This window comes from Triticum aestivum, chromosome 7D (assembly GCF_018294505.1).
Source record: "Triticum aestivum cultivar Chinese Spring chromosome 7D, IWGSC CS RefSeq v2.1, whole genome shotgun sequence".
Lineage (NCBI taxonomy): Eukaryota > Viridiplantae > Streptophyta > Magnoliopsida > Poales > Poaceae > Triticum > Triticum aestivum.
Genome location: NC_057814.1, coordinates 190,970,063 through 191,042,151, shown reverse-complemented (window position 1 = coordinate 191,042,151; position 72,089 = coordinate 190,970,063).

Below are 72,089 nucleotides of genomic sequence, written 5' to 3'. Positions count from 1 at the left end.
AATAAAGAACGTATAAATAAAAGTTACTCCCTGATATAAAATATCTTATATTAGTTTACAAAGGGAGTAGTTGCTGCTTTGTAAAATAATAATAAAGTAAGGGAATATCCCTAGGCAATTGGATATGAACTAATGTGATAATCATCTATTGCAGTTTTTTATGCGGGAGAGGCCTAACATGCAGCAAAATCCATTGACTACCAATACTTATGATTGGAACTCTAGCAAGCATCCGCAAATATCAAAGATTCATTAAGGTAAAACCAAACCATAGTATGAAGATCTAGGGTCCTCTTTAATACCATATGCAACAACTCGCGAACTATGGTTTTGGTTTCAATCACTCCAGCAACCCACCATAAGCAAATCAATCACATATTGGAATAACCTATAACATGAATCCCACACATGTGCGCAACACCATAGGACAACACCATAATAACATACAACTCAAAGCAACCGTAGCATATCACAATTAACCCATAGGATAAAAAGAAACTACTCGGACATAATAGAGATGCAACACATCATTGGATAATAATAAATAGCATCAAATACCATGTTCGTGTAGAGATTATTGCGGGTTGAGGGAGAGTATTCCACTGCATAGAGAGGGAGAAAGATGTTGATGACGATGGCGAAGTTGATTGATATGATTGTCGTGACGATGATTCCTATGGTGGTGCTCTAGCGCCATAAGGAAAGAGAAGAGATGCTCCCTCCTCCCTCTTCTTCTTCTTCTTCTTCTTCTTCTCTGTTGGTCTTCCCCTATATGGGAGAAGGTATCTCCCTCTAGTCCTCGTACTCCATGGCTCTCGGAGGGCAAGAGCCACTCCGAGATTGGATCTCTCTCTCTCTCTCTCTCTCTCTCTCTCTCTCGCTCTCGCTCTCACACTCTCTCTCTCCCTCTCCGTGTGTTTCTCTATTTTCTTCTTTGTTTTGGTACTATTTTTGAGGCCGAGCAGCATCTCTTAATTATCTTGAGATCCATAACTCTGATCAGGCTAATTTTTTAAGGGGATTTTGATACGTCTCCAATGTATCTATAATTTTTGATTGTTCCATGCTATTATATTATCAATCTTGGATGTTTTATATGCATCTATATGCTATTTTATATTTTTTTGGGACTAACCTATTAACCCAGTGCCTAGTGCCAGTTGTAGTTTTTTTTTGCTTGTTTTTGGTTTTTTAGAAAACCAGTACCAAATGGAGTAAAAACACTACAAAACTTTTGACGATTTTTTTGGATAAGAGAGACCCTAGAAGCTTCAGGAGGAGACCAGCCGCAATCGAGGAGACGGCAAGGCAATAGGGCATGCCCTGGGTGGTGCCCTGTTACCTTGTGGGCTGCATGAGGCTCCGTCTGACCTAATTCCACTTCTATAAATTCTGAAGTATTGTGAAACCAACAAAGAGCCACCCAAAACCCTTTCTCCGCCGCCGCAAGTTTCTGTTCTTCCGTGATGCCATCCGGAGGCCATTTTCGGTACTCTGTCGGAGGGGGGGGGGATCGATCACGGAGGGCTTCTACATCATCCTTGCTGCCTTCCTATGATGCGTGAGTAGTTCACGACGGACCTACAGGTCCATAGCTAGTAGCTATATGTCTTGTTTTCTCTCTTTGATCTTCAATACAATGTTCTCCTCGATGTTCTTGGAGTTCTATTTGATGTAATCTACTTTGCGGTGTGTTTGTTGGGATCTGATGAATTGTGGGTTTATGATATGAATATTCATGAGAAGTAATTGAGTCTTTTCTAAACTTTATTATGCATGATTGTTATAGCTTTGTATTTCTCTCCAATCTATCTATTTGGTTTGGCCAACTAGATTGATTTAGCTTCAGTGGGAGAGGTGCTTTGTGATGGGTTCGATCTTGCGGTGCTCTATATCCCAGTGACAGAAAGGGACAAGACACATATTTGTATTGTTTCCTTTAAGGATAAAACAACGGGTTTATTCATATTGATTGAGTTTACTTTGTCTACATCATGTCATGCTTAAGGCGTTACTCTCTTTTCATACTTAATACCATAGATGCATGTTGGATAGTGGTCAATTGGTGGAGTAATAGTAGTAGGTGCAACCAAGAGTCGGTCTACTTGTCTCCGACATGATGCCTATATACATGATCATTGCCTTCGATATCGTCATAACTATGCGCTTTTCCATCAATTGCCCAACAATAATTTGTTCACTCACCGTATGTTATGTGTTCAAGAGAGAAGCCTCTAGTGAAAACTATGGCCCCCGGGTCTAATTTTATCATATTACGAAAACCAAAATTCCTTTGCTGCATTTTTTCATATTTTTTTGCAATTTATATGTCTACAACTATGTAGCGATCCGACCTCAGACGGTCAAATCTCTGTGTATAAGTGTCATCCCTGGATCGGTAATGCTGACACACACAGTACTCGAGGAATTATAACAGAGTTCAATCACACACTTATTACATCGAATGTCTCAAAGGAGAAATATTACAATAATATGGCTTAAGGCCATCTAAATAAGATAACTGTGGAAGCATCGAAGATAAATGAGTCCATCAACTCCAACGGCATAGCTGAGTGCACGACAACGACCTAGCGCACCTTACTCTTCGTCTGAAAAGTCTGCAACATGATACGTTGCAGCCCGAAACGGGTCAGCACATGGAATATGCTGGCAAAATAACACTATAGAGCAATGAACAAGATAACAGCTATCGCTACATGCATATATGGCTGGTGGAGGCTCTATGGTTATCATTTTTGCGTAAAGCCAGTTTTTCCCTACTGCAAAGGAATATATTTTATTTAACTACATAGTTGGTTGATAAATATTGAGAAGGTTCGTCCAACTCAATCCCAATTAAACAATATTAACAACCCACCAAATTTAATTAAAGAGTGATGGGATCAAATCAATAATTCAAGTACCAGATATTCAGGATGTCCATAACCGGGGACACGGCTAACCATGATTAGTTTATACACTCTGCAGAGGTTTGCGCACTTTTCCCCACAAGACTCGATCTCCTCCGTTGAATTTCTTGCACTACATGGTTTTTGAGAAACGAATGACCGAGACACAGTCTTTCAGAAGCATTAACTCTTCACTCTGGGTAGACAGTACCTCCTACACCCCCTACATCTGCTAGCCTACCACTGAAAGAGGTCACGCAACATACTCAACCATGCCAGAGCCCATAATGGCTTGTGGCTGCACACAAAAGTTTCTAGCATGAATAATCTTATGATCCCTTTGAGCCTGGGTGGCGAACCATAGGATGATCACACGGGTACTGTCGTGGGATTGTCAGGTCAGATGTCCTAGGGTGAGGACTTAGTCGTGGAGCCATCGCAATGAAGTTAGCTTAAAGGGGTTAAAACAGGACAATGGACACGAGGAGTTTATATTGGTTCGGCCCCTTGCGATGAAGGTAAAGGCCTAGTCCAGTTTGAGGTGGTATTGCTAGGGTTTCGATGACCAGGGAGCGAATACTCTATGCCTGGCTCTCGATCTCTTGTTTCTTGCCCTAAGCCGCCGCCGGGTCGTGCCCTTATATACACGGGTTGACGCCCTGCGGTCTACAGAGTCCCGGCCGGCTCATATACGTGTCCGGCTCGGAGACCAATTACACATGCCTTAAAATACAAGTCATATATACATGGCGGTTTATAACTGTTGGCCTTAAGCCGCCTTTGGGCTTGGGCCCTCTACTCAGCCTATCTATGAACCGCCATCACGATCTTGGGCTTCATGGAGATGAATCGTCATCAGGATGACCCGGCCCCTCCTGGCGGGTCATGCCTGGTAGTTATATCCCCAACATTAGGCCCCGGGTTGATTTGAACTTGTTCATGTCAATCTTCAATACTTAGACAACATCCTTCCTCATCTTGACTGTGAAAAAACTGTAACCCGCCATGACATCATCTCTTGAATTTTCAGTGACCCGCCGTGACGTCACCTGTCATTAATGCTTCACAGAACCCAAATCTTAATAAATATCTTGCTTTCCTGTCTTTCTGGAAATCGAGGCGCGCGCGTCGTCACTTATCCATTTTTTGGATCCTCGATTTTCGCGCCTGTCGTTTGTCCTTCCAAGCCTGTATAAATAAACCCTCGGGCTCTCCTCTCATTCCCCCCTCTTTCCTTCTCACTTCTTCTTCCTCCTTGCGACGCGCTGATCTGCTCGAGCTCCGCCGCCGTCGTCCTCCGCCTCCGTCTTCAACTCCGGCCACTGCATCACCCTGAATGGACTAGAGAATCGTGGCACCTCCCTGCCATCTCATCAGCATCGGTAAGCCCTTCTTCCTCTGTCGTAGATCTGGCATTTAGGGTTTCCCTATTCTTCAATGTTCGTCGGTGCTCGTCAATGTTCATCGCCGCCATCTTTATTCTCTGTCTACCTCCATGGATTAGATCCACAAACCACACGAATCTCGTGCGGTAGCAATTTAGCACCCAGTTTTAATACTAGAACCTATCCTCATTGCTGCAGATCCCGTTTAGAACACCTATGCACTTGCATTATCGCCTCTGTAAGTTTCAGATTTATTCCATTTTTCTACCCAGTTTCAGATCCAAGTTTCTAGCTGTAATATGTGAAACCTGTTTGTCCGACACTTAGTGGAATTTTACCTTCTGTCAGATTTTGAATACCTGTACTCTTCATGGCGGCTTACACATCTGGCTTATAATTATTCATATACCATTAGGCCTCAGTTAAGCCGCCATCCTGAATGTATACTGTCAGCACTTTAAACTGTAATCTGATCAATTAACTTGAACCGACAATTTTTCTTTCCTTTAAGTTTTCTTCCACAATGCCGCCTAAAACAGTGTACACATGCAATTGGGTCCCTTCCATTGTCACCGAGAACACTCTCAAGGATTTTTTTCAAAACCGGATATTTACCTGCCAAGAGTGTGATGCATTATCGTGCCCCTAATCCGGGCGAAGAAAAACCTCAACCAAAAGACGGCGAAGTAATTGTTTTTACTGACCACATGAACCGGGGCTTTTAACAACCCGGCTCTAAGTTCTTTCGAGACGTGTTGCACTTCTTCCAGCTCCACCCTCAAGACATCGGACCCAATTCCGTGTCAAATATTTGCAATTTTCAAGTCTTCTATGAGGTGTATCTTCAAGAGGAGCCCAATGTTGAGCTCTTTCGAGAGTATTTTTACTTAAACCGCCAGACTGAATTCACCAATGGTCCTAGCTTGGAACTAGGCGGAATCTCGATTCAACGTCATAGAGACGCCATACTGCCGAGTCACCCTAAAGACTGGAATCAGACGTGGTTTTATTGCAAAGACACTTCTCCGGCTGATGAGAACCCTCTACCGGGTTATCGTGTTGAGCGCCTGGACCCCAAACATAATCTTCCTGAAAAGCTCTCTGCCGCTGAACGAAAAAGATTGCACGTACCATCGTGAAAGTCAAAGCTCTGCTAGGAAACGGGCTGACTGGTGTTGATTTAGTCAGGTGCTGGGTTTCTTGGCGGATCATCCTGTTGAGCCGTCGCACCGGTTTAATGGGTACCTATAGTGGTGATGCAACAGATTCACTGCGCCACAACTCCGAACCATTGACTGAAGAAGCAATCAATCAAATGGTGAAGTCTCTTCTAAATGAAGATCCAGAGGATTGTGTCAAAGTGGGTCTGGCCCCTTTCAGCAAGCTTAACCTGCCACCAGATGTAAACCTCTGAATTTTACTATATCTTCCCCTCATTATTTAAATATCTGATTAAATCAACCTTTGATAACATCTGTAGGTTAAATCGGAATTCTGGAAGGCGGAATATGACCACGAGGCTGCTAAAAAGGCCCGGGCTGCCAAGAAAGCCGCTAGGAAAACCGCCAAGAAGACCACCAAGAAGAAAAACAAACCCAGCGCCTTTGACCTGCTCAAGCTGGATGATACCTTTGAGTCGGAGGTAGCCCTTGACTCTCTTGGCTTATTTTTCAATCATCTTATTGACACTGATTATTATCAGTCTGAAACGGGAGCCAGCCAAGCAGCTGAAGAAGAGGTAACTATTATTTCCTCCGGCTCAGAATCTTTGCCAAGACAGAAACTTCGACAAGTAACCCGGAAAGTAAGGTTTTCACACCCCTTGGCTTACTTAGATCCTCACTTTCTTTTGAAACGACAGCAACATGAAAGCCGTCGCCAGACCCGGACTAGTGGAGGTGATGAATTATCCTCCGGCTTACCGAACACCCCTGCTCCTCAGAAACGTCGAAACAAGGTGCTTAAACTTGAAAAATTCTTCTCATCTGTCAACGGGTCTTCCTTATTTGTCATTTAACTCTTTTGATGATTATTGACCAGGAACTTGCTCGTTCTTCTTCTGATGGCTCATCACAAACTGAAATACCGGCTTTTAAGACCGCCCTTGGGTAATAACAATTAACTTTACTCTATACCTTCATATGTTCTTATATTAATACTGACTTGTCATAACCTTTGTAGTGGTCAAGCAAAGCCAAATAAGAAGGCTAAAGTGATCAAGCCAACAGAAGCACCTGAAATCCCTGAATCGGAACAGGAAATCCCTGTCCTTGAGGCTTCCGATAAACAACCGGAAGAAACTGTCATTGTCACCCCTCCTGAGATTCCAGATCTTAGCGTTGGTGGTACTGCCATTAATCTTTCAACTTCTGCCCCTTCAAGTTCACCTAAGCCGTCAGAGCCTCAAAATGACGATGTGTTGATTACTGGCACCGGCTTTGTAGAGCCAGGAAATCCAATAGCTCTGGCCAAGCATACAGCCAAACAAGAAGTCATTGAGAGGCGGAAACAGAAGTTTGATATTTCTCACTACTTGCAACTGAGCAGCAATGAGATCCTCTCTGGCTATCTCAGCCAGGTCCACACTAGCCGTGACCTTGAAATTGATATGGTGAAGCAGATGCACCAAAAATATGAGGCATGACTTTCAGCATTAAGTAATTTGTATATATATCCTGCCAGCCCCCAAGTCGAGGAGCTGTGATAAGATTGAATAGGTTGTAGACTTCAGAAAAATCCATAGCTTCTGTCTTAGAATCCCTCCTTGGCCGGTTTAAATGTAAACCAGATATTTGTACAAGTTGAGCTTTCCCGGAGTAGGTTGACAGGCCGCATACTGTGCCTCTAATTCAGCCTCTCGGCGTGCTATACCTTCCTATATGCGGTATCTACCTACCGTTCCAAGTAAATTTGTATGTGCCAAACTCTAACCCTTCAAATGAAATTCTGTTTTGTATGCTCGAATAGCTCATGTATCAACTAGGGCTGTCCGTATCTTCCATGTTAGGCGGGTTATTCTCAAGAGGAGTGGACTCCGCTCCTCACTCATGAGAAAATGGCTGGTCACCGGGATGCCCAGTCCCATGATTTATGCAAATCAAATCAAAATAATTGCAAACAAAACTCCCCCAGGACTGTTGTTAGTTGGAGGCACTTGTTGTTTCGATCAAGCCATGGATTGATGCTTGTTGGTGGAGGGGGAGTATAAACTTTACCATTCTGTTTGGGAACCGCCTATAATGTGTGTAGCATGGAAGATATCGCCATCTCTCGGTTGTTATGTTGACAATGAAAGTATGCTGCTCAAAATATTATTTATCTTTGCTTTAAAATCGAGCTCTGCCACCTCTACAAATCCCTGCTTCCCTCTGCGAAGGGCCTCTATTTACTTTCATGTTGAGTCATCACCCTCTTATTAAAAAGCACCCGCTGGAGAGCAGCGCTGTCATTTGCATTCATTATTGTTAATTTATATTGGGTATGACTATGACTGGATCTCTTTTACCATGAATTACAATGTTTAGTCAGTCCTCGATCTTTAAAGGTGCTCTGCATTTATGTTTTGCGGTCTCAGAAAGGGCTAGCGAGATACCATCTTGTTATATCATATTATGATTGTTTTGAGAAAGTGTTGTCATCCGAGATTTATTATTATTGCTCGCTAGTTGATTATGCCATTGATATGAGTAAACATGAGACCTAAGTGTTATTGTGAATGTGGTTAGTTCGTAATCTTTGCTGAAAACTTGAATGCTGGCTTTACATATTTACAACAACAAGAGCAAACAGAGTTTGTAGAAGTTTTTCTTTATCACTTTCAGTTTATCAACTGAATTGCTTGAGGACAAGAAAAGGTTTAAGCTTGGGGGAGTTGATACGTCTCCGTCGTATCTACTTATCCAAACACTTTTGCCCTTGTTTTGGACTCTAACTTGCATGATTTGAATGGAACTAACCCGGACTAACGCTGTTTTCAGCAAAATTGCCATGGTGTTATTTATGTGCAGAAATAAAATTTCTCGGAATGACCTGAAACCCCACGGAGCTTATTTTTGGAAAATATTAAAAATATTGGCGAAAGAATCAAGGCCAAGGGGCCCACCGACTGTCCACGAGGGTGGCCGGCGCGCCTGCCCCCCTGGGCGCGCCCCCTGCCTCGTGGGCCCCCTGGAGCTCCACCGACCTCAACTCCAACTCCATATATTCGTGTTCAGGGAGAAAAAAATGTGAGAGAAAGATTCATCGCGTTTTACGATATGGAGCCGCCGCCAAGCCCTAAACTCTCTCGGGAGGGCTGATCTGGAGTCCGTTCGGGGCTCCGGAGAGGGGAATCCGTTGCCGTCTTCATCATCAACCATCCTCCATCACCAATTTCATGATGCTCACCGCCATGCGTGAGTAATTCCATCGTAGGTTTGCTGGACGGTGATGGGTTGGATGAGATTTATCATGTAATCGAGTTAGTTTTGTTAGGGTTTGATCCCTAGTATCCACTATGTTCTGAGATTGATGTTGCTATGACTTTGCTATGCTTAATGCTTGTCACTAGGGCCCGAGTGCCATGATTTCAGATCTGAACCTATTATGTTTTCATGAATATATGTGAGTTCTTGATCCTATCGTGCAAGTCTATAGTCACCTACTATGTGTTATGATCCGGCAACCCCGAAGTGACAATAATTGGGACCACTCCCGGTGATGACCGTAGTTTGAGTTCATGTATTCACTATGTGTTAATGCTTTGGTCCAGTACTCTATTAAAAGGAGGCCTTAATATCCCTTAGTTTCCGCTAGGACCCCGCTGCCACGGGAGGGTAGGACAAAAGATGTAATGCAAGTTCTTTTCCATAAGCACGTTTGACTATATTCGGAATACATGCCTACATTACATTGATGAATTGGAGCTAGTTCTGTGTCACTCTATGTTATGATTGTTACATGATAAACCGCATCCGGCATAATTCTCCATCACCGATCCAATGCCTACGAGCTTTTCACATATCGTTCTTCCCTTATTTACTTTTCCGTTGCTACTGTTACAATTACTACAAAAACCAAAAATATTACTTTTGCTACCATTACTGTTACTTCCATATTACTTTGCTACAAAATACTTTGCTACAGATATTAAGTTATCCAGGTGTGGTTGAATTGACAACTCAACTGCTAATACTTGAGAATATTATTTGGCTCCCCTTGTGTCGAATCAATAAATTTGGGTTGAATACTCTACCCTCGAAAACTATTGCGATCCCCTATACTTGTGGGTTATCAATTAGCTACACCCAATGCTCAAGTACGATCATAGTGCCCTTTAGTTGGTGCTTTATAAGAGAAGATGGAGACTCAAATAAAAGATAAAAATTCCATAAAGTAAATAGAAAGGCCCTTCACAGAGGGAAGTAGGGATTTGTAGAGGTGCTAGAGTTCAAAGAGAAAAAGATAGAGATAAAATATATTGGGTGGCATGCTTTTCCTGTCAACGAAAACGATTGAGTAGTTCCCAATAATTTCCATGCTAGATATATCATAGGCGGTTCCAAAACAGAAAATAAAGTTTGTTCCTTTTTCCACCATACTTTCACATTCCAGGCCTAGCCGTATCCACGGTTGCCTTCCATAGCAACACTTTCCAAGGAATTTATTATTTGACAACGTAAAGTAAATTCATTTTTCATTTCGGGATTGGGCACCCCTAATACCTTTGTCGTACTCTCATGCAATACCAAGTGAATAAACACTTATCTTGAGAATAACACATCTAGCATGGAAAAATATCAGCCACCCCCTACCGTTTCATGAGCGGTACGAGCACACAAAAGGAAATTATTTTTAAAATTAGAGATGGCACATACAAATTTTCTTAGAACGACACGGGAATACCGCATATAGGTAGGTATGGTGGACTCATATGGCAAAACTGGGTTTAAGGATTTTGGGTGCACGAGTAGTAATCCCACTTAGTGCAAGGTAAGGCTAGCAAAAAGATTGAGAAGGATCCAACCAAGAAATGAAAAATCACATAAGCGAGCATTAAGCATAACTAACACCGAATAATGCACCACAAGTAGGATGTAATTTCATTGCACAACTATTGACTTTCGTGCTTGCATAGGGAATCACAAACCTTAACACCAATATTCTTACAAAAGCATAATTACTCATCAACATGACTCACATATCACTATCATCATATCGCAAAACTATTACAAAGGATCAAGTTTATTTTGTCCAATGATCTTCATGAAAGTTTTTATTATATCCCTCTTGAATATCTATCACTTTGGGACTAGTTTCATGAAAGTGAAGAACATGAGAATAAAAAATTTCATATCTCAAAATAATATAAGTGAAGCATGACAGAATTTTTCAAAAGTTTACTAACTCTCAAATAAATGTAAGTGAAGCATGAGATCATTTCTTCAAAAATAGTAAAGCACACCATGCTCAAAAACATATAAGTGAAGCACTAAATAAATTCCATAGCTCAAAACATTTAAGTGAAGCATAAAGAGCAATTTTAACAAATCATAGCATAATTTTGTCTCTCTCGAATAGGTGGCCCAGCAATGATAGATGACACAAACTAAAAAGCAAAACAAGCAATGACTCATATAATACAAGACGCTCCAAGCAAAACTCATGATATGTGGCGAATAAAAATATAGCTCCAAGTAAAATACCGATGGTCGTTAAAAGAAAGACGGGATGCCACTCGGGGGCATCCCCAAGCTTAGTTGCTTGTTTCTCTTTGGATAATAACTTGGGGTGCCATGGGGCATCCCCAAGCTTAGGCTCTTCTTACTCCTTATTCCTTCATCCATCGTGATCTCACCCAGAACTTGAAAACTTCAATCACACAAAACTCAACAAAACCTTCTTGGGATCCGTTAGTATAACAAAGCAAATCAGTACTCTAAGTACTGTTGCAAACCCATTCATATTCTATTTTTGCATTATATCTACTGTATTCCAACTTTACCATGGCTTATGCCTCCTGATACAAACCATAGATTCATCAAAATAAGCACACAACACAAAGAAAACAGAATCTGTCAAAAACAGAAAGGTCTGTAGTAATCTGAAAACTTTGTATACTTATATAACTCCAAAAATTCTAAAAAATTAGGACAACGTTGGAAATTTGTATATCAATCTTGTGTAAAAATTCAGAAATTTATCACACTTCTGTGATTTTTAATAATTCTGTGACTGGTGCACAAAATTTCTGTTTTCCAACAAGATCAAATCAAGTATCACCCAACATGATCCCAAAGGCTTTACTTGGCCCAAACACTAATTAAAACATAAAACACGATCATAATAGTAGCATAATTGTGAAAACACTCAAGAACCGAAAGAAAAAGGCAAAAATAAATTTTATTCATTGGGTTGCCTCCCAACAAGCGCTATCGTTTTATGCCCCTAGCTAGGCATAAAGCATAGATCTAAGTGTTGTCATCTTTATTTCTAGATCCATAGGATGCCCTCATGATTGATTCATGTGGTGGCTTAGTCCTTGTTCAAGGGAAGTGTTCCATACCCTTCCTTAGTGGAAATCGAAATTTAATATTTCCTTCTGTCATATCAATCACGGCACCAATAGTACGTAAAAACGGTCTACCAAGTATAATTGGACAAGACAGATTGCAATCAATATCAAGGGCAATAAAATCTATGGGCACATAATTCCTATTTGCAAGAATAATACATCATTAATTCTTCCCAAAGGCTTTTTAATAGTAGAATCCGCCAAGTGCAAATTTAAAGAACACTCTTCAATATTGGTAAGACCAAGAACATCACATAAAGTTTTCGAAATTGTGGAAACACTAGCACCCAAGTCACATAAAGCAAAACACTCATAATTTTTAATCTTGACTTTGATAGTAGGTTCCCAATCATCATGTAATTTTCTAGGAATTGAAATCTCTAATTCCAACTTTTCTTCTAAAGCTTTCATCATAGCATCAACAATATGTTTAGTAAAATCTTTATTTTGTTCATAAGCATGGGGTGAATTTATCATGGATTGCAACAAAGAAATACAGTCAATCAAAGAGCAATTATCACAATTAAAGTCTTTGTAATCCAAAAGAGTGGGCACATCACTAGTTAAAGTTTTGACCTCTTCAAACCCACTTTTATCAAAATTTTCAACAAGATTTTCACCCTCCAAATTATCGGGATGCCTTCTAACTAAAGTTGACACTTCTTCAGCCCCTTTATCATCAATTTAAGTTTTACTAAACAAAGAATCAATAGAAGAAACACCAATCACTTTAAGATCTTCATCATTTTTATGTTCTAACGAGATTGGTTTAGCGGCCATTTGATTCACTAGGGTAGCTTGTGCATCAGAAATTTTTCCTAGCAAACTTTCAGCAAAAGCATATTTAGATTGAAGATTACAACCTTCTCTACTAATATCAAGTTGTTTTGTTATAGCATGCAGCACAACAGAGTGTTCCTTAAGTTCCTCGGTAAAATATTTATTGTGCTCAAATTGTGTAGTCATATATTCCTTAGTACTTTTCTCAATTTCAAGCAAAATATTGGGATAAGGAACATCATAATATTTTCTTTGAGGCATCATGACTATGCAAACGAGAACACAAACAAAAACAGATCCGACGAGAAGAACGACGAACGAAAAAGAGGGCGAATAAAATGACAAATTTTTGTGAAGTGGGGGAGATGAAAACAAGAGGCAAATGGCAAATAATGTAAATTGTATGGAGATGAGATTTGTGACTAGGAACCTGATAGGTGTTGATGATGTCTACCCGGCAACGGTGCCAGAAATCCTTTCTTGATGGCCCGTGTCTGCGTCAGTATTTCCCCCGAAGAAGATGGGATGATGCAGCACAGCTACGATAGGTATTTCCCTCAGTGATGAGACCAAGGTTATCAAACTAGTAGGAGAACCATGCAACACTATGTAAACAGTACCTGCACAGAAAGAACAAATACTTGCAACCCGACGCGTAAGAGGGGTTGTCAATCCCTCTCGGGTAAAAGATAGATTGGTTTGTAGTAGATTGGATAAATAGATCTTGCAGAAACGTGAAATAAAATAAATAACAAAAAAATTCAGCAAGGTATTTTTGGGTTTTTGGAGTAATAGATCTGAAAATAAAAGAGGCACATAATAGATCAGAAAGCAAATATGATAAAGAATAGACCCGGGAGCCATAGATTTCACTAGTGGCTTCTCTCGAGAAAAATAGCATACAGCGGGTAAACAAATTACTGTTGGGCAATGATCATTATATAGGCATCATGTCCAAGATTAGTAGACCGACTCCTGCCTGCATCTACTACTATTACTCCACACATCAACCGCTATCCAGCATGCATGTAGTGTATTAAGTTCTTGTAGAAACGGAGTAATACAATAAGAACGATGACATGATGTAGACAAGATCTATTCATGCAGGAACAGACCCCATCTTGTTATCCTTAATAGCAACGATACATACGTGTCATGTCCCCTTGTGTCACTGGGGTTGAGCACCATAAGATCGAACCCACCACAAAGCACCTCTTCCCATGGCAAGAAAAATCGATCTAGTTGGCCTCACTAAACCAAAGATTCGAATAAGAAATATGAGGCTATAAGCAATCATGCATATAAGAGAACAAAACTCAAATAACTTTCATGGATAAAATAGATCTGATCATAAACTCAAAGTTCACCGGATCCCAACAAATAGACCGCAAATAGAGTTACATCGAATATATCTCCAAGAGACCATTGTATTGAGAATCAAAAGAGAGAGAGAGAGAGAGAGAGAGAGAGAGAGAGAGATGAAGCCATCTAGCTACTGCCTACGGACCAGTAGGTCTACAATGAACTACTCACTCATCATCGGAGAGGCACCAATGAGGATGATGAACCCCTCCGTCATGGTGTCTATATTGGATCTCGTGGTTCTAGAACTTGCGGCGGTTGGAATTGTGTTTCATCGAATCTCCTAGGGTTTTTGGATTTTCGGGGTATTTATAGAGCAAAGAGGCGGTGTGGGAGGCCACCGAGGTGGGCACAACCCACCAGGGCGCGCCCGCGCCCAGGTGGGTTGTGCCCCCCTCGGGGCACCCCTCTGGTACTTCTTTAGCCCAAGTTGTTCCTTCTGGTCCAGAAAAAAATCTCCAAAAAGTTTCACTATGTTTGGACTCCGTTTGGTATTGATTTTCCGTGAAGTAAAAAACAAGCAAAAAACAACAACTGGCATTGGGCACTATGTCAATAGGTTAGTCCCAAAAAATGATATAAAGTTGCTATAAAATGATTGTAGAACCTCCAAGAATGATAATATAATAGCATGGAACAAGAAAAAATTATAGATACGTTGGAGACGTATCAGTCGTGAATATGGTTGAGTCGGCGGTCCCTCAGTACTTAAACTGGTCAGAGCAGCCGGTCATCTGGTGTAGAGAAGATCACCCGCCTCGAGTCGAGAATCCGGGTTGTCTTGCTCTGCTAGTGGCGCCTCAAGTTGATGGTTATATGCTTAGTAAGATACTCAGGGTTGTAGGAAGCAACATTAATATTTTGTATTATGATACTTTCAGACACATGAATTTGCCAGAGAAACAGCTCCTACCATCTTCGACCTTTTTCACGGGATCGTTCCTGGAAAGTCCGCTTATCCTATTGGGCGGATTAAGCTGGAAGTTTCTTTTGGTGATGAGTATAACTATAGATCGGAGTTTTTGATGTTCAAGGTAGTTAAAATCAGAAGCCCATATCATGCTTTCTTCGGACGGCCGGCTTATGCTCGTTTTATGGCTCGGCCTTGCTACGTATATCTCAAGCTCAAGATGCCTGGGCCAAAGGGCTGATACTTCTCCAACGTATCTATAATTTATGAAGTATTCATGCCATGTTTACAACAATTTTATATTGCTTTGGTATGATTTGCATGGAACTAACCCGGACTAACGCTGTTTTCAGCAGAACTACCGTGGTGTTGTTTTTTGTGTAGAAATGAAAGTTCTCCAAATGAGCTGAAACTTTTTGATGAATTTTTTGGAACAAACAAGACCCCCGAAACTTCGTGGAAGGACTAGAAGGTGAAGTAGTAGGGCACAAGACACCGGGGCGCGCCTGGGCCCTTGTCCGTGCCTCGGTGAGTTGTCCTCACCTCGAGGCCCATCTTCGCATGAAACCGACGGCAAAAAACGTATAAATAGAGAAACCATCAGAAATAACCCTAGATCAGAAGTTCCGCCGCCGCAAGCATCTGTAGCCACGAAAAACCAATCTAGACCCCGTTCCGGCACCCTGCCAGAGGGGGAAATCATCACCGATGGCCATCTTCATCATCCTGTCGGCGACCATGATGAGGAGGGAGTAGTCCACCCTCGGGGTTGAGGGTTTGTACCAGTAGCTATGTGTTTAATCTCTCTCTCTCTCGTGTTCTTGAGATGTCATGATCTTGATGTATCGCGGGCTTTGTTAATATAGTCGGATCATATGGTGTTTTCCCCTCTCTATTTTGTTGTGAATTGAGTTTTCCCTTTGAGATTTCAATTTATTGGATTGAATACTTTTATGGATTTGAGAGCACTTGATATATGTATTGCATATGAATACTCGTGGTGACAATGGGGTATCGTATTGATTCACTTGATATATGTTTTGGCACTCAACTCGCGGATTCCCGAGGTGACATTGGGGTAATCTACGAATAGGGGTTGATGCACGTTATTATCTTTGTTTCTCCGGTAGAAATCTTGGGGCACTCTTTGAGGTTCTTTGTGTTGGATTGAGTATTACGAATCTGAATTTTCTTTGGTGTTATTTTAGTACGAACTCTTGGATAGATCGATCGGAAAGAATAGCTTTAAGGTGGTTTCGTACCCTACAAACAATTTATTCTTATGTTCTCCGCTAGATAGGAACTTTGGAGCGATTCTTCATCGCACATTGAGGGATGGTTATATGATCCAATTATATTAGCACTGTTGAGAGATTGCACTAGCGAAAGTACGGACCCTTGGCCTCATTTTCAAGCATTGCAATACCGTTTTTGTGCCCGTTTACTATTTGCTATCTTGCTCTTTTTATTTAATCAGATTATAAAAATATATTTCTACCATAAATATTACACTTTTATCACCATCTCTTCGCCGAACTAGTGCACCTATACAAATTACCATTGTATTTGGTGTGCTGGGGACACAAGAGACTTTTTATTATTTGGTTGCAGGGTTGTTTGAGAGAGACCATCTTCATCCTACACCTCCCACGGATTGATAAACCTTATGTCATCCACCTGAGGGAAAATTGCTACTGTCCTACAAAACTCTGCGCTTGGAGGCCCAACACGTGTCTACAAGAATAAAGCTGCGTAGTAGACATCAAGGGCACCATCACGGTCAATCGCGACAGGAAAATTGCTCGAGAGTGTGAAGAAGGGGACGCGGCTTACGCTGAGTCGGCTTGTGCAACAGAGGAGTTGAAGTTTTACACATCCAATGTCGACCCGACTGACATCACGCCCTTGAAGAAACCCACCACAGAGTCTGACCCCCGCTCAAGTTTAAGACGGCCGAGGACACGAAAGAGGTTGATTTCACCCCTCACGACTCATCCTAATAGTTCACTATTGGATTGGCATGGATCCCAAATAGTAAAGCGCACTCATCGAGTTCATCCATGAGAATCAGAACATCTTCACATAGAAACCTTCTGACATGCCTGGTGTACCGAGAGAATTTGCTGAGCACCACCTTAATGTTGATCCTAAGATGAAAGCGGTCCAACATTACTCTGTCGTTTTAACGAGGAGAGACGCAAAGCTATCAGGGAAGAAGTTGCGCGGCTCCTAGCTGTCGGGTTCATTGTGGAAGTATTTCACCCTGAGTGGTTGGCCAATCCAGTGCTTCTTCTAAAGGAAAAAAGCACTTGGCGTATGTGTGTTGATTACACAGATCTTAACAAGGCTTGTCCCAAAGACACATTTGCCCTCCCTCGCATTGATCAGATCATCGATTCTACTGCTGGATGTGAGAGCTTATGTTTCCTGGATGCCTACTCCGGCTATCATCAGATAAAGATGGCTGTTGAGGGCAAGGAGAAGACGGCCTTCATCATGCCATTTGGGACTTTTGCTATGTCTCCATGCCTTTTGGGCTTAAAAGTGCAGGGGCTACTTATCAGCACTGCGTGTAGAATTGTTTTCACAATCAAATTGGGCAGAATGTTCATGCTTATGTTCATGATATTGTGGTCAAGTCCCAGAAGAACGAAACATTGTTGGATGACCTCAAGGAAACTTTTGACAGTCTTTGGGTTTATAAGATGATGCTTAACCCAGCCAAGTGTGTTTTCTGGTATCTGAGCGAGGCATTGAAGCTAATCCAGAGAAAATCAAGGCGGTGACCTCCCTTGCTAAGCCGGCTAACATAAATGACGTCTAGCGTATGGCGGGTCGCATTGCTGCTTTAAGCCGGTTCATAAGCCGCCTTGGTGAGAAGGCAATTCCCATCAGATGCTAAAAAAGACTGACAACTTTGTCTGGAGCGACGCTGCAGATAAAGCTTTTGAAGCCCTCAAGAAACAGTTGGCTGAGCCTCCCATCCTGGCTGCTCCCATATACAAAGAGCCTATGCTCCTGTACATTGCTGCCAATAACAAAGCGGTCAGTGTTGCAGTCGTCGTGGAGCGCAAGGAGGCGGGGAAGGAATATTCCATCCAGAGACCGGTCTATTATGTCAGCGAAGTTTTGACCGAGTCCAAGCAGAGATATCCGCATTGGCAGAAACTAGTATTTGGTGTCTTCATGGCTAGTCGCAAGTTGAAGCATTATTTTCAGGAACACCCCATCACTATGGTCAGCTCTGCCCCTTTGGGAGATATCATCCAGAATAGGGAAGCCACAGGACGGGTTGCTAAGTGGGCAATTGAGCTTGGGCCACACCATGTGAATACGTACCTCGAACAACCATCAAGTCTCAAGCATTAGTGGATTTCATCAATGATTGGACTGAACTTTAGATTCCAGAAGAGAAGCCGGACAACACATATTGGACAATTCACTTTGATGGATCTAGGAAATTGGAAGGCTCGGGGGCTGGGGTTATCTTATCTTCCCCTCGAGGTGATAAATTTTGTTATGTTCTAAGGATTATGTTTCCTTGTACTAACAATGCAGCTAAATATGAGGCCCTCCTTCATGGCCTCCATATAGCTACAGAGATGAAGCTTAGCCGAGTCAGGTGCCTCGGTGACTCTGATCTAGTTGCTAAGCAAGTTTCTGGCAAGTGGGATTCCAAGGACCCTCCCTCATGGCAGCTTATTGACAGGTAGTGACTAATATCGCAGGGCACTTTAAAGGATATCAAGTGGATCATATAGCTCGGCAGCTCAATAAGGCGGCTAATGCTCTTTCATGACTCGGCTCTCAGCATAAGCTGGTCCCTCCCAATGCGTTACTTGATGTGTGATACGTGTCCAACGTATCTATAATTTTTTATTATTCCTTGTTGTTATATTATCATTCTTGGATGTTTTACAATCATTTTATATCATTTCGGTGGTACTGACCTATTGACATAGTGCCTAGTGCCAGTTGTTGTTTTCTGCATGTTTTTTACATCGTAGGAAATCAATACCAAACAGAGTCCAAACACAGCGAAACTTTTTGTGGATTTTTTGGACCAGAAGACATCCAGTGGGCGAAAGAAGTACCGAAGAGGGACCCTGAGGTGAGCACAAGACACCATTGTGCGCCTGGAGGCCCAGGCGCGCCCTAGTGGGTTGTGCCCACCTCGGTGGCGTCCCTCACCGCCTCTTTTCTCTAATAATACCCCAATATTCCAGAAACCCTAGGGGAGCCGACGAAAATCAATTCCAGCTGCCGCAAGTTCCAGAACCACCAGATCCAATCTAGACACCATCACGGAGGGGTTCATCAAGTCCATTGGTGCCTCTCCGATGATGCGTGAGTAGTTCTTTGTAGACCTACGGGTCCGTAGTTAGTAGCTAGATGGCTTCCTCTCTCTCTCTTTTGATTCTCAATACAATGGTCTCTTGGAGATCCATATGATGTAACTCTTTTTGTGGTGTGTTTGTTGGTATCCGATGAACTTTGAGTTTATGATCAGATCTATCTTTTTATCCATCAAAGTTATTTGAGTCTTCTTTGATCTCTTATATGCATGATATCTTATAGCCTCGTATTTCTTCTCCGATATTTGGGTTTTGTTTGGCCAGGTTGATCTATTTATCTTTCAATGGGAAGAGGTGCTATGTGATGGGTTCGATCTTACGGTGCTTGATCCCAGTGACAGAAGGGGAACCAACATGTATGTATCGTTGCTATTAAGGATAACAAGATGGGGTCTATTTCTACATAAATAGATCTTGTCTACATCATGTCATCGTTCTTATTGCATTACTCCACTTTTCCATGCTCTTAATACACTAGATGCATGCTGGATAGCGATCGATGTGTGGAGTAATAGTAGTAGATGTAGGCAGGAGTCGGTCTACTAATCTTGGACGTTATGCCTATAAAATGATCATTGCTTGGATACCGTCATGATTATTTTAAGTTTTATCAATTTCCCAACAGTAATTCGTTTACCCACCGTTTGCTATTTTTCTCAAGAGAAGCCTCTAGTGAAATCTACGGGCCCCGGGCCTCTTCTTTATTATATTTGCCTTCACGATCTATTTTTATTTGCTTTTATTTTCAGATCTATTAAACCAAAAATACAAAAATACCTTGCTGCACTTTATTTTATTTGGCGATCTATCTATCAATTTATTACAACTTTCTCACGTCCACTTGCCAATTTCTGGCGCCGTTACCCGAAAGGGATTAACAACCCCTTTGACACGTCGGGTTGCGAGTATTTGTTATTTGTGTGCAGGTGTTGTTTACGTAGTGTTGCTTGGTTCTCCTACTGGTTCGATAACCTTGGTTTCATCACTAAGGGAAATACCTACGGTTGCTATGCCGCATCATCCCTTCCTCTTTAGGGAAATACCGACGTAGTTCTAGCAGGCATCAAAAGGAAGTTCTGGCACCGTTGCTGGGGACACATCATCAACATCTACCAGGTTCGTAATCAAAAATCTCATCTCCTTGCAATTTACATTATTTTCCATTTTTCTCTCGTTTTCCTCTCCCCGACTTCACAAAAATTTGCCGTTTTATTCACCCTCTTTTTCGTTCGCCGTTTTCTCGTCAGATCTATTTTTGCGTGCGTTCTTATTTGCATAGTCATGATGCCTCAAAGAAAATATTATGATGTTCCTTACCCAAATATTTTGCTTCAAATTGAGAAAAGTACTAAGGAATATATGACTACACAATTTGAGCATAATAAGTATTTTACCAAAAAACTTAAGGAGCACTCCGTTGTGCTAGATGCTATAACAAAAGAACTTGATGATATTAGTAGAGAAGTTTGCAATCGCCAATCTAAGTACTCTTTTCTTGAAAGTTTGCCAGGCAAAATATCCGATGCACAAGCTACTCTAGTAAATCAAATGGCTGCTAAACCAATCTCGTTAGAAGGTAAAAATGATGAAGATCTTAAAGTGATTGGTGTTTCTTCTATTGATTCTTTGTTTAGTAAAATTAATATTGATGAAAAAGGGACTGGAGAAGAGTCAACTTTAGCTAGAAGGCGTCCCGATAATTCGGAGGGTGAAAATCTTGTTGAGAAAATTGATAAAAGTGGGTTTGAAGAGGTCAAAACTTTCACTAGTGATGTGCCCACTCTTTTGGATTACAAAGACTTTAATTATGATAGTTACTCTTTGATTGATTGTATTTCTTTGTTGCAATCCATGATAAATTCACCCCATGCTTATGAACAAAATAAAGCTTTTACTAAACATAGTGTTGATGCTATGATGAAAGCTTTAGAAGAAAAATTGGAATTAGAAGTTTCAATTTCTAGAAAATTACATGATGAATGGGAACCTACTATCAAATTCAAGATTAAAAATTATGAGTGTTTTGCTTTATGTGACTTGGGTGCTAGTGTTTCTACAATTCCAAAATCTTTATGTGATGTGATTGGTCTTACCGATATTAAAGAATGTTCTTTAAATTTGCACTTGGCAGATTCTACTATTAAAAAGCCTATGGGAAGAATCAATGATGTTCTTATCCTTGCAAATAGGAAATATGTGCCCATAGATTTTATTGTTCTTGATATTGATTGCAATCCGTCTTGTCCAATTATTCTTGGTAGACCATTTTGCGTACTATTGGTGCCGTGATTTATATGAAAAAATGGCAATATTAAATTTCAATTTGCACTAAGGAAGGGTATGGAACACTTCCCTAGAACAAGAATTAGGCCACCATATGAATCAATCATGAGGGCATCTTATGGATCTAGAAACAAAGATGACAATACTTAGATCCTTTGCTTTATGCCTAGCTAGGGGCGTAAATCGATAGCGCTTGTTGCGAGGCAACCCAATGAATAAAATTTATTTTTGCCTTTTGCTTTCTGTTGTTGAGTGTTTGCACAATTATACTACTATTATGATTGTGTTTTTGTGTTTTAATTAGTGTTTGTGCCAAGCAAAGCCTTTGGAATCATGTTGGGTGATAGTTGCTTTGATCTTGTTGAAAAACAGAAACTTTTGCGTCCAGAAAAACAGTTGTTCAAAATCACAGAAGCGACGAAAAATTCTGAATGTTCTACAAAAGATTGATATACAAATTGCCTAAGTTGTCCTAATTTTTCAGAATTTTTGGAGTTACAGAAGTATTCGAAATATCCAGATTGCTACAAACTATTCTGTTTTTGACAGGTTCTGTTTTCTTTGCGTTGTGTACTTTTTTTGACGATTATATGGTTTTCTTGGAAGAGTTTTTGCCATAGAAGAGTTGGAATACGATATATATAATGCAATAATAAAATATGGATGGGTTTGCAACAATACTTATAGTAGTGATTTGTTTTCTGATACTAACGGATCTCATGAAGGTTTTGTTGAGTTTTGTGTGATTGAAGTTTTCAAGTTTTGGGTGATGTTACGATGGATGAAGCAATAAGCAGTAAGAAGAGCCTAAGCTTGGGGATGCCCATGGCATCCCAAGCTATTATCCAAAGAGAAACAAGCAACTAAGCTTGGGGATGCCCAAGTGGCATCCCCTCTTTCTTCTAACGACCATCGGTATTTTACTTGGAACTATATTTTTATTCGTCACATACTATGAGTTTTGCTTGGAGCGTCCTGTATGATATGAGTCTTTGCTTGTTTTGCTTTTTATTTTAAGTCTTGAATCCTTGTTGTACACACCTATTTGAGAGATCCAAAATTATGCCATGACTTGTTAGAATTGCTCTCTATGCTTCACTTAAATCTTTATGAGCTATGGAATTGCTCTAGTGCTTCACTTATATCTTTTTGAGCACGGTGTGCTTTGTTATTTTTAAAGAAATGATCTCTTGCTTCACTTAGATTTATTTGAGATTTATTAAAAATTTAAAGAAATTATCTCTTGCTTCACTTAAATTAATGTGAGAGAAAGAAATATTATGCTCATAATCTTCACTTACATTTGTTTGAGCTTATCAAAAGCAACACATGAAAATTATTCCCAAAGTGATAGATATTCAAGAAGGATATAATAAGAACTTTCATGAAGATCATTGGACAAAATAAACTTGATTCATTGTATTAGTTTTGAGATATGATGATGTGATATGTGAGTCAATTTGATGGGTAATTATGCTTTAGTAAGAATATTGGTGTTAAGGTTTGTGATTCCCTATGCAAGCACGGAAGTCAATAGTTATGCAATGAAATTATATCCTACTTGTGGTGCATTATTCGGTGTTAATTATGCTTAATGCTTGCTTATGAGATTTTTTTGTTTCTTGGTTGGTCGCTTCTCAATCTTTTGCTAGCCTTCATTTTGCACTAAGTATGATCACTACTTGTGCATCCAAAATCCTTTAAACCAGTTTTGCCACATGAGTCCACCATACCTACCTATATGCGGTATTCTTTTCCGTTCTAAGCAAATTCTTATGTGCCATCTCTAATTTTCAAAATAAAATTCTCTTTTGTGTGCTCGTACCGCTCATGAAACGGTAGGGGTGGCTAATATATTTCCATGCTAGATATGTTATTCTCACGATGAGTGTTTATTCACTTGTTATTGCACGAGAGTAAGGCAAAGGTATTAGGGATGCTCAGTCCCAAAATCAAAAATTAATTTACTTTATGTTGTCAAAAAATAAATTCCTTGGAAAGTGTTGGTATGGAAGGCGCTCGTGGATACAGCTAGCCATGGAAAGTGAAAGTATGGTTGAAAAAGGAATAAACTTTAATTTCTGTTTGGGAACCGCCTATGATATATCTAGCATGAAAAGTATTGGGAACTACTCGATCGTTCTCGTTGACAGGAAAAGCATGCCTCCCAAAATGTTTTTATCTATCTTTTTCGCTTTGAGCTCTGGCGCCTCTACAAATCCCTACTTCCCTCCGCAAAGGGCCTTTCTTTTACTTTATGCAATTCTTATTTTTATTTGAGTCTCCATCTTCTCTTATAAATCACCAACTAAGGGGCACTATGATCGTACTTGAGCATTGGGTGTAGCTAATATGCGAGTGCGTTTCATGAATGGATCAATGATTGAGCATAATGGGCTAGGGATAACTTAATTTAGCGTCGTTATCTTGAAAGACATGGTTGCTTGTTGACATGCTTGAGTATTTAAGTCCTCATGTCAAAACTAGACTGTTGCTTTGAACCATATAAAAGTCCAAATGTCTATGCTACAAAGAAAAGAATATGTGATGAACATGTTAGGCAGCATTCCACATCAAAAATTTTGTTTTTATCATTTACCTACTCGAGGACGAGCAGGAATTAAGCTTGGGGATGCTGATACGTCTCCAACGTATCTACAATATTTTATTGTTCCATGCTGTTATATTATCATTCTTGGATGTTTTACAATCATTTTATATCATTTTTTTGTACTAACCTATTGACATAGTGCCTAGTGCTAGTTGTTGTTTTCTGCATGTTTTTTACATCGCACGAAATCAATACCAAACGGAGTCCAAACGCAGCGAAACTTTATGTGGATTTTTTGGACCAGAAGACATCCAGTGGGCCAAAGAAGTACCAAAGAGGGAGTCCGAGGTGAGTACAAGACACCAGGGCGCGCCTGGAGGCCCAGCCGCGCCCTGGTGGATTGTGCCCACCTCGGTGGCCTCCTACACCGCCTCTTTGCTCTATAAATACCCCAATATTCCATCAACCCTAGGGGAGTCGACGAAAATCAGTTCCAGCCGCCGCAAGTTCCAGAACCACCAGATCCAATCTAGACACCATCACGGAGGGGTTCACCATGTCCATTGGTGCCTCTCCGATGATGCGTGAGTAGTTCTTTGTAGACGTACGGGTCCGTAGTTAGTAGCTAGATGGCTTCCTTGTAACGACCCGACCAGAAATCGGTCAAGTCTCTGTGTAGTTGTACCATCCCAAGATCATGCTGGCACACACAGTACATTGATGCAAAGATTCAAAGTTCAATCACACCTGAATTTATTACACGATTCTCATATCGAGTCTTTATTACATCATAATAAATTCGGCCGAAGGCCAACTCATGAGAAATAAACTAAATAAAGCTGCGGAAGCGTAGAAGAATAGCGAGTCCATCCGACTCCATAGGGCAATCGCCAAGCATGGATCGAAGCCTCACTCCTGATCGGAAAACTCCTCTGCAACATAAGACGTTGCAGCCGTGTAGGTCAGCATTTTGAATATGCCGGCAAGTCATGAAGAGAGAACAACAATAAAATATCTAATACTATATGCAATTTGGCTGTGGGGCTCTAAGTTTCATTGTTTTGCGAAAAAGCCGGTTTTTCCCTACAACAAGGACTTGTTTGCAATTACTACAAAATTTTTGGTAGTTATTGAGATGGTTCCGCCAACCAATGTCTCGTTCCCAATTATTAAATAACCCCCTCAATTAATTTATTAAGTTCAGTGTTGAGCTATCCGAAATACTCCAATTCCAGAGGCTCATTTGTCCATAACTGGGGACACGGCTAATCGATTAGGTTGTTACTCTGCAGAGGTTTGTGCACTTTACCCGCAAGAATCGTTCCCTCCTTTAAGTCTTCGCACTGCCTGGTGTTTGAAGACGGGACGAACGAAACAGGGTCCTCCGAAGAGTTCCTCTGGGCCACTGCCGGTGCCCATCCAATCCTACCGTTCTTCTACATCTCGTAGCACCGTCCGTCCAGAGTCACGCCTAGGGTCGACCAAGCCAGAGCCCATAATGGCTTGCGGCTGCACAGGTAAGCTTCCGGTCAATGGGGTATCCATTCGTCTCTTCGTGGCTGGGTGAAGCTTTCCGCAAGATGTCATGGCGCTTCTCCATGCATCCCGGCCATCCGCTGGTTTCTCCAGGGTGCCCGTCAACCGTCCTCCACCCAGTAGTGAATTTTGAAGTCCATCTTGAGCTTGATGTCATGGGGTTTTCATCATCTTGACTCTCGCATCTCCCTTATGAATCACTCAATCAACCCCGTCTACGAGCATAGCAAAATAAACTACATCGTCCCGGGCATTGGTAACAAGGGAGAAGGGTTCATCCTACCTCATGATACTACTCAAGAACATAACTTAACAACATTCTCCTACTGCATGCATGGTGGGGAGGTATAACTCTAATGCAATAAAATCATAGGTATTGTAAAAACATGATCAAATGACTTGCCTGGCTGACGGTCTTCGAAAGCTAGCGACTCGTAATAGCAGGCTTCGCACTCCGGAAATTCTACCGAGTCAAACAATAGCACAAATAAGTATAGCACAATATAACATAACAGCAAGTTGAAGTAAAACACCCACGTACTCAAACCAAAACCAAAGAAAAACTCGGAGAAAGCAAATCAAGGTTTTCATCATATCAAGCAACAACTAAGAAATAGTTTTACACAACTAAAACTTTTCTTAACAGAACCTAAGCATTGGTTTTGCTAACTAACAAAAGGAAAACATCATACAAACTAGGAGCAAAAAGAATCACATCAAAAGCTATTATAGAACTCCTATTATGCCTAAAATAATCCTAGCAAAGAAAATAAAATAAAAGTTTTATTCTACTGTAAATAAAAGTTCATCCTCTGTAGCTACAGAAACTAATCTAAAATAAACTATAAAATAATAAAAATAAGATAATTTACTAACTAGAACAGTAGGAAAACAGCAGCTAGCTAAATAAACAAGAAAAACTTGATTTCGACATAAAACTAATTGTTTATTAAATCTGAAATACCCAAACAAGTTCCTACTGCTAGGCATGGTCAAAACTAAGCAGTAGCAAAAAGAATCACTAAAAAATAATAATCCTAACTCAATTTATGGCAAAAAAACTAATCTATCTAAATCTAATATAAAAATATTTATAATAATTTAAACATGGCTAAACATATTTTCTACAGAAACTACAACAAATTTGCAAACTCACAAAAAAAGAATTAACTAAAAATAATAAACCGACTAAAAGAAATAGCAAAAACAAAAACAGAACTATTCTGCTAAAAAACAGAAACTAAAAAAAAACTACTAGCGCTACTGGGCTATCTAACGCTCAGGCGTAATATAACCTAGAGGTGCCCGCGGCTAAACAGAAAAGCGACCGGTTCGTTCTAAAAAAATAAACCGTACTAAACCGAAAAAAAATCCGAACTAATCTAACAAAAAAAAACCTAACTGTTCACTACTTCTAATCTGCGCCGTAGATTGCAGATCGAATGGTGGAGGGCGGCTCCGGCGACTTACAGTGTGGCGACGACGGCGACGGACGACGGCGGCTCGGGCGTGGACGGCGCGGCTGCTTCGGTGGTCCTGGGCGGCGGCGGCGACGTCGGGGAGATGCGGCGGAGCATGGCGAGGTCGAGGGTGGTCTCGGTGATGGTCGAAGATGACGGAGGCGAGTGGGACGAGCTCGGCGGGGCTCCTGGTGCTCTGCAACTCCGGCGGCGGGCGGTGATGCTCGGGGCGGAGGCTTCGGTCGTTCCTGGGTGACCAAACCTTGTCAAAAAGGTGGGAAACGGTGAGGGGAGTGCTTGGAGGGAAAGAGGGTTCGAGGTGGTGCTCACCGGCGGCGAACCGAGGCGGCGGCGGCGAGATGCGAATGGCGATGGCGTGCGCTGTGGTGGGTTTGGAGCGTAGGGTTTTAGGGGGTTCGAGGGAGGTCGAGCTTGGCCTTTTATAGGGCATCAACTTGGAGGAGGGGGCGTCTCGGGATTACGATCCCGAGAGGATCGGAACCGCGGCGGCGGCGGTCGCGCTCTGGGCGGCGTTTGCGTGCGTGAGAGGAAAGAGAAGGGGTGGGGCCAGCGCGTCGGTGAGAGAGGGAGGGGTGGAGGCGATCGGGCGACCGAGGCGGAGAGGGTTCAGGTGCGGGGCGCGCTGGGCTGCGGCGGCTCGGGCGCTGGCGGGCTGGCGCCTGCCCCGCTGGCGGGGCCGGTTGGCCTGGCTGGCGCCTCGGGCCTTCCCCTTTCTTTTTGAATTAGAGAGAAGAGAGAATATAGAAAAATATATATTATTTTTTTATATAGGACATATATATATATCAAAATTCTCAGGGGAATTAATCCTACAACGTGGACATTTTTCCAGAGGTAAAACCCAAACTAAAAAAAACAATTTCTGGAAATCCCAAATAAAATTCAAATTTGAATTCAAACTTTTTGGCAATACATTTATTCTGACTTTTTTTTGGACTTTCATGTTAGCTCCTCTCATACTTTTGATCAAGTATTTGTCAGGGATATTTGAAATAAATTTCAATGCCAAATCAAGTTCAATTCACAACACAAACTCAACTGCCTCTGAAATTTTCAAATGCCACTCAATTTCAATCAAAATGCATAGATGCTTAGCTAATAATTGTAAAACATTCCAAATTGAAAATTTGGGATGTTACATTCCTCTCTCTCTCTCTCTCTCTCTCTTGATTCTCAATACAATGGTCTCTTGGAGATCCATATGATGTAACACTTTTTGCGGTGTGTTTGTTGGGATCCGATGAACTTTGCGTTTATGATCAGATATATCTTTTTATCCATCAAAGTTATTTGAGTCTTCTTTGATCTCTTATATGCATGATTGTTTATAGCCTCGTATTTCTTCTCCGATATTTGGGTTTTGTTTGGCCAACTTGATCTATTTATCTTGCAATGGGAAGAGGTGCTTTGTGACGGGTTCGATCTTATGGTGCTTGATCCCTGTGACAGAAGGGGAAGCGACACGTATGTATTGTTGCTATTAAGGATAACAAGATGGGGTCTATTTCTACATAAATAGATCTTGTCTCCATCATGTCATCATTCTTATTGCATTACTACGTTTTTCCATGACCTTACTACACTAGATGCATGCTGGATAGCAGTCGATGTGTGGAGTAATAGTAGTAGATGCAGGCAGAGTCGGTCTACTAATCTTGGATGTGATGCCTATATAATGATCATTGCCTGGATATTGTCATGATTATTTGAAGTTTTATCAATTGGCCAACAGTAATTCGTTTACCCACTGTTTGCTATTTTTCTCGAGAGAAGCCACTACTGAAATCTATGCCCCCCCGGGTCTCTTCTTTATTATATTTGCCTTCGCGATCTATTTTTATTTGCTTTTATTTTCAGATCTATTAAACCAAAAATACAGAAATACCTTGCTGCACTTTATTTTATTTGGCGATCTATCAATCAATTTATTACAACTTTCTCACATCCACTTGCCAATTTCTGGCACCGTTACCCGAAAGGGATTGACAACCCCTTTAACACATCGGGTTGCGAGTATTTGTTATTTGGGTGCAGGTGTTCTTTACGTAGTGTTGCTTGGTTCTCCTACTGGTTCGCTAACCTTGGTCTCATCACTAAGGGAAATACCTACCATTGCTGTGCTGCATCATCGCTTCCTCTTGTGGGAAATACCGTCGTAGTTCTAGCAGACATCAATGTGCTCCACAATCCTTCCGTCAAATTTCCGTCCGAGTAAGATCTTGTCATACCTGACCCGGAGGCACAACTGGTGGCAAATGTTCATGCTATACCAGATTGGACGACTCCTTATTTGGCTTATTTGACTCGCTACAAGCTCCTTGAGGATGAACTCATTGCTTGTCAGATCGTTCGACGCTCCAAGTCCATGACTATTATTGTCAACGGTGAGTTGCACAGAAGAAGCATCACAAGTGTTTTTCAACGATGTGTTTCCCTTAATGAAGGATGAGAGATCCTCAATGAAATCCACTCTGGTGATTGTGGTCATCATGCCAGCTCAAGATCCCTTGTAGCGAAGTTGTTTCGACACGGTTTTTATTGGCTCATGGCTCATGCAGATGCTGAGGATATTGTGTGCAAGTGTGATGGATGCCAGAAGTTTGCACATCAAGTTCATGTTCCTGCTCAAGAACTTCGGGTGATCCCAATCACATTGTCGTTCGCTGTCTGGGGGCTTGATATGGTTGGCCCGTTCAGGTGATCCAAGACAAGAAGACCCACCTTTTGGTTGCTGTTGATAAATTTACTAAGTGGGTTGAAGCAGAGCCACTAAGCAACTGTGATGCAGCCACAACAGTTCAGTTCTAGAAGAAGTTGATCTTTCGCTTTGGTTATCCGCACAACATCATTACTGATAATTTAACTAACTTGTCCAAGGGAGCTATGAAACAATTTTGTCAATGAGAGCATATCCAGCTTGATGTAGCATTAGCAGCACATCCTCAGTCCAATGGGCAAGCAGAACGCGCCAACCAGGAGATTTTACGAGGTATCAAGCCAAGGCTCATGGTTCCTCTATAGTGTACTCCGGGTTGTTGGGTTGAGGAGCTCCCCTCTGTCCTTTGGAGCATACCGACTACTCCCAACAGATCAATAGGGTATACGCCTTTCTTCATGGTTTATGGTGCAAAAGTTGTATTACCAAGTGATACTTGTCATGATTCCTGAGCAAGCTCGACAAGACTCTCTTGATGCCCTGGAGGAGGAACGTGACTTTGCTGCAGCACGATCTACTATATATCAACAAGAACTACGTCGCTATCATAGCCATAGAGTTCATGACCGTACTCTCCAGTAGGGCGACTTAGTGCTCCGGTTGATACAAGAATAAGCTGGTATGCATAACTCTCACCTCCTTGGGAAGGACCCTTTGTTGTCAGCAAGAATCTTAACAACGAGTCATATTACCTGGTTGATATACGTGAGCGTGATAAACCACATACATCGGAGGAGGAGACCAACCGACCTTGGAATATTGCTCATCTTCGTCCTTATTACACTTAGAGCCACTGGTTCCAGTTTTTTGTACGTACCTTTGTGTGTGTGTGTGTGTGTGTATATATATATGTTAATAAAGCCGGCATCCCGAAACTCGGGGCCTTTGTCGTTTCATCCCGTATATTGTGCATGAGTCTTTATTCTTTGATCATAGGTCACTTGGGGGCTTCCAACTCATCGAGTTTAGCTATTAACATCCCTCTTGACCAGGCATATGCCATTATAAATCTTGGTTAAACCTATTTGTTTGCTTGATGCTCATCTGCCAAGATGACCCGACGTCCTCTTGACAGTCAATCTATTATGACCCTAAACTTTTCCAAGTTAAAACGCCGGCCTATGTCATGTGAGAGCCAGCTTATAGAGAGCTAGGATAAACCAATGGGCTATCACGCCAACTTCATTGAAGCAAGACTCATGCCTCGAAGGCCGTTCTTTTTGTCGTGCCTCGAAAGCTGGTTAACAATTATCTTTATCTATATTTAAACTTCTGTTTTACAGGATTATTTGCTCCTAGATGAAACATTATATTGACAATAAGTCACCGGGTCAACCATACACCGACTTATTTTGATCAAGATTGAGCTCTCAGTGATCATGAGTCGCTCGCTTCAATATGACACTGGGTTATCATCTATTTTTAAATGGCCAAGTGTCAAAAGTACTGACTAGATTTCCCAAGTTATCAAGTATTGCTCGTTAATACGAGCAGAGACAAAACACAAGCATAAGGAAATCGGGCGGGTTACCAAAATACCACACCAGCTCAAGTATATTTTTCAAAAGTGTTAAGCACACGACATTGCAAATGAAGCACAGTATTCCACTACCCTATTACATAGCCACAGCTGGGCTCAATATGTCAACAAAGATTTTTAGGAGTCATCTACTCCTGTACGCCGGCTCCTGTGCCCTCAAGGTTGTCGTTATCTGGGTTGACACCTTTTTGGCAGATTCCAGCATTCGATGCTTCGGGTTATCCCGCGCCGGCTCTTCCTCTTCTCTGATCTGAAGGTTGTTCAGATCTCAGTCGATAGTTGTTAATGCTTGGAAGACGGCATCATCTTGTATTATAATTGAGGAGTCAACATCAGGAGCAAAGATATGCTTACGCCACGTAGGAGTTAAGTCAAACGGCTCAAAGGTCCGCGGGCTAGTCCATGAATTCTCCTCGTCATAAGTAGGCTGATATTTGCTCAAGTCAAGATCTCTAACAAGTTGACTCACAAGAATGCAAGTTTCCTTTACGCAACGAGCATAGTCTGATGCAGAAAATTGACTCCCGTCAGCGTTAAATTCACGAAACCCACCAGGCATTTCAGCTGGATCCATCTCTGGCAAGTAAGCTTTTGCTCGACTTAGCGACATCATTCTACCAGCTCTGGCGGCTAATCTCTTCCACTCTTCAATTTGTTTGGGGATGGTCGAAAGTTGTTTCAGCACATCTCTTGTAAATTGCGGCGGTTCTTTCCCACCCCTCACAACCATGATGGTAAATAAGCTCCCTGCATACATGATACGTCCATTTTGCATCATGCTTTTATATTGATATTTATTGCATTATGGGCTGTTATTACACATTATATCACAATACTTATGCCTTTTCTCTCTTATTTTATAAGGTTTACATGAAGAGGGAGAAAGCCGGCAGCTGGAATTCTGGACTGGAAAAGGAGCAAATATTAGAGACCTATTCTGCACAACTCCAAAAGTCCTAAAACTTCACGGAGGATGTTTTTGGAATATATAAAAAATATTGGGCAAAGAAAGTCCCAGAGGGGGCCACTAGCCAGCCGCAAGGGTGGGAGGCGCGCCCTACCCCCTTGGGCACGCCCCCCGACCAATTGTGGGCGCCTCCGGTGCCCATATTTGGCTATATGGTGTCTTTTACCCTGGAAAAAATCAGATGGAAGCTTTCGGGATGAAGCACCGCCGTCTCGAGGCAGAACCTGGGCAGATGGAATCATTGCCATCGTCATCACCATCGATCCTGTCATCGAGATGGGGTTAATCTCCATCAACATCTTCACCAGCACCATCTCCTCTCAAACCCTACTTCATCTCTTGTATTCGATCTTGGTCCCAAAACCTTAGATTGGTACCTGTGGGTTGCTAGTAGTGTTGATTACTCCTTGTAGTTGATGCTAGTTGGTTTATTCGGTGGAAGATCATATGTTCAGATCCTTAATGATAATTAATACTCCTCTGAATATGATTATGAATATGCTTTGTGAGTAGTTACGTTTGTTCCCGAGGAAATGGGAGAAGTCTTGTTATAAGTAATCATGTGAATTTGGTATTCGTTCGATATTTTGATGAGATGTATGTTGTCTTTCCTCTAGTGGTGTTATGTGAACATCGACTACATGACACTTCACCATTATTTGGGCCTAGGGGAAGGCATTGGGAAGTAATAAGTAGATGATGGGTTGCTAGAGTGACAATAAGCTTAAACCCTAGTTTATGCGTTGCTTCGTAAGGGGCTGATTTGGATCCATATGTTTCATGTTATGGTTAGGCTTACCTTAATTCTTCTTTCGTAGTTGTGGATGCTTGCGAGAGGGGTTAATCATAAGTGGGAGGCTTGTCCAAGGAAGGTCAGCACCCAAGCACCGGTCCACCCACATATCAAATTATCAAAGTAACGAACGGAAATCATGTGAGCATGATGAAAACTAACTTGACAATAATTCCCATGTGTCCTCGGGAGCGATTTGCTTTATATAAGAGTTCGTCCAGGCTTGTCCTTTGCTACAAAAAGGATAGGGCCACCTTGCTGCACCTTAGTTACTTTTGTTACTTGTTACTTGTTACGATTTATCTTATCACACAACTATCACTACTACAGGTTGCTGCTAACGCGACACTACGATCAGAGACCCTTCAATGAAACTGTGTGCGATGCCATAATCACAAACGGTGGTGTAAGATAACCGTCAAAAAAGGTGCAAAATTTTTGCGGTGGAGGATTCATCAAACATGGTTCAGATTTTAGTTGCATGTGCGATGTAGGGCATACGGTTCGCCTCAATTAACTGTTTGCGATGAGGAGGAACAAAAGAAACGGGCAGCCAGATGAAGGTTTGTGCGATATACAACATACACTTTACTCGGATGAACTGTATGTGATTAGGCAACACAAAAGAAACGGGCAGCCAGATGAAGGTGTGTGCGATATACGTCATGTAGTTCACTCGGATGAACTGTTCGCGTTGAGACAAGAGAACAGAAACGGTTCAATATAACAAGATGTGTGTGATACGCGACAAACAGGTCTGTAATCAGAAATGTGTGCGAAGACCGATAATAACATAGACGATTGCTTCTAATAAGACGTATGTGATATGCTCTGTCTACACAACATCTATTGGCCATTGGGGGACGGGCGGTCATCCGGATACGCCATAAGGATGCAAAGAGGCATCCTATCAGCAAGGACTAGCTGTTCCCAGTAGCTCATGTAAGAAAACTCTCAAGTTAAGTGTGCTCAGGCTGGAGCAGCAATCAGATGGGTGACTGGATGGGAAGTTGTGTTGATGTTAAATTAACTGATAGGATGGGTCATATTTGTCAAATTAAATGACTGATACGACCCATCCCATGAGTTAATTTAACCTTGAGGTCCTTGTTTTTTTAATACATGTTAAAGAAGGTCTACCGTATTACTTTTTGACAATGTGCGATACGTGGCATACAGTTGATCCATCCGACCTGTTTGTGATGGAATAGGCCGTGTGTGTTGTGGGCAAACGCTTGCTAGTATTCAACCGTTTGGGATTGATGAATTCATCACCGACGGGTTCCCTAGTGTGGTCCGTGTTCATCTGATCATCATCTACTTCTTATGCTAGCTCGATGTTCCTTCTATGCTAAGTTTCCATTAATTGATGGCGTTTTATGAAAACGCCACCGTTTCCCGCCATTTCCTTACCTATTTCCCACCACCCAACGATATTGCGCATAGGTGGCGCATGATGCACGGAGGCAACAAGCGCAGCCTGTAGCACATCCACCTTTTCCAAGCATGCCAACCCACCAAAGCGCCGCCTCTGCCATCAACCTCGTCGACGAGGAAATCGAGCAGGCACCATGGCCCGTCGAGGCCGAGGCGTTCCCCGGCAACACGATGGACGACACCGTGATGCGTGTCATCGCCAGGGTTGAGCATAACTTTGGTGCATGGCGCTTGAACGCCGCGGATCAAGATAGGCATGTCTGCACCGACAGGCTGCAGCTCGCCGCACAACATGACCAATGGCGCACCACAGAGCAATCTAGGCGCGTCCACACCGATAGGCTGTGGCTCACTGCACGACAAGACCGTTGGAGCACCGCAGAGCGAGAGGGGCGGCACGCCGCACAGCAAGAGCGGATCCATCGGTGTTTGCCTGCTGTCGACATGACGTCGCAGCTGGGTACACGTCCCTTCAGTACCCCGATTCCTCGCCAGGAGTGGGCAGAGGCCCTCAGCACCGTACTTGCACCAGAGGCCGGCCGTGCCATACTTGCACCAAACACCAGCTGCGCTGGATGCCAACGCGCTGGTCCGTAGGCTCGACCGCCTCCTTGGACCAGGTGTCCACCTGGGCGCAGTAGAGGAACATGGCCGTCGCATCCTCGTGCTAGTGATCTCCAATGAAATAGCCAACTTGGAGCTCGAGATCGCGCTCCAGATGTACCGCGAGCGTGTCGACCGCTTGGACGAACACATGCACGAGTTCAGGCAGAGCCAAGAGCTACCGTAGGCAAGGGCTGCTGGTCATGGTCTCATGGACGCGTTTTATTTTGAAAAGTCGTTTCGACGTGGATAGCTATGTATTCACAGCAATCATAGTATTGCTCTGTTTCAATGTGTGTACTCTGTTTTCCATTCTTATATGTTCTATTTCAATGTGTGTATATACACTTTCCATTTTGTATATGTGGATGATAACAGCTAGAAAACAGATAGAAAATGGAATTCATAATATATATATATATTAATTGTTCATTAGTTCATCACAGAATATATGTGTAATCCCTCCAGGGGCCAGTATTCCGACAGCCCCTCGCCAGCAGCTCCCTGGTATGCGGCGTCTTCCCAGTGCGGAGGCAGTACTCTGCCTCCTCCGCCTTGCAACGCTTGATGTACCGATCTGCCTCTTGCTGGCAGATGCGTGCTGCCGATCTTGCCATTTCGTTGGGCGCCCACCGGAGCTCCTTGTCGGTGGCACGCTGGAGCTTATCGGCCCACCTCCACGCAGCGACGAGGCGCCCAGCGCCTATGACCTTCCTTGCGAAGTACCCGTCTTTGTACACCTCCTCGGCACGACTACGCGCCCGCCCCCAAAGCTCCACCGCCTCCTTTTTCCAGGTGGCATCATGGGATTCACAGGCCGCCTAGTACCTGGATTCCTCCTCCGCCATCTCCTTCTTGAACGCCACTTGCCTGGCTTTCTCAGCCGGCGGCAGCGACTTCCACAGACAAAGATTGTACTGGCCCACAAACCAATCCAAAGTTGGGGGGTCCGGCGCAACCTCGTCAGGCAGCGCGTAGGGGTCCTCATCGCTGCTAATCGAGTGAGCGTCCTCGGGGGGTGGCGACTCCTCGTCGGCGCATGGGTAGACCGGCGGCGCCATGGCAGAGATTTGAGAGAGAGAGAGAGAGGGCGAGCGAGGGGAGGATGTAGATGAGAATGCAGGCAGGACAAGGTGAGCAAGGTAGCATTTATTGGTGGCCGGAATCTAGATCGACGGGGATAGTACACATGCCGGTCGCCAGAATTTACGACTACTCTAGTTTGAATTACACATGATTCCCACAGCAAAATCCGTGTGTGAACATAATAGCTGACGGTTTCCAATACAGAACCGTGTCTGATTAATGATCTCCGCCACTCACCTACCAAACCTCGAGCCGCGAGATAGAGTGCCAATCGTGTGGGGGCCGGTTGTCTTACCAGATCTTTACATTTTCTTTTTTGAACACCAGATATTTACATCGTTTGATGATTTTTAACTCGCACACATGTACACAAAAATATGATTTTTCAAACCGTTATGGTTAGGCGTTGCATGTAGATGTAGTTCAAATTTGAATTACGGTCATTAAATGGTTACAAAATCACTTAAATGTCTTTAAAAGGTCAAATGATCCCTGAAATTTTCCAAATTTCCAAATGATAGTTGTATTAGTGCATGTTAAACGTAGAAAACAATTTGAAGGCCGTAAGAGGAAGCTATCTCCCGTTCGTCATCAAACATGCATTGTTCCCGGAACCACGAACCTTCTAGTGAGTTGCTCTAGTTTGTGAGGGGTGTGTGTCCAAACTTTCGTCAAACAAGCCAATTTTTTTACGACATCATCTTGGTGGCATGACATTAAATCAAGCAAGGTTTCATGTTTTTTTGATCATTTTTTAATTTTTTGGAATTAAAATTCCATGGCACTCCATGCATGTACCCATGCCTTGAGACCAATATGTTTGAAAATTCCTTCTAATTTACTGCACATGGAATTAACTCGCACACAAGTACACAAAAATATGATTTTTCAAACCATTTTGGTCAGGCGTTGCATGTAGATGTAGTTCAAATTTGAATTACGGTAATTAAATGGTTAGAAAATCACTTAAATGTCTTTAAAAGGTCAAATGACCCCTGGAATTTTCCAAATTTTCACATGACAGTTGTATTAGTGCACGTTAAATGTAGAAAAAAAATTGAAGGCCGTAAGAGGAAGCTATCTCCCGTTCGTCATCAAACATGCATTGTTCCCTCTCGGAACCACGAACCTTCTAGTGAGTTGCTCCGGTTTGTGAGGGGTGTGTGTCCAAATTTCGTCAAACATGCCAATTTCTTTACCACATCATCTTGGTGGCATGAAATTACGTCAACCAAGGTTTCATGTTTTTCTGATCATTTTTTATTTCTTGGAATTAAAATGCCATGTCACTCCATGCATACGTATGGATGTGTCCATGTCGTGAGACCAATATGTTTGAAAAGTCCTTCTAATTTACTGCACATGGAATTACCTCGCACACAAGTACACATATATGATATTTCAAGCCATTTTGGTTAGGCGTTGCATGTAGATGTAGTTCAAATTTGAACTATGGTCATTAAGTGGTTAGAAAATCACTTAAATGTCTTTAAAAGGTTAAATGACCCCTAGAATTTTCCAAAATTCCACATTAAAGTTGTAGTAGTGCACGTTAGATGTAGAAAAAAATTGAAGGCCGTAAGAGGAAGCTATCTCCCGTTCGTCATCAAACATGCATTGTTTCTTCTCGGAACCACGAGCCTTCTAGTGAGTTGCTCCGGTTTGTGAGGGGTGTATGTCCAAACTTTTGTCAAACATGCAAATTTCTTTACCACCTCATCTTGGTGGCATGACATTACATCAACCAAGGTTTCATGTGGTCTGATTTTTTTTATTTTTTGGAATTAAAATGCCATGTCACTCCATGCATACGTATGCATGTGTCCATGTCGTGAGACAAATATGTTTGAAAATTCCTTCTAGTTTACTACACATGGAATTAACTCGCACACAAGTACACAAATATGATTTTTCAAACCGTTTTGGTTAGGCATTGCATGTAAATGTAGTTCAAATTTGAATTACGGTCATTAAATGGCTAGAAAATGACTTAAATGTCTTTAAAAGGTCAAATGACCCCTAGAATTTTCAAAAATTTCACATTACAGTTATACTAGTGCACGTTAGACGTAGAAAAAAATTGAAGGCCGTAAGAGGAAGCTATCTACCGTTCGTCATCAAACATGCATTGTTCCCTCTCGGAACCACGAGCCTTCTAGTGAGTTGCTCCGGTTTGTGAGGTGTGTGTGTCCAAAATTTTGTCAAACATGCCAATTTTTTACCACATCATCTTGGTGGCATGACATTACATCAACCAAGGTTTCATGTGTTTCTGATTTTTTTTTATTTTTTGGAATTAAAATGCCATGTCACTCCATGCTTAATTGTGTCATAGCCGTTAGACCAATATGTTTGAAAATTCCTTCCAATTTACTGCACATAGAATTAAATCGCACACAAGTACACGAAATATGAGTTTTCAAACTGTTATGGTTAGCTGTTGCATGTACATGTAGTTCAAATTTCAATTATGGTCATTAAATGGCTAGAAAATCACTTAAATGTCTTAAAAGGTCAAATGACCCCTGAAATTTTCCAAAATTTGACATGGCAGTTGTATTAGTACTACAAAATTTTCGTTCATTTAAAACACCATCCGTTGCCACGTTACTCCAAATTCGTCTTTCACAGCTAATAAAAAATAACTACAACATCACACACAGTTGTTTTCTAGGAACCGTTTGTGATGAAAATATCTGGGTCTATTTAAGTCTCCCTCCTTAAGCTTCGCCGGCTTGTCCGCTCCAGTGCTGACAACCCCCGAATCCACGAATCCTGATCCCCATTCCCGCACCCCCTTCTTGCAAAGATGATGTCGTGGAAACGCTTCGTGAAGGCCCGTACGGTGGCCGCGTCCCCCCGAGCGCGGCCGCCTGCGCCGAGAGCGTGGCCGCCTACGCCGGGAGTGCCGCCGCATCCGCATTGAGCATGGCCGCTTCCACTGAGAGGGCGTCTGCGGCAGCCGATGGGGCAGCTATAGTAGCCGAGACGGCTGCAAACACCGAGAGCGCTCGAGCTGCCGTCCGTGCCGCCGATGTCGCCCTGGCCTGGGTCGAGGCCATCCAAGCCAAGATCGAGGATGCACATGCCAAGATATTCTAGGACACCTCGGACTCCAGCATGCAACCCACGTCTGAAAAGGCGGCGTTGGCCATGGAGCACCTACTTCCTCATGAGGTCGCCGAGCGGGAGCTGGAGATGCAGGAAGCGGCGGAGATCGAGGAGCACCGGGAGGAGGAGTTGCGCGTGGCCTAGGTCGAGGTAGAGAAGAGTCTGTCCGTCGAGGAATCGACGGTGGAGTACCAACACGAGCTCTGGCGCAGCCACTACTATGAGTACAACAACCTTGAGGGCGGCGCCAAGGACGAGGATGCGATCAACTTCAGCAGGGGGCCGCGGAGTCCACGAACGGTGGCATGTCGCCAGGACAAGTCATCGACGTCTCATCTCACACCGGCGATGCATAGGCCGGCGCGGCGGCGGATTTGTTAAAATTATGCGTACTTAGGCTTTGTTTTTAATGCTGGTCTTTTCTTAGAGCAATGTTTAGGTCAACTGGCTCTGTTTAATTACTAAAATTGCTCGATTTAGTAAGTGTGGTCTGTGTGCTGTACGCTCTTTTGTGTGCCCAAATTAGCAAGCGATGTTAAATTATGTAATGACGTACCCGGGGAAATTTCCACCAAAATTTGAATTATCAAACTCATCCCATACGCGTAAAGCAGAAGAATCATTTGCCATGCACACAATCGTTCAAAGTGAATGGTCCGGCGGCACCGCGCACAAAGTTTCCCTCCACATTTCCAAAATTTTGGCCTACCGCCAAAATATCTGTCCCCGCCCCCTTCCCCACCCCCTTTTCTCCCTGACCACAAGTCACATTTCCCCTATTTCCTCCTTCCTTCCTTCCTTGCTAAGCTATAGCCGCTTCCTCGCTCTCACCGTCTCGCATCCTACTGCCGGGGTCGCCATGGTCTTCTTCAAAGACCTCTCCAGCGGTTCCTCCTCCGGCGACGACTCCTTCACCACCCGGGTATGCCTCTCTTATCTCTCGCGGGCTATGACTTGGAATGAAGGATTTTTACTCGGCGGTCAATTTGAGTCATTTCTTCCTCTTGTAGCTCCCTAGGACCATCAGTGGCAACGAATGCAGCGGGGTGGCTGAAGATCTATCTGCTCGTTGTCACCATCAATCTCCATGCGTGAAGCTAGTTGCGTTTGATTCTGTGGACTGTGGGAGGAAGTTTCTGGCATGTGCAGAGAAGGTTAGACACTCTTTCGTTGTTACAAATCATTTGTTAGATGTGATTCAGACACTGTCACGGTCCCAACCCATTCATACCACACCTTCAACCAAACGCATCCTAAGACAGTGTCACAGTTTGTACCTACTATCTTAAATTGTTGCCATCTCATCAGCGGTGCCATTAGAAAATTATTTGGCACTGCTTCAGCAGTTTGTGCAGCCAACTTTGGTCCACACATCTGAGCACCCAAGCAGTAAAATACTAAATCTTTATGGCACGAAGGAACTGGGCCTCGGAGCAACTACGTGCTCCGGAGTCCGGGTCCGTGATTTTTTTCCGCTGCATCGGCTCGCGAATGGAGGGCACTGGTGCGAGATGTAGCAACAATTGTCTTTACCCCAGTTTTGGCATACATAGTGGACACTATTAGTTCTATGTTACTAAATTTGTGCATGTACACGCCTGTTAGTATGAATTTGCTGTCATCCAAACACTATCGCTATGTTGTTGCAGTTATATTTACCTTCCTCATAAAATGTTCAATTTGTTATTTATTGTACATGAGTAAGAACTTGTAGCGTCGTTGTAGTTAATTATAATTTCTGATGTTCCAGAATTTGGTTGTTGTCTCAGTACCAATTATTTCATTTGCACATTGTTCTTTTTGAGAAGATATGTCATAATTAACATGTTTCTTCAGTTTTTCAAAATAAGCATTGGTGATTTTCTATGTTGCTATAAACCCATTTCCCCTACAATTGTTACTGATCTAGTTTTAAATATTATAGGATGAACGGAAGTGTTCTTACTTGGAGTGGGTTGATCAAGAGTGCCCACAGTCTTTGAAGATGTGCCTAGCGAAGCTCTGGAGCATGTATGAGGAAGAGAACAGATGTAGGCTTAGAGAAACTATTGTCAATGCTGAAGAATATTTGAAGATGCTGGATAAAAAGTTGAAGGTGGAGAATGAGCTCAGATTTTTTAAATCATACTTTGCTAAGATGGTGTTGGTGAAGGAGGAGGCACTTTCCAAGTTGGCCCGTTCAAAATAGGTTCTTACTGAACTGAAAGCAGAGGTGGATAAGATGAGCCTGGATGATGTCGATTAGGGAAATTAATATATTGTTCTTATGAAGTTGAACTAGCTATATGTTGTATTGTGCGGTTTTCATGTAGCTACCGTACTGTGATGTTATAATATATTTATGTGCCTGATATGAAATTGGCAAACAGCCGTTCGATATGAAATGTGAATTTGCATAATACTAGATGTGTCATGGACCTTTGCAAATGGTTCTAGCAGTAAAAGCGCTTGCGATAGATAGCCCAATGCCACACAATTTTCTTCATCCAATCGTGTGCGATATAGTTGATAAAAGCAAACGGTTAACCAAGGCAGACTGTGTGTGATAGTTACACCTTTCACACACGAGCCTACACATAAAACTATGTGGGATGTACGTACGAACGAAAATGTTTTACCTGGATTGACTGTGTGGGATGTACATAAGGACATAAACGTATTACTTGGATTGACTGTGTGTGACACACATACGAACGGAAATGATTTTCTGGGATTCACCGTGTGGGATGTACATACCTACGGAAATGATTTTCTTGGACTACCATGTGGGACGTACATACCTACGGAAATGATTGGGTTTCGATGCCTCGCCCGATCGCACACGGCCCAGCCTGTGTCCCAGGATGGCCTATCCCCGATGATTTCTGGGCCGTGTGGGAAGGACCCCCCTATCGCTCACACTCACTTGGCGATTGTCGGGGAAACGACACCTATGGGATCCCGGGGAATCCCTTCTACGGTTGGCGGGGGCGTGGAACTGTGCAAAGAGCAGGTCTAGCGATCAGTGCGAGGGGATTTTTACCCAGGTTCGGGCCGCAAACGATGCGTAAAACCCTAGTCCTGCTTTAGTGTATATTTAGTGTTCTTGAGCTCTTGAACTAGCTGCGGTGCATGCCCAGTCCAAAAAGTCCGAATCCTTCCACAATACGCCTTGGGCCTCCTTTTATATGTCAAAGAGGTCGCCACAGTGGTACACAGGAGGTGGAAAGTATCTACAGTGTACAAGTTTATCGCCTGACAGCATAGGACAAACGCATTTAATGCGCTGCCTACGTGCCCTCTTGCTTTATCGGGGGCGGCAACAGAGCTCGTCCCGTCCGTCGCTGCCTCGCGACGCGCGTCCAGGCTGATGAGGCATGCAGCGCCATGCTGGCTGGCTGGTTGCTTTGCTGGTGCCATGACAGGGTCTTCACGAAGATCTGCATGCCACCACGCGGGTGCTTGACTAGTTGGCCTAGAAGCTGCATGCTGCCACGCATGCGCTTGACTAGTTGGCGGACTGGTTGCCACGTCGGAACGGCCGTGGGGCAGCACAACGTTGGTGGGTGCGGGCCTAGCCGTGGCCCCGCAGATGCCCCTGGCAAGGGTCTTGCCGGGGTCTCGTGGGCGTCCCCGGTAAGGATCCTACCGGGGGTCTTCGGCCGTCCCCGGCAAGGATCTTCCGGGGGGTCTTCGTCTTCTAGTTCTAATCTAGACTCGCAGGCCTTTGGTCTTGACAAAGATCTGCATGCCACCATGCAGGCACCCCCGAGCCTTGGTCTTGATGTTGTAGATGGTGTCCGAACTCTCAGGCTCAAGGGTGGCTGCCTAGCTGCTGTTGGGCAAGTCGCCCCGGCAAGGCTCTTGCCGGGGCTGTGTAGGCCGCCCCGGCAAGGGTGTTGCCGGGGGAAATCCATCTTTCCCCTTTGCTCTTCATGCCTCTGCCTTGAGTGCTGCCTTGGCAGTCTCGTACCTTTCCTTCCTCTGCCCCGCCAAGCATGGACGCAGGTGCGACTACGACTGCCCGTGCACAAGTAAAGGGGTACAGAAAGGACCCTACTTTTGTACACCGACAGGAGCCCCCAGGCCTGGGCCACACATAAGCGCAAAGCGTTGTTGGGCCAGGCCCGAAAAGCTGCGCGGGCATACGTGGCAGAGTTTTAACCGCATTAACTTCTTCGCCGGTTGCGCTTCCCCATGATTCGCATTGAGTGCGTGACGTGGGGGTCGTGCGTGGAACGGTCGCAGCATGCTTGCGTGACCTCGCGGTGAATAGTAAAGAGGCGGCCCGCGTCCTCCCCATAAAAAATAGGAAGCCGCAGGGACTCTGCTCATTTACAAAGTGGACTCGGGTCGTGGCCTTCATGGCGCCCGTGCCCCACGATCACGGGGTGGGAAACAGTCGTCCCACTTGTCTTCTTAATTCTGGCTTGCCCGCCATGTGTCCCCCATGCCTCAGGGAGGGTAGGTGGTGGATACGGAGGGCATGAGCCTTAACGTCGAGGCGGGAAGCCAGGCATTGCTGATTGGAGCAGCGGGTCGGTCCTGATTCCTTGCGCCTCTGGTGGCCGGATTGGTCGAGTGGGGCGGCCGTCCTCAGGTTGGGGGGCCGAGCCCCGGCCCCGTCCCTCTATAAAAAGGGGAGAGGGACAACGTCCTCCTGCATTCATCTCCTCTCTTCTTGGTCCCTTTCTTCCACTTGCCATGGCGAGGGGGCGGCTGGCACTCCAATGGCGGCGACGAGGGCTTCTGCTCGACAGCGTGTCCCCCCTCCTCCGGAGCTCATGGCGGCGGAGCCCGCTGTGAGAGGAAGAGGGAGGGGGTGAGGCCGAGGTCGCCGTGGCGCTTGGGGGAGAGGAGGACGGGGCGGCGCACCGGCCGCACTTCCGCCAACGGCTCAGCCCCCAATGGAGGGCCATGTCGGAGACCAGTCCCGCGAGTTCTTCATCAGGCTGTACAAGCCAGTGTGCGGTCACCTACTCCTCACCACCCAGTTTGCTCGGGTAATGGAGCTTGACCCACCACAGGCCTTGAGGCTACATATGAGGGGCTGTGGGAATGGCGGCATGCGAGTCGACGTCGACTTTCCCGCCCCTCACATCATGTACCGCCGCTGTGGGTGGAAGACCTTTGCCCATGCCCATAGCTTTTCGGAGGGGCACGTTCTATAGTTCAAATTAATGGAGAACGGCCTGCTCTCCATCAAGGTCTTCGGGTCCTTGGGAACCCGCTAAGGGTGCTGCGTGGAGAGCTCCACTCACAACGAAACCTCCTCCTCGAGCGACAGTGACGAGGAGGACAGCGATAGCAACGACGATGGTTGCAGGCGGGAGGACGCCGATTCCGACTCCGGCTGACCATCGGCGGCAGCACCATCATCTGCATCGCCCTCCTCCCTTGGCCATGCGCCTTGTCGTGGGCCATCCCCGCCATGCTCTCCATCGGTGTGTTCCCCGTTGCCTCTTCTTTGCCTTCACCTGCCGCACCTGGGAGGAAAGGGGCAAGAACGGAGATCACGGGGCACTTATCTTTCTTTTTACTTGTAGGCACTTGCCAAATCTTAATTTCTAAATAATGTAATCTCTCGAGCCCATGCCCGAGTCCTGTAACATTTGTACTTGTATCAGCATGTCAATGAAAAAGACCAGCCTTGCCGGGAACTCGTGCATGTACACGTCCATGTAGAGGCGAAATGCCTCTTTAATGCAAATAAACGAGTTCTCCCGGCAAGCTATCCTGCCGGTGCCCTCTGTGCCTGCCGGAGAATCACATCTGCCGGGTTACAGACAAAGGGTCCAGCTCCTCGTCAATCTCCTTTTAGCAAAGGCTACTGCGACCATTCCGACCGAAGCAGCATTCGGGCCAGGGATGGGAGCACCTAAGTTTAAAAGAGAGTGACGAGGTTTTCTAATGCACAAGTCACAGGTTACGAACAGGAATGGGCAAGAGGTGAACTTTATCTATTTGGTTTGCCGGGGATCGCCGTGCCGGGCAGTCTTCCCAACTTCTTGTCGGAGCCGGGTCCATGGCGGAATTGAGCGTCCTCGACGCGGCTGGAAAGAAGAGAGGACAGGAGCACGGAACCTTGGCGGTCCATTAATCATTTGTTGGAGTCAAAAAGCAGTACAATATCCTGGACAAGCATGTATATACGTATACACATAAACATGGAAATCAACGGGAAATTGTACATACTAAGGGTTTTCTTTCCCCGACTGCGCACAGGGTCTGCGCCTGGCTTTGTACATAGGGTTACATGCCTTGCCGGCAAGGCTAGTACAAAACGGGGTTGTCGGGACTCCCGGCAACCGCGCCTTAGGGGTAAAACTTGCAAAGATGTTCGATATTCCAGGAATTGCTCACCAGAATGCCATCTTCGGTCTCCAGGCGGACTGTGCCGGGCCTGGTGACTCGTATTACCCGATAAGGGCCTTCCCACTTCGGCGTCAACTTGTTTGAACTCTTGGCGGATTGGATTCGCCAAAGAACAAGGTTGCCTTCCTCAAGGCTTCGGGCGTGAACCTTGCGGCTATGGTAGCAGCGCAAGGCTTGCTAGTAGCGAGCGGGTCGTACAACAGCCTGAAGACGATCTTCCTCAAGGAGTGTTGCATCATCTTGGCGCAACTGCTCTTGCTCAAGCTCATCATAAGCGAGCACTCGAGGCGACCCGTATATGAGTTCCGTGGGGAGAACTGCTTCTGCCCCGTATACCAGGGCAAAGGGTGTCTGGCCAGTGGCTCGATTTGGTGTCGTTCTGATCGACCAAAGAACCGTTGGCAACTCATCAACCCAGCGCCTTCCACACTTGTGTAGCCTGTAAAAAGTTCTAGTCTTGAAGCCTCGCAACACTTCTACATTCGCCCTCTCAGCCTGGCTGTTACTTTTGGGATGAGCAACAGAAGCAAAGCAAACCTTGCCGCCGAGGTCTTGGATGTACTGCATGAAGGTGCGACTCGTGAAATGCATGCCGTTGTCGGTGATGACTCTATTTGGCACCCTAAAACGGCAGACTAGTCCCTTGAAGAACTTGACGGCTGATTGTTCACCTTTCTCACCGGTTCCATTTCCGGCCACTTTGTGAACTTGTCAATCGCGACGTGCAAGTACTCAAAGCCCCCGACAGCACGGGGAAAGCGGCCCATTATATCGAGCCCCCTGACCGAAAATGGCCAGGAAAGAGGGATTGTCTGAAGAGCTTGGGTTGGTTGATGAAGCTTCTTTGAATGGAACTGGCACGCTTCACACTTGGTTACTAGTGCAGTTGCGTCCTAGAGAGCGGTGGGCCAGAAGAAACCTTGCCGGAACGCTTTGCCAGCAAGGGCTCTTGTCCCTATGTGGGAGCCACACATGCCTCCATGTATCTCTGCCAACAGCTCCAGTCCGTCCTCCTGAGGAATGCACTTCAATTTCACGCCGTTCGATCTCCTTCTGTATAGGGCATCATCCACAAACTGGTACATGCTGGACCGACGGGCTACTATCTCTGCTTCTTCCTGTTCGGTCTTTCTTTGTATGTACGCACCATATGCCTAGTCGGATAGGTTTGCCGACGCGTAAACCCGGGCCGCGGCGCTTTGAGGAACGGATCCTTAGCAACCTGCCGGGGGCGCTTGATGCCGGGCAAGCCACCTTGCCATTCTCGGCGCAGCCGCTTGAACTGTTGAGCGGACACGATACAGAAAAAGGGCGTTGCTAATAGCGGAAGGGTTCCTTTGCGTGCAGGTTCTCCATACAAGGAGCAAAATCTTTCGAGGAGAATAACCCTATAAAAAGGAAATTGCTCAAGATTTTGCGTGACTTAGCTTTTTCGTCGCCACGCGGATGATTGTTGCGGCTGCAGACGACACCACTCGTCTGGCTGCTGGCACCAGAGTAATGGGGACAATTTTTCCCCCCTCTGCCGCTAGCGTCTGCCCTGTCGCTTGCCCGCGCTGGCGCGGACCAATTGGCTCTAGACGAGCCGACCGCTGGGGCCGCTTTCTTCTTCGGAGCCAACGCGATGAAGAAGCCAATGCGCTAACTTCTAGACCAGATTTTCACAGCCTTAGCACCCCTACCTGACGCGCCAAAGATGTCGGGGAAACGACACCTATGGGATCCCGGCGAATCCCTTCTACGGTTGGCGGGGGTGTGGAGCTGTGCAAAGAGCAGGTCTAGCGATCAGCGCGAGGGGATTTTTACCCAGGTTGGGCCACAAACGATGCATAAAACCCTAGTCCTACTTTAGTGTATATTTAGTGTTCTTGAGCTCTTGAACTAGCTGCGGTGCATGCCCAGTCCAAAAATTCCGAATCCTTCCACAGTACGCCTCGGGCTTCCTTTTATATGTCAAAGGGGTCGCCAAAGTGGCACACAAGAGGTGGAAAGTATCTACAGTATACAAGTTTATCGCCTGACACCACATGACAAACACATTTAATGCGCTGCCTACGTGCCCTCTTGCATTATCGGGGGCGGCAACAGAGCTCGTCCCGTCCGTCGCCGCCTCGCCTTGCTTCGATGCGCGTCCAGGCTGACGAGAAATGCAGCGCCATGCTGGCTGGCTGGTTGCTGTGCTGGTGCGGTGACAGGGTCTTCACGAAGATCTGCATGCCACCACGCAGGTGCTTGACTAGTTGGCCTAGAAGATGCATGCTGCCACACAGGCGCTTGACTAGTTGGCGGACTGGTTGCCGCATCGGATGATAATCCTCAAGTGCAGGGAATCATCGTAGCAATTCCCAAAGGTGAAGTGATAAGTATGGAGTGTCGAACCCACAAGGAGCTAAAGGTAAGATCGATATTCTCTCAGGTCCTATCTGCCACTGATACGACTCTACATACACCGAACGTTTGCTTCCAACTAGAAATGAGAAATAAAACTACACTGTGGGTATGAAGAGGATAACTTTTCATGATATCGGAGAGCTAAAATATAAAAGTAGGTGTTGTTATCATAAAGTTAGAATATATTACTAAATATTATAAATAGTGAGTATGGAATAATGATGGGTCGGTGTGCGGAATTATCATAGGCAATCGTTAACAAGACCTGTAGTCGTCATTGCAATTTCATATGAGGGCCAGGCATAAGCTAACATACTTTATCTTCTTGGATCATATGCACTTATGATTGGAACTCTAGCAAGCATCCGCCACTACTAAAGCTCATTAAGGTAAAACCCAACCATAGCATTAACATATCAAGTCCCCTTTATCCCATACGCAACAACCCGCTTACTCGGGTTTATGCTTCTGTCACTCAAGCAACCCACTATAAGAGAATCATGAACGTATTGCAACACCCTACAGCGGGAATCCCTCACGCTTGCACGACATGGAGGGCACAATAGGACAGCACCAAAATATACAACTCATACCAATCTAGATCATCAATCAACCCAAAGACAAAGGATATCTACTCAAAACATCATAGGATGGCAACACATCATTGGATCATAATATGTGGCATAAAGCACCATGTTCAAGTAGGGATTACAGCGGGGTGCGGCAGAGTGGACCGCATAAAAGAGATGAGGATGGTGATGATGATGGTGATGTTGATGAGGACGATCATCGTGGCGATGATTCCCCTCCCGATGGCACTCCGGCGCCACCGAGAGAGAGGAGGAGAGGTTCTCCCCCTTGTGCTTCCTCGTCCATGGCCTCCCCCTAGATGGGGATAGGTTCTCCCTCTGGTCCTTGGCCTTCATGGCGATGATGGCCCCTCCGGGATCCTCCTCCATGGCCTCCGGTGAGGATGGCCCCCTCCGGCAGGGTGCCAGAGAGGGCCTAGATTGATTTCTCGTGCCTACAGAGGCTTGCGGCGGCGGAACTTCCGATCTAGGTCAAGTTCTGGAAGTTTGGGGATTTATAGGAGAGGTTGGCGTCGAGAACAAGTCAGGGGGCCCCACAGGGAGTCCACGAGGCAAGGGGACGCGCTCCAGGGGGTGGGCGCTCCCTCCACCCTCATGGGGTCCACAGGACTCCCCTCCGGTAGCTCTTCGTTCCAGTATTTTTTATATTTTCCAGAAAAAATCTCCGTTGATTTTTAGCGCATTCCGAGAACTTATATTTCTGCACAAAAACAACACCACGGTAGTTCTGCTGAAAACAACGTCAGTCCGGGTTAGTTCTAATCAAATCATACCAAAATCATATAAAACTATTGTAAACATGGCATGAATACTTCATAAATTATAGATACGTTGGAGACGTATCAGCGTCCCCAAGCTTAATTCCTGCTCGTCCTCGAGTAGGTAAATGATAAAAGAAATAATTTATGAAGTGTGAATGCTAGAAAGTGCACAAGTTTGATCAATGATAGTTCCAATCACTTTTTCTAGCATCATTATACATCATAACAGTAGCTCAGCTCATAAAACTTCTCATGATTAAGTAACACGCTATTCAGATGTTAAAGTATAGATCATAAACTTTCTTGAAAACTAACAAGACGTGCTCTTAGTCATCAAACAATTGCAATTCATCTTATTTTCGGGAAGGGTCTATGTAAGAGCTTTGATTCAGCAAACTCCACATACTTAACTATCATTTAGTCTTTCACAATTGCTAACACTAACGTCATATTTATGGGTTCAAAGTTTTAATCGGACACAGAGAAAGATCGGGGCTTATAGTTTCGCCTCCCAACCTTTTACCTCAAGGGTAATGTCAACAATAATAATTCATGAAAATCTACATCCAAGTGGATATATATATATCTGGATCGCTCCAACACAAAGTGCTTGCCAAAGGACAAAGTGTAAAAAGGAAAGGTGATGATCACCATGACTGTTGTATAAGGGTAGAAGGTAAAAGTAAAAGATAGGCCCTTCACAGGAGGAAGCAGAGGTTGTCATGCACTTTTATGGTTGGATGCACAAAATCTTAATGCAAAAGAACGTCACTTTATATTGCCTCTTGTGATAAAGACCTTTATTATGCAGTCCATCGCTTTTATTTCTTCCCTATCACAAGTTCGTATAAATCTTATTTTCTTCACACTAATAGATCATACATATTTAGATAGCAATTTTTACTGCATGCACCGATGAAAACTTACTTAAAGGATCTTACTCAATCCATAGGTAGGTATGGTGGACTCTTATGGCAGAACTGGTTTAAGGGATGTTTGGAAACACAAGTAGTATTTCTACTTGGTGCAAAGAACTTGGCTAGCATGAGAGGGAAAGGCAAGCTCAACATGTTGGATGATGCAAGACACTATAATGTTTCGGATATAGGAAAACATAACCCATTAAGTTGTCTTCCTTGTCCAACATCAACCTTTTAGCATGTCATATTTTAATGAGTGCTCACAATTACAAAATATGTCCAAGATAGTATATTTATATGTGAAATCTCTCTTCCTTCAGTATTCTTTCATGAATTGTTCAAGTGGCCAATTCTGCGTTTGCTAACTTTCAATAAGTTAACTACCTATACTTATTATGTGTGAAGTTATGACTCCCCATGTTATAAGCATATGAAACATATATAAATTCAGATTTATGATATTCAATCCATTCAACCATTTACTCATGGGATATATGTGAAGCACGTGAGTAAATGACAAACTACTCCAAAAAGATATAAGTGAAGAAAACTGAGTAGTCAAATAGTTAACTAGCCATGGGAGGATTCTTTTTCATTCAAGATTTCAGATCCAATGATTTTATTCAAACAGCAAGTAAAATTTAAAATACGCTCCAAGCAAAACACATATCATGTGACGAATAAAAATATAGCTCCGAGTAAGGTATACCGATAGTTTTGAAGACGAAAGAGGGGATGCCTTCCGGGGCATCCCCAAGCTTAGGCGCTTGAGTCTTCCTTGAATATTACCTTGAGGTGCCTTGGGAATCCCCAAGCTTAGGGTCTTTCCACTCCTTATTCTCCTCATATCGATACCTCACTCAAAGCTTGAAAACTTCAATCACACAAAACTTAACGGAACTTCGTGAGATAGGTTAGTATGAAAAAGAGTAAACCATTCACTTTGGTACTGTCAAAGACAAGGTTCATAATTGTTCTCACACAATTCCTACTGTATCATACCATTTCTACAATTTATATTTGATAAATATAAGCCATAGAAACTAGAAAACAAGCAAACTATGCAATGAAAACAGAATCTGTCAGAAACAGAACAGTCTGTAATGATCTGAAGAGCAACCATACTTCTGCTACTCCAAAAATTATGAGATAAATTGGTGGACGTGAGGAATTTGTCTATTAATCTTCTGCAAAAAGAATCAACTCAAAAGCACTCTTCTGTTATAAATGGTAGCTAATCCCGTGAGCGCAAAGTTTCTGTTTTTTACAGCAAGATCACATTAACTCTCACCCAAGTCTTCCCAAAGGTCTTACTTGGCAATTTATTGAAACAAAAGCTATAAAACTTGATTACTACAGTAGCTTAATCATGGAATCACAAAAAAACTGTAAGGGTAAATATTGGGTTGTCTCCCAACAAGCGCTTTTCTTTAATGCCTTTTAGCTAGGCATGATGATTTCAATGATGCTCACATAAAAGATAAGAATTGAAACATAAAGAGAGCATCATGAAGAATATGACTAGCACGTTTAAATCTAACCCACTTCATATGCCTAGGGATTTTGTGAGCACATAATTTATAGGAACAAGAATCAACTAGCATAGGAAGGAAAAACAAGTATAACTTCAAAACTTTAAGCACATAGAGAGGAAACTTGATATTATTGCAACTCCTACAAGCATGTATTCCTCCCTCATAATAATTTTCAGTAGCATCATGAATGAGTTCAACAATATAACCATCACATAAAGCATTCTTTTCATGATCTTCAAGCATAGAAATTTTACTACTCTCCACATAAGCAAAATTCTTCTCATTCGGAATCGTGGGATCATTAATTCCTAATGTTGACACTCTTCCAAACCCGCTTTAGATGATAGTATTATTCATACTCCAAAAGATGTAAGTGAAGTTCATGGAGCATTCTACAATTAATATAGACTAACCAATATCCAAGCTCAAAATATATAAGTGAAGCACACGAAGCATTCTATAAAACCATACTCAAAAGATTTAAGTGAAGCACAAAGAGCATTCTATGAGGTCATACTCAAAAGATATAAGTGAAGCACATGAATCATTCTATAAATTGATGAAGGTCTATCATACTATCATGGTTCTTAAAGGAAAAACAAAAAACAAAGGACACAAATCATGTGAACAAAACAAAAACCGAGGTATACCGATAATTGTTGAAGAAGAAAGATGGGATGCCAACCGGGGCATCCCCAAGCATAGATGCTTGAGTATCCTTGGAATATTTACTTGGGGTGCCTTGGGAATCCCCAAGCTTGATCTCTTGCCTCTCTTTATTCTTCTCATATTGATAGCTCCTCGATCTTCGAACACTTCATCCACACAAAACTTTAACAAAAACTTTGTGAGATCCATTAGTATACTAAAGTAAATCACTATGTTTAGGTACTGTTGCAAACTCATTCCAATTTCATATTAGCACTTTCTCTACTGTATTACAACTCCACCATGGTTCATACCCCCCGATACTACCCATAGATTCATCAAAATAAGCGATCAACACATAGAAAACAGAATCTATCAAAAACAGGACAGTCTGTAGTAATCTGGAAGTTAAGTAAACTTCTGTAACTCCAAAAAATTCTAAAAATATATGAAAATTTAAACAATTTGTACAGAAGTAATGTGAAAAAAAATTCAGACCCATTTGACTTTCCAGTAAAAAAATCAATTCATGCGCTACAGCCAAAGTTTCTGTTTTCGTACTCCACAAAGTAAACAAGCAATCTAATCATCCTAAAACCAAAGCTTGGCACATTATTTTTATAATACAATGGATATATACAAGGGGATAATTATTTTCGGAGAAGCTTCCGTGATTTTTTTTACATTGTTTCCATGAGCATGAACACAAGTGTTCAAGGTCGACCCTCACTTCTCCAATGCATAACCTTCCAATCACTTCTCTTATTGAAAAACTTTTTAGGCATGAGAGGCAAGTAAATTTTTTTGTATTTTCATTCCTTAATTTTTTTGTATGTTTCACCCACAACTAAACATAAACAAAAAGGAAAAACAAAATCTACTTACTGAAGAAAGAAAACAAGCACACACGAGAATATCAACCCGACGCTATTGCTCCCCGGCAACGGCGCCAGAAAAGAGCTTGATAATCCCCAAGTGCAGGGAATCATTGTAGCAATTCCCAAAGGTGGAAGTGATAAGTATGGAGTGTCGAACCCACAAGGAGCTAAAGGTAAGATCGATATTCTCTCAAGTCCTATCTGCCACTGATAAGACTCTACGTACACCGAACTTTTGCTTCCAACTAGAAACAAGAAAGAAAACTACGTTGTGGGTATGAAGAGGATAACTTTGCATGATATCAGAGAGCTAAAACATAAAAGTAGGTGCTATTATCATCAAGTTAGAATATATTACTAAATATTATAAATAGCGAGTATGGAATAATGATGGGTCTGTGTGCGGAATTATCCTAGGCAATCGTTAACAAGACTGGTAGTTGTCATTGCAATTTCATATGAGGGAGAGGCATAAGCTAACATACTTTACCTTCTTGGATCATATGCACTTATGATTGGAACTCTAGCAAGCATCCGCCACTACTAAAGCTCATTAAGGTAAAACCCAACCATAGCATTAACATATCAAGTCCCCTTTATCCCATACGCAACAACCTCCGTACTCGGCTTTATGCTTCTGTCACTCAAGCAACCCACTATAAGAGAATCATGAACGTATTGCAACACCCTACAGTGGGAATCCCTCACGCTTGCGCGACACGGAGGGCACAATAGGACAACACCAAAATAAAACATACAACTCATACCAATCTAGATCATCAATCAACCCAAAGACAAAGGATATCTACTCAAAACATCATAGGATGGCAACACATCATTGGATCATAATATGTGGCATAAAGCACCATGTTCAAGTAGGGATTACAGCGCGTTGCGAGAGAGTGGACCGCGTAAAAGAGATGAGGATGGTGATGGTGATGGTGATGTTGATGAGGACGATCATCGCGGCGATGATTCCCCTCCCGATGGCACTCCGGCGCCACCGAGAGAGAGGAGGAGAGGTTCTCCCCCTTGTGCTTCCTCCTCCATGGCCTCCCCCTAGATGGGGATACGTTCTCCCTCTGGTCCTTGGCCTTCATGGCGATGATGGCCCCTCCGGGATCCTCCTCCATGGCCTCCGGTGATGATGGCCCCCTCCAGCAGGGTGCCAGAGAGGGCCTACATTGATTTCTCGTGGCTACAGAGGCTTGCGGCGGCGGAACTTTCGATCTAGGTCAAGTTCTGAAAGTTTGGGGATTTATAGGAGAGGTTGGCATCGAGAACAAGTCAGGGGGCCCCACAGGGAGTCCACGAGGTAGGGGCGCGCCCCAGGGGGTGGGCGTGCCCTCCACCCTCGTGGGGCCCACATGACTCCCCTCCGGTAGCTCTTCGTTCCAGTATTTGTACTATTTTCCAGAAAAAATCTCCGTTAATTTTCAGCGCATTCTGAGAACTTTCATTTCTGCACAAAAACAACACCACGGTAGTTCTGTTGAAAACAATGTCAGTCCGGGTTAGTTCTAATCAAATCATACCAAAATCATATAAAACTATTGTAAACATGGCATGAATACTTCATAAATTATAGATACGTTGGAGACGTATCATCGGAACGGCCGTGGGGCATCGCATCGTTGGTGGGTGTGGGCCTAGCCATGGCCCCGCAGATGCCCCTGGCAAGGGTCTTGCCGGGGTCTCGCGGGCGTCCCCGGCAAGGATCCTGCCGGGGGTCTTCGGCCGTCCCCGGCAGGGATCTTGCCGGGGGTCTTCGTCTTCTAGTTCTTATCCTGACTCGCAGGCCTTTGGTCTTGACAAAGATCTGCATGCCACCACACAGGCGCCCCCGAGCCTTGGTCTTGATGTTGTCGATGGTGTCAGAACTCTCAGGCTCAAGGGTGGCGGCCTAGCTGCTGTTGGGCAAGTCGCCCCGACAAGGCTCTTGCCGGGGCTGTGTAGGCCGCCCGGCAACAAGGGTGTTGCCGGGGGAAATCCATCTTGCCCCTTTGCTCTTCATGCCTCTGCCTTGAGTGGTGCCTTTGCAGTCTCGTACCTTTCCTTCCTCTGCCCCGCCAAGCATGGCCGCAGGTGCGACTACGACTGCCCGTGTAGAAGTAAAGGGGTACAGAAAGGCCCCTACTTTTGTACACTGACAGTGACGGTTCCAAATGCCGTCGCGGAAAGGGGTTAAAAACCGTTTGTATAGCACCGACGTGCACCAGTGTATCTGTTACCGATAATTTCAGTGCTTGCAGAGAATACCTTACTGAAAATCGCTTGTCATTTCCTACTGCTCCTCGTTGGGTTCGACACTCTTACTTATCGAAAGGACTACGATAGATCCCCTATACTTATGGGTCATTAATACATTTGCTCAAGGAAGGTGTATACAGCTTTTAACTTCACTAAAGGCACCTGGGTTGCATTTTCATTTCATTTTCCTGCAAAATTTAGACATCCAAAAATTAAAAAATGTTGACCTTTTAACACGGGAATCGTCAGGCGAGTTATCAGCAACTAGTCAAAAGAGCAGTTCACCAAAGATAGTTGTTGTCATATGAGTAATATAACGCTTTAACGTGTTCAACTCTTCAGTGACCGGCTGATACGTCTCCTAGGTATCTATAATTTATGAAGTATTCATGCCATGTTTACAACAATTTTATATGGTTTTGGTATGATTTGGATGGAACTAACCCGGACTGACACTGTTTTCAGCAGAACTAACATGGTGTTGTTTTTTGTGCAGAAATAAAAGTTCTCCAAATGCAAGGAAACTTTTGACGATTTTTTTGGAACAAAAGAGGCACTGGAAGCTTCGTGGGAGGGCCAGAAGATCCATGAGGTGGGTACAGCCCACCAGGGTGCGCCAGAGGGGCCCGGCTTGCCCCGGTGGGTTGTGGTCACCATGAGTCCCATCTTCGCGTGATTCCTACGCTGAAAAATCCTATAAATAGAGAAACCATTAGAAATAACCCTAGATTAGAAGATTCGTCACCACAAGCCTCTGTAGCCACGAAAAACCAATCTGGACCCCGTTCCGGCACCCTGCCGGAGGGGAAAATCATCATCGGAGGCCATCTTCATCATCCCTATGGCCACCATGATGAGGAGGGAGTAGTCCACCCTCGGGGCTAAGGGTTTGTACTAGTAGCTATGTGTTTAATCTCTCTCTCTCTCTCTCATGTTCTTGAGATGTCACGATCTTGATGTATCACGGGCTTTGTTAATATAGTTGGATCATATGGTGTTTTCCCTCTATCTTGTTGTGAATTGAGTTTTCCCTTTGAGATTTCGTTTTATCGGATTGAATACTTTTATGGATTTGAGAACACTTGATGTATGTCTTGCTATGAATACCCATGCTGACAATGGGGTATCATATTAATTCACTTGATATGAGCTTTGGCACTCAACTCGCGGATTCCCGAGGTGACATTGGGGTAATCTATGCATATGTTTTGATGCATGTTCTCGTCTTTGTTTCTCTGGTAGAAATAGGGGCACTCTTTGAGGTTCTTTGTGTTGGATTGAGTATTATGAATCTGAAATTGTTTGACGCATATCGTATAATCAACTCACAGATACTCGCGGGGACATTGCAGTATCTAGATGACATTAGAGATGGTTGGTGTGTATCATATGGTGTTATTTTAGTATGAACTCTTGGTTAGATCGATCGGAAAGAATAGCTTGGTGTTATTTTAGTACAAACTCTAGGATTGATTAATCAGAAAGAATAGCTTTGAGGTGGTTTCGTACCCGAGAAACAATTTCTTCTTATGTTCTCCGCTAGATAGGAATTTTGGAGTGATTCTTCATCGCACGTTGAGGGATGGTTATATGATCCAATTGTATTAGCATTGTTGAGGATTGCACTAGTGAAAGTACGGATCCTAGGCCTCATTTTCAAGCATTGCAATACCGTTTGCACTCACTTTTGTTACTTCCTACCTTGCTGTTTTTTATTGTTCCTATTACAAAAATCAATATCTACTATCATTTCTACACTTGTATCACCATCTCTTCTCCGAACTAGTGCACCTATTCAATTTACCATTACTACACTTGTTCCTATTACTACACTTGTATTTGGTGTGTTGGGGACACAAGAGACTCTTTGTTATTTGGTTGCAGGGTTGTTTGAGAGAGACCATCTCCATCCTATGCCTCCCACGGATTGATAAACCTTAGGTCATCCACTTGAGGGAAAATTGCTACTGTCCTACAAAACTCTGCGCTTGGAGGCCCAACACGTGTCTACAAGAATAAAGTTGTGTAGTAGACATCAAGCTCTTTTCTGGTGTCGTTGCCGGGGAGGTAAGTGCTTGAAGGTATATCTTAAGATCTTGCAATTGAATCTTTTAGTTTCTTGTTTTATCACTAGTTTGGTTTATAAAAAGAAAACCACAAAAAATGGAATTGAGGTGGTATCATATTGTTCATCTTTGTAATGTCTTTCTTGAAAATGATGGAAAGGAAAATTGTGCTCATTTGACAGAAGAAGAATTCAATAAAATGTTTTGCATAAATGATGAGCATGATTGCAATGTTGCTAGTATGAATTCAGTCAATATCCATGATGCTAATGATATGCAAAGCCATAAGCTTGGGGATGCTATGTTTCATGAAGATGATATTTCCCCCCAAGTTTTGATGAGAAAAATTATTATGATGATAGCATGCCTGCTATTTATGATGATTATATTGATGAAAGTGGATTTAAAGAGGTCATGAGTTTATTTAATGATGATTCCACTATTTTGGAAGAGGTTTCAATTGGTTTGGCAATGAAGTTGTTATCTATGATGATTATGGTGATGGGATATATGTTATGAAGTGTGATGATAACTATGAAACTTTTCATCATGATTTTAATGCTCCAATTGATTATGTGAATGAAGTATCTCATGATAGTTATTTTGTTGAATTTGCTCCCACTACTATTTATGAGAATAAATTTGCTTATGTGGAGAGTAATAAAATTTCTATGCTTGTGGATCATTAAAAGAATGCTTTATGTGAGAGATATATTGTTCAATAAATTCATGATGCTACTGAAAATTATTACGAGAGAGGAACATATGCTTTTACATATCTCAATAATATCAAGTTTTCACTCTATATGTTGTAAGTTTTAAAGTCATGCTTGTTTTGCCTTCCTATGCTAGTTGATTCTTGCTCCCCTAATTCGTTTGCTCACAAAATCCCTATGCATAGGAAGTGGTTTAGGCTTAAATGTGCTAGTCATATTCTTCATGATGCTCTCTTTGTGTCTCAATTCTTATCCTTTATGTGAACGTCATCGAAATCATCATGCCTAGCTAAAAAGGCATTAAAGAAAATCGCTTGTTGGGAGACAACCCAACACTTTTACCTACTGTTTTTGTGTGTTCACATGATTAGGATACTGTAAAATCATGTTTTATAGCTTTTGTTTCAACAAAGTGCGAAGTAAAGCCTTTGGGATAGTGTGGCTAATAGTTGACGTGATTCTGTGCAAAAATAGAAACTTTTTCTTCCAGTAACAAAATTTTTTAAATTCGCTGGAACGTGATAAAATTTTGATTTTTTTACACATGATTGATATAAAAATTTCCTACGTTGTCCTAAGTTTTCAGAATTTTTGGAGCAATAGAAGTATAGTCATTGTCCAGATCATTACAGATTGTTCTGTTTTTGGCAGATTATGTTTTCAATGCATAGTTTGCTTGTTTCCTAGTTTCTATGGCTTATATTGCTCAATATAAATTGTGGAAATGATAAGGTATAGTAGGAATTGTGTGGGAACAAATATGAATCTTGTCTTTGACAGTACCAAAGTGAATTATTTGTCTTTATCATACTAACCAATCTCACGAAGTTCCGTTATGTTTTGTGTGATTGAAGTTTTCAAGTTTTGAGTGAGATATCGATATGAGGAGAATAAGGAGTGACAAGACCCTATGCTTTGGGATTCCCAAGTCACCCCAAGTTAATATTCAAGGAAGATCCAAGAAACTAAGCTTGGGGATGCCCCGGAAGGCATCCCCTCTTTCGTCTCCAACATTATCGGTAACCGCACTTGGAACGTCATTCCATTTTATTTGTATTTGCTTGCTGGTATTTATAACAATGTTTTGCATCTTCCATTTCAATAAAAATGTCAAGGATAGCCTTTACCATCCTTATTTTTCAAGTCTATATGTTGCTGTTTTGAAAAATAGATACTTTTCTATCATTGTCTGAATTGTTAAAAAATTTCAGAACTAGATAAAATTTTAAGTTTCTACACAGTAAGTTACAAAAAAATGTCTACAGTGTGGTAATTTTTCAGAATTTTTGGAGTTACATAAGTACGAATCTTCTTCCATTCTTTACAGACTATACTGTTTTGCCAGATTGCTGTTATGTTTGCTTGTTTAATGATTCTATTTGAGGATATGACTATTAAATCTGAAGAGGCATTTAGTATGCAATGTTAAATAATATTTTTAGTGATTTTCTACAGTATAGAATGATAAGGTTTTTGCACTGATTTATACTAACTTATCTCACGAGTTCTTGTTGAGTTTTGTGTGGATGGAGTTTTTAATATTTAGGGAAACCGTGATATAAAAGGAATTAATGAGACACAAAAGCTCAAGTTTGGGGATGACCAAGGCATCCCAAGATAATATTTCAAGGAGTCTCAAGCATCTAAGCTTGCGTATGCCCCGGTAGGCATCCCACCTTTCTTCATCAACAATTATCGGTTAGCCTTGGTTGAGCCTAAGTTTTTGCTTCTTCACATGATGTGTGCTATTCTTGGAATGTCATTTTATTTTATTTTGCTTGTTGTTTTAATAAAATACTTAGATCTGAAGGTTTTTAAATAAGAGAGACTCCTCAAATGGCTACCATTTACTTAACTACTCGCTTGATCTTCACTTATATCTTTTTGGAGTAGTTTGTTATTTACTCTTGTGCTTCACTTATATTATTTTGAGAGTTGATACTAGTGATGAAAATTTGCACTAGCTATGAAATTGGTACCAAAGTGATGGATATTCAAGAAGGATATAATAAAAACTTTCATGTAGATCATTGGATATGATAAGTTTGATTCCTTGCAATAGTTTTGCGATATGGAGATAATAATATGTGAGCCATGTGGGTGAGTAATTATGCTTTAGTAAGAATATTGGTGTTAAGGTTTGTGATTCCCTATGAAAGCACGAAAGTCAATAATTATGCAATGAAATTACATCCTACTTGTGGTGAATTATTCGGTGTTAGTTATACTTAATGCTCGTTTATGTGAATTTTTGTTTCTTGGTTGGTTGCTTCTCAATCTATTTGCTAGCCACCATTTGTACTAAGTGGGAATACTACTTTTGCATCCAAAAACCTTAAACACAAGTTTTGCCACATGAGTCCACCATACCTACCTATATGTGGTATTTCCATGTCGTTCTAAGTAAATTTGTATGTGCCAACTCTAATTTTCAAAATAAATTTCCTTTTTGTGTGACCGTACAGCTCATGAAGCGGCAGGGGGTGGCCAATATTTTCCATGCTAGATGCGTTAGTCTCAAGATGAGTGTTTATTCACTTGTCATTGCACGAGAGTGTGGCAAAGGTAATAGGGATTCCTAGTCTCGAAATGTAAAAAAAATTATTTATGTTGTTCAATAATAAATTCCTTGGAAAGTGTTGGCATGGAAGGCACCAGTGGATACGGCTAGCCATGGATTGTGAAAGAATGGTGCAAAAAGGAATAAAATTTATTTTCTGTTTGGGAACCCACTATGATCTATCTATCATGGAATGTGTTGGTAATTCTCGGTCGTTTTCATTGACGAGAAAAGTATGCCTCTCAAAATATTTTATTTCTCACCTTAAGCTTTGAGCTCTCGCACCTCTACAAATCTCTGCCTCCCTCTGCGAAGGGCCTATCTATTTACTTTATGCAATTTTTATTTGAATCTCTGATAACCCTCAAGTATAGGGGATCATTTGTAGCCTTCTTCGATAAATAAGAGTGTCGAACCCAACGAGGAGCTAAAGGCAGAACAAATATTCCCTCAAGTTCTATCGACCACCGATACAACTCTATGCACACTTGACGTTCACTTTACCTAAAACAAGTATGAAACTATTTTGCAAGAATAAAACTATGAGTACTTTGCGAAAATAAAACTACAGATAAATTGCAAGGCAATACAAGTGGATAGCTTTTGTCAACAAGAAAGTCATTTGTCCCTAGGAAATCGATGACAAGTACCGGTAATCATTCTTGCAATTCTACATGAGGGAGTGGCATGAGTTAACATACTTTCTCTACTTGGATCATATGCACTTATGATTTAAACTCTAGCAAGCATCCACAACTACTAAAGATCATTAAGGTCATGAAACCCAACCATAGCATTAAGTATTAAGTCCTCTTTATCCCATACGCAACAACCCACCTACTCGGGTTTAAGCTTCTGTCACTCTCGCGACCCACCATAAGCCAATCATGAACGTATTGCAACACCCTACAGTGGGGACCCCTCACGTTTGCGCGAGACGGAGGGCACCGTAGGATAGCACCATAAATAAAATATACAATCATACCAACCAAGATCATGATTAACCCACAGGACAAAACTGATCTACTCAAACATCATAGGATAACCATAGATCATTGGGAAATAATATGAGTTGAGCACCATGTTTAAGTAGCGATTACAGCGGGGAGAAGAGGTGTTACACCGCTGCATAGAGGGGGAGAGAGTTGCTGTTGACGGTAGGAAGATAGTTGATGTAGATCCCCGTCACGATCCTTGCCCCGGCGATGTTCCGGCACCACCGGGAGAGAGGGGGAGAGAGCCCCCCTCCTTCTTCTTCTTCCTTGGCCTCCCCCCTAGATGGGAGGAGATATCCCCTCTAGTCCATGGCCTCCATGGCAGTGGAGGGGCGACCCCCTCCGAGATCGGATCTCCCTCTCTGTTCTCTTCTGTTTCGCGTTCCCCAGATCTGGCCGAAAACTGTTTCTTATATTCCGGGAGATCCATAACTCCGATTGCGCTGGGATTTTAACATAATTTTTTTTTCCGGATATAAGCTTCCTTGCACCCGAAGTAGAGCTCCAACTGATGTACGTGGGCTGTGTGGGCCTCCGTTTACGGTGATTCCAACTCCCAAAAATCACATAAATTCCAAAATAATTCTCCGTGAAATTTTATTGGATTTGGACTGCGTTTGATATGGATATTCTATGATACAAAAAACATGCAAAAAACAGGAATTGGCACTGGGCACTGGATCAATAGGTTAGTCCAATAAATCATATAAAAAGTTGCCAAAAATATGTGAAAGTTGTATAATATTGGCATGAAACAATCAAAAATAATAGATACGACGGAGACGTATCAGCATCCCCAAGCTTAATTCCTGCTCGTCCTCGAGCAGGTAAATGATAAAAAATAATTTTTGATGTGGAATGCTACCTAGCATAAACTTGATCATATATCTAATCATGGCATGAATATTAAGACACGAGTGATTCAAAGAAATAGTCTATAATTTGACATAAAGACATCAATACTCAGGCATCCCAACAAACAATCATGTCTTTCAAAATATCAATGTTAAAGAAAGCTATCCCTACAAAATCATATAGTCTTGTCATGCTCTATCTTCTTAACACAAAGTATTTATCATGCACAACCCCGATGACAAGCCGAGCAATTGGTTCATAATTTTTAACGCGCTTCAGCTTTTTCAACCCTCACGCAATACATGAGCGCAAGCCATGGATATATCACTACCGGTGGAATAGAGTATGATGATAGGGGTAAATATATAGAAGACAAAAAAGTAAGAAAGTCTCACACCGACGCGGCTAACCAATGGGCTATGGAGATGCCCATCAATTGATATCAACGTGAGGAGTAGGGATTTCCATGCAACGAATCCACTAAGAGCTATAAGTGTATGAAAGCTCAATATGAAAACTAAGTGGGTGTGCATCTAATCCTATAATGAAAAATTCACACTAGTATATGAAAGTGACAATGTAGGAGACTCTCCATATGGAAAACATGGTGCTACTTTGAAGCACAAGTGTGGTAAAGGATACTAACAATGCCCCTTCTCTCTTTTTTTTCTTTCTTTTTTTTTCTTTTTTTCTTTTTTTTTTCTTTTTCTTTTTTTCTTTCTCTCATTGTTCGGAGTCTCAGCCCGACTTGTGGGGCAATCATGGTCTCCATCATCCTTTCCTCACTGGGGCACTGCTGTAAAAATGAATAATGATGATCAGCACACTTCTATTTACTTATAACTGAAAAGAAATAAAAATTACAACTCGATACCTATAACAAAATATGACTCTATATGAATCCCTCTGGCAGTGTACCAGGATGTGTAATGATCTAGCATAACATGTATGAAAAATGATGAACGGTGGCTGAGCCACAACTGCTATGTCAGCTATATGATCATGCAAAGCAATATGACAACGAATGCTCAAGTCATCAAACGGAAGCGGTGGAAGTTGCATGGCAATATATCTCGGAATGGCCATGGAAAAGCCATAATAGGTAGGTATGGTGGCTGTTTTGAGGAAGATATAATAAGGCTTATGTGTGATAGAGCGTATCATATTACGGGGTTTGGATGCACCTGCGAAGTTTGCACCACGTCTTGATGTGAGAAAGGGCAATGCACAGTACCGTAGAGGCTAGCAAATTGCGGAAAGGTAAGAGTGCGTATAATCCATGGACTCACATTAGTCGTAAATAACTCAAATACTTATTGCAAAAATTTATTAGCCCTCGAAGCAAAGTACTACTACGCAAGCCCCTAGGGGGATAGATTGGTAGGAAAAGACCATCGCTCGTCCCCGACCGCCACTCATAAGGAAGACAATAAATAATAAATCATGCTCCAACATCATAGCATAACGAGAGACCATACGTGCATGCTTCGGGAATCACAAACCTTAACACCAAAATTCTTACTAACCACAACCGTTTACTAGTACATCCCACTGTCAGGGATATCTAGCGACATATGCCAGGGGGTGGCTTATCATGGAGGGGACAGTAGTACGTCGGCGGTGCCTAGAAACGGGTTGAGGCATAGACATGTACGCCGACGCGTCTTACCCAGGTTCGGGGCTCTCCTAGGAGATAACACCCCTAGTCCTGCTCTGCGGGGTCTCCGCATGGTCACTATGTCAAAGCGTAGCTACAAGGTTGCTCCTAGAGCTTTTTGGCTAGAGGAGGAAGAAGGGCAAGGCTAGCTCTATTCCTCTCTCTATGGGTGTGTGTGTTATCTATGGTGCTGAACCCTTTGCATGGGTGCCCTGAGGGGTTTATATAGGCCTACCCCCAAGGGTACAATGGTAATCTGGCCGGGTGTGGGACCCATCTGTTAGTGTCTCTGGGCACCAGTTCTTCGCCGGCTGCTAGGGCCCGCCGCCTGGTGGGTCCCGCCGGCTGCCGGTCTCTCGGCCGACAGGTAGGGCCCACCGCCTGCGGGTCCTGTTGGCTGCTCTGCACTGTAGCCTCGCCTCTGATGACGGAGGCTTTGTCGGGCGCGGCTACAGTCCCGCCGCCTGGCGGGCGCTCACTATAGCCACACCCCGTCTTATCTGGTTAATGGCGCACAAACTCCAAGGGAGGGGGACGGCCGCCTGCTAGGAGTCGGCCTTCCCGTGCTGACTGGTCAGGGCCTGCCGCCTTCTGGCATCTCACAGATAGGTGGGGCCCGCCGCCTACGGGCCATACCGACAGTACTTCGTGGGAGCATGGCCTCCTCTGCCATGGATGATGTCACGGGCGGCGTGGCAACAGTGCTGCGCCGGGCAAGGGATGTCAGCCTGGTACGCTGCGCTGTGGCCATGTTCGGCCCTGGATTCGGGGGTGGCAGGCTGCACCGTAGCCACGCCCCATCTCGTCATTGTAATGAGGCGCTAATTTCAAGGGGACGAGGGGGCTGCCTGCTAGGAGCCGGCCTCTCTGGAGGCCACCTGCTAGGAGTCGGCCCACCTCGTGGCCGTCTTATGGGCTCTGCTGCCTTCTAGCAGCCGGCCGCTTGGACTAGCCGGCCCCAAGAAGGCAGTCCTTTGTCTTTGATGCTTGAGGGGCGTAGCCGGCCACGATGTCTCGAAATACCATGGGGGGCTGATGAGGCTACCCGTGGTCATTTACTCCGACAATAGTCCCCGAAGCTGGTGGGGCGCCGCGACTGAAAAGGCGAGAAGCCTCAGCAGCTTCCTGCTCCGAGTGGTCTGGTAGTTTTGCTTCATCCGTCTTCTGAACTGCCGACTGCTAGGAGCCGGCTGTGATCAGGCAGGCCGCCTGGTGATTTCGAAACGTCCTGGCGGGGGCCAGGTGGCACGCCTGTCGGGTGCCAGCCTTGCCGCCCATTGGCCGCACGACCCGCGGCGCCAGCAGGCCAGGCTGGCCTGCCAGCCCACGCGCGCGACGAGACATCGCTGCAGGCTGGTGCCCTCCCCTACAGCGCCTCGGCGCGCGCGGATCCGCTGCGGCTGAGGCAGGTGGTTGAGCTCCTGGGGCGCAGTTAATACACGCCGTTATGGCGCGATAAATGTGGGGTCGTGGGGTCGTGGGCACAGTTAATCCCACGACCCCCCACGTTTCACCCCCTCGGCTCCGCCGCCAGGGGCTATAAGTAGGGGGAGGAGGGGGGCGACAGACGCACGCGTGCCCTCCTCTCCCTTGGCCTTCGTCATTTTCCTTCTTCATCTTCTTGTCTCCGCCGCCGCAGCGCCCCTTCCTCTTGCCGTGGCGCTGCGACAGCTCACCGTCGCCGGGCTTCTTCTCGTCGTGGCTTCGCCTGTTCGCCGCCGCGCTGCGCCTCCGACGAGCTCCTACGTCCATGGCGCGCTTACGGGCCGCCGACTGGGACGGCTCCAATGTTCATGAGGATCACCTCTCCTTTCTTCACAAGACGTGGCAGCTGCCCCGGGAGATGAATGTGAAGGTGCGTGTCCCCCCCCCCCAAGGCAGAAATCTCGCCGGCGCTGGAGGACGACGAACGCATCATCTTCCGGTCCTATTTTCTTCGCGGCTTCGGCCTTCCGGCGAGCGGCTTGCGCTCCTTCCTCAACTTCTATCGAGTCCACCCACACCACCTCATGCCAAACACGTGGTGCTGCTGGCCGCCTTCGTCGCCCTCTGTGAAGGCTACCTCGGTGCTCTCCCCACCCTCGAGCTCTGGGGAGAGTGCTTCTACCTCAAGCTTGGCACCGCCGCCAAGGGCACGGCAGCCCAGTGCGGAGCCTGCATGGCGGTGCGGCGTCCGGGTGCCGGGAACCGCTTCCTGCCGTCTCCCTGCTGCAGTCGGCAAACTATGGCAGAAGTCCTACTTCTACGTCAAGAAAATTCATCCGACGAGGGACTACATCAACTTGCCGGCTTATGTAGCCGGCCCACCTGTTGAGCAGCGCGCCAACTGGCAGTATAAGCCGAGCACCCTATCGGCCGCCTCCTCCGTTCCCCTCGCCCGAGTTCAGGTGATGACGGAGTCGGAGGGCCTCAAGGGCTCAGACCTGCTGGCCGCCTATGTGGCGTGCCGAGTGCTTCCCCTCCAAGCCCGGCCCCACATCATCAGCAGCATGAGCGGGCACCAGGACCCATGCCGGATGTGCACATGGGAGCTACCGGACGTGGAGGTGGTCCGGCTGGGCAACTACTTCTCCAATTGCAAGTTGTCGGAGAAGGAGTGGCAGTTCGGCAAGCGGTCGTACGACCGCACACACCCGCCACCTGCGGTGAGTCTTGTAATAATTTTTGTTTTCCTTCTTTTCTTGTCCGAGTTCTTGCTTTGTCGTCTGATCAGTCGGCCATGGCACAGGTCTTCTCGACCCAGTTGGCTGCTGACGCTCTGGAGCCAGGTCATCAGTACATGCCGGACCAGTCGAGAAGCGACGTGGATGACCCCGACTTGGGGGCGGCCGCCATGGAAGAGGACAACGCCACAGGTGGCGGTGGTGGAGCAGGCGGCTTCGAAGGAGGTGGCCTTGAGGACTGGCCGGATGATAATGAGGAGGAAAACGAGCCGCACCCCACGCATGGCACCGATAAGGCGGGCGCGAGCTCGTTAGGTGCGCCGACTGCACCAGGCGGCGCACCGAAGCGCCGGGCTGACTCGTTGCTGTTCGGCAGCCGGCCGAAGAAGTCGAGGAACACGGCCGCCACGACCAAGCGGCAGGAGGCCGCCATGAAGGCGGCCCAATTCCAGAGGGCCCCGAAGCGGCTCCCGCTAGCGTCGGGGTGAGTACTTTGACTTTTCCATTGCTGCCTTCGCATTAACTTTTCTTCTTTCTTCTAATCTTCTTACTGGTTTCATGTCGCCGTCCCTTCGTAGGACCCCGCTCTCTCTTTTGCGGACCCCGGCCGCCTCAGTGATTGGGGCGGTGGACAGCTCTGCAGAGCCCCGCCGTGTGGACCGCGCGCTGAGCTCCAGGAAGCGACAGAACGGAACTCGTGGGAGCCATGCGAGAAGCGGGAGAAGGCGGATGCGATCAAGGCGGCGTAGGCTGAAGCCAATGCGGCCGCCAAGGCTCAGGCTGACGTCGCGGCCAAGGAGCAGGCAGACGCAGCCGCCAAGGTGCAGGAGGTGGAGGCGGCCCGCAGCCGGGCTCCGTTGCTCGTTGTCCCGCTGCATGCCGTGCCACCGGTGCCGGAGACCCAGGCGATGACTAGCCGGTCATGGAGAGGGGAGGGGGCTACCCTATCATCATGGGGGCGGAAGTTCCCCCGCCCACGCTGACTACTGACGCCGAGACCAGTCGGCCTGGGGCGCCGCAAGTGCCGCCAGTCGGTAGCGAGCTGGCGGTGGACCCGACTCCTGCGGTTCGCACTCCGGTGCGCCTTCGTGCGGCAAAGGCGGCTTCAGCACCGCAGGTGCTGGAGATCGGGACCGCAAGCTCATCGGCCCCAGACGTCGAGGCCAATAGCACCGCCCCACCGGAGTGGACTCCTGGGGGCGGGATGGGTGTCCTGAACAAGGCCGCGCAGGACGTTCGGGCCCAACTTCACACCCAAGGTGCCGCCCTCCAGTAGTACACGAAGGCGTTCTTGGCGACGCGAGCGGCCGTCCGGGTATATTTCTTGTGCTTTGCTTTTGGATTATTGTAATCTTCCGTGGGGGCGCACCAGTGCACCCACTGGGTATAGCCCCCGAGTTCCGTGCCGGCTGCTGAGCAGGCGGCTCGGAACTTAAAGGTAAGTTCCGAGTGCTAACTTTTTTTTTCTTCTGTTGTCTTCGTTGCAGGATTACCACAACATCTGCGCGGCCGCCTTCAACTCCCATGTCCGGGAGCTGGCCAAGCGGACCACTGATTTGGCCGAAAGTCGGAGTAAGCACTCCGTTCTCTTTCTTGCGGGGGCACGTTAGCGCACCCGCTGGGTGTAGCCCCCGAGATTCGGGTCGACTGCTGAGCAGTCGGGCCGGATCTCCCGGCAACCACTTTTCTTCTTTGTTGATTGTTGATTGTCTTCTCTCTTGTCTTCTGTAGGAGCAGCCTCCGACCTGCAGTAGCGCCTGGGCGAGGCTCAAACTGAGCTGCGCGCCAAGGAGGAAGAGCGCAGCAAGGCGGCCCAGGAGCGCGACTGTCTGGTCAAGGAACTGGCGGACCAGGCGGATCGGCACAAGGCGGAGCTCCAGTGGGTGGAGGACGTGGACGGTGAGGCCAACCTCGAGGCCGAGTTCGAGAGTGAAGGCTCGGCCTGGGCCGAGAAGGAGAAGGCGCTGACCGACGGCTACGGCGAGATCGAAGATATGATCGATGGTCAGTTATCTTTCCTCTCTTTCAGCCGCCGACCGTTATATGAGCCGGCTTCTGGCTTCAGACTTCTTTTTTCCTTTTGTGCAGACTTCTTTCCTGGTCACGCGTATGCTGCCAGCCAGGCCATCGAGGCTCGCCGCGATGATCGAAGGCAAGCTGGTGCAGAAATCGCGCCCAATGCGCCCCGAACCCTCAACGAGCAGCTCGTCGCTATCCATGCTCGCCTCCAGCCGGCTCATGCGATGCTCCGCCGCCTTCAGCGTGTCGGGGCCCAGGTGCTGACCGCCCTCTGGCGGGGTGTTCAGATCCCACGCACCCCCAGCCGGACTGCCGAGTGGCTGGAGGTAGCAGTCGGCCGCTTCAAGGCTTGGAAGGGCTCCGCGGCTCGTGCCGGCGCTCGGAGGGCCCTGGAGTTCGTCAAGGAGTGGTATCCAGGTGTGGACTTGGCCCAGCTAGCAACCTTCCGGCAGGAGGCTGCACCGGAGCTGGTGGCGGCGAGCCGCGACCTTACCTTTCACATGGCGGCGATCGCCGACTACGCCGACACCACCGAGTTCGTCCCCGAGCTGAACGGGGAGGGCGCTGAGGTGCCACCCAACTGGTTTGGGTTGAACCCGGAGTATGGGGAGGATTCGGTGGAGGAGATCGCCTCCAGCGATGAGGGCGAGGACGCAGAGGGCGAGGATGGTGAAGACGACGCGCCGGAGAGCGGAGCAGACGGCCAGCCCTAGCCCGATCATGCCTCAAGCAAGGAGCCGTGTGCAAGTGCGCCGACTGCTACTGAAGCTGACCAAGCCGAGACTTGCCAGACGGCCACTCCACCAGCCGGCGCCGCCGATTCCACCAACCTGCCGGACCCGCCTGCTGCTCATCTGGCCTAGGCAGCGAGTTTTATCTTGCCTTTTCCTGCTTTTGTAATCTCTCAAACACGCTCGTTAAATTTGCGCAGTTCCACCCACTGGGGGTGTATTCAAACTTGTTGAATTCTGGCTATAAGCCTTGCTATGTAAATTAACTTTATTCGCATAAGTTGTGCTTTTCCGGGTTCTAACTTGTGTTTTTTGTCTGCTCTTTTGGCTTTTTCCTTTGTCATCTTCCCTTGGCTGCCGCCCTGCCAGCCAGGTAGCCGCTCTGCGGTCTGTGGCTGGGTCGGATACTGGCCATTTGGGAAGACATGTACTTTGGCCGTTTAGAACATAGCAAGTAAGTGAGAACCTGACCAGCCGGCTGCTCGGCAGCCGGACGGTGAGGCGAGGAGCCGACTTGAACTATGTAGATGCTTTTTTCCTTAGCCATTTTTCGTGTGGACACCATTCCCGCCTTTAGCTCTTGCTAGCCGGACAGTCGCTCTGCAAACGGCAAGAGAGGGCTTAGATGCCGGCACACTACTTGTCCGACTGCAGGTAGCATCAACATAGTACAAGGCGGCAAGCCCCCGGGCCGACTGGTCAAACCCGGTGCCAGGCGAAGGAATGAAATAACACATTCACAGGCATAAAACTTATCATATAGATAAAAGGGTAGCCCCCGAGTGCTCCTCGAGGGTCCCGATGTCTTTGCGCTTAATACAAAAGGTAGCATGGTACATACTACATTTAACCATAAAATCTTCGGAGGAGATTTGCATTCCATGGGCGCTCTGTTTCCTTGCAGGAATCGTCCCTCTTGTGTGCCCTGGGCTTCCGTGCATCGATCAGGTAGTAGGAGTCGTTGCCCAAGGCTTTGCTAATGATGAAGGGGCCTTCCCAAGGGGCCGAGAGCTTGTGCTGGGCGGTTGTTCGCTGGATCAGTCGGAGCACAAGGTCCCCTGATAACCCACAAGTATAGGGGATCGCAACAGTTTTCGAGGGTAGAGTATTCAACCCAAATTTATTGATTCGACACAAGGGGAGCCAAAGAATATTCTCAAGTATTAGCAGCTGAGATGTCAATTCAACCACACCTGGATAACTTAATATCTGTAGCAAAGTGTTTAGTAGCAAAGTAGTATGGAAGTAACGGTAACAGTGGCAAAAGTAACGATAGCAGTTTTGTAGTAAATGTAACAGTGGCAACGGTAAAGTAACTAAGCCAAGAGCAATATGTGAAAAGCTCGTAGGCATTGGATCGGTGATGGATAATTATGCCGGATGCGATTATTAATGCAACAGTTATAACATAGGGTGACACAGAACTAGCTCTAGTTCATCAATGTAATGTAGGCATGTATTCCGAATATAGTCATACGTGCTTATGGAAAAGAACTTGCATGACATCTTTTGTCCTACCCTCCCGTGGCAGCGGGGTCCTATTGGAAACTAAGGGATATTAAGGCCTCCTTTTAATAGAGTACCGGACCAAAGCATTAACACATAGTGAATACATGAACTCCTCAAACTACGGTCATCACCGGGAGTGGTCCCGATTATTTTCACTTCGGGGTTGCCGGATCATAACACATAGTAGGTGACTATAGACTTGCAAGATAGGATCAAGAACTCACATATATTCATGAAAACATAATAGGTTCAGATCTGAAATCATGGCACTCGGGCCCTAGTGACAAGCATTAAGCATAGCAAAGTCATAGCAAAATCAATCTCAAAACATAGTGGATACTAGGGATCAAACCCTAACAAAACTAACTCGATTACATGATAAATCTCATCCAACCCATCACCGTCCAGCAAGCTTACAATGGAATTACTCACACACGGCGGTGAGCATCATGAAATTGGTGATGGAGGATGGTTGATGATGACGACGGTGACGGATTCCCCTCTCCGGAGCCCCAAACGGACTCCAGATCAGCCCTCCCGAGAGAGATTAGGGCTTGGCGGCGGCTCCGTGTCGTAAAACATGATGAATCCTTCTCTTAGATTTTTTCTACCTGAACGTGAATATATAGAGTTG